The 72089-nt window shown below is 44.4% G+C and overlaps 2 protein-coding genes across 2 annotated transcripts; both read left to right on the forward strand.

Annotated features, from left to right (window-relative positions):
• Positions 1 to 9073: 9073 nt before the first annotated feature.
• Positions 9074 to 30832, forward strand: MSRB2 (methionine sulfoxide reductase B2). Its single transcript, XM_065872655.1, has 5 exons — positions 9074 to 9191; positions 18324 to 18424; positions 23727 to 23803; positions 29697 to 29844; positions 30728 to 30832. The coding sequence occupies exons 1-5, from the start codon at positions 9074 to 9076 to the stop codon at positions 30830 to 30832; spliced, it is 549 nt and encodes a 182-aa protein (XP_065728727.1).
• Positions 30833 to 44964: 14132 nt separating this feature from the next.
• Positions 44965 to 45346, forward strand: LOC136119289 (cytochrome c oxidase subunit 6C-like). Its single transcript, XM_065872740.1, has one exon. The coding sequence runs from the start codon at positions 44982 to 44984 to the stop codon at positions 45222 to 45224; it is 243 nt and encodes an 80-aa protein (XP_065728812.1). The 5' UTR covers positions 44965 to 44981; the 3' UTR covers positions 45225 to 45346.
• Positions 45347 to 72089: the final 26743 nt, after the last annotated feature.

A 72089-nucleotide genomic window follows, 5' to 3' on the forward strand; every position in this document is an offset into this window, starting at 1 on the left:
GATGATGGGTGAATGGAGGAAGCATTCTGTTCCAATGAGGGAACAGAATTCTCAGTTCCTTCTGATTTTCCTTCTGCATTTCTCACATTCTTTAGAAACTGCCCTTCTGCCTGAGCTGTGCTAAGGGGAGCCCAACACGTTCTTTTGTTGTCGTTTACAGCAGAGCAAGACAAAGCGGGCAGGCCACATCCAACGGGACAAAACTGAGACCCATGTGTGGGCTCGCTCCAGGTTGGGAGATATCATTTCTACAGCTCTTCTCTGTCAAAACACTTAGAGGGCTTCTGGTTTCATATAACGAGGCAAATTCTTCCGTTACAGATAATGTCTTGGATTTAATCCCATCACTGCTATCGTAATGTGAACAGGAACAACTTAACATCCACATGCTTTGTAATCTCCAACTATAAACCGTGGAATAGGAGAATGACAATGTTCCCAACTGGTGGGGAGTCTCATGACACAAAGTCATTACAAACACTTTTGTGTCATGTGTGATAAAACAGAATTAGAAATCCATTTCTCCAGCTTTTAAAAACAATGTGTAATGAAGTCAATGCACCATTTTACAATGACTAATAAAATCTAATTTAAATACACACTTTAGTAATTTATAAAATTGAGAGAAATGCCAAGGACTTACTAAGCTTTTTTTTACTTTAGTCCAAACACACGAACACTGTTTTCTTGTTCTCTCATGACCTGTTGATAGTCATAAACGCCAAGCTATTACCTACATCAAAAATGCTGTACGTTTCTTATAGTGTCCGGAGGTGATTTTTTACTCCATCATCTTGGTAGTGTATCTAAAGAGGCATTAAATACAAGGATTATCCTCTCCTTCATCTGCTTTGTAACTCTGAATTCCTTGTTTTTCCGGTGGAATTTAAGAAGCTTCACTTTTTTAACCTCGCAATAGCCATCAGATTAAAGAAAAGCATATATTCAACACCTAATTTTTTTTGAGTAGAACTTTCTTTTTGGTACTGCAGTATAACTTGGACTTTTATGATTTGTTGAAGGTGCTCTCGGTTTCCATTGCAGAGCTGTCCCTATGACAAGCTCTGGAAACATCTTGTTTCAGATTGCCCCAGACCAGTAGCCAATCAAGCAGGAAAAGGCGAGCCCAGCTATGTGATTACTTCCCATATCCAATATTTTGATGCTTTCGTTTTGCTTTAAGTGTGGCCAATTCCAAATGCCTCTGGACTCATGAGCAAAATCAAAATAAATACACACACTGACGCAGAACAGTGGGCAACCTCTCTCACACTCAGATATAACACAACTCAATCAGACTCAGCTGTCTTCATGGCAAAGGTCCTCAAAGAAGGGCTCTGCACAAAGCTTTTGAGGTTGAGAAACCCAGAGCTATGTGGAATAATTTGCTCTTACTTTTTTTTCCATGGTTCTGATTTTTAAGTGTAGGGGATTATCCATTGCCTGTAGCTCATTAATCATGGTAGCTTTTTTTTTTTTTTTTTTTTGGCTGTGTTGGGTCTTCGTTGCTGTGCGCGGGCTTTCTCTAGTTGTGGTGAGGGGCTACTCTTCGTTGCGGTGTGTAGGCTTCTCATTGCGGTGGCTTCTCTTGTTGCAGAGCACGGGCTCTAGGCTCACAGGCTTCAGTAGTTGTGGCATGCAGGCTCAGTAGTTGTGGCTCAAGTGCTTAGTTGCTCCGTGGCATGTGGGATCTCCCTGGACCAGGGCTCGAACCCATGTACCCTGCATTGGCAGGCGGATTCTTAACCACTGCGCCACCAGGGAAGCCCCTCATGGTACCTATTTGATTATGAAAAGTGCAATCCAAAAGACAGTACTCTGAGGACTTGGCAGAGAAGTTCTATGCCCATCCCTGAAATATGTCAGAACACCCTACACTCTGCCAACTGTGATTACACTTGGCATTAATTGAAGATGCTGAGAGCTATAAGCCTTCCTGAGTTTAGCCACCTGGAGCAGATTAAAATCTGGGTCCTGCTGGTGAGGAGCTTTGAGGTATTAGGAATACAAGGCTGTTTTAATCTTTTCCAAGTCAGGCTGTTTAGAAATATCCATACATCAAATGTTCATGGATCTCATATAATTTCCTTCTCGCAGGAGAATTCAATCACCAGTAACACTAAGTGGGATTAACTTGTGGTGGAGAGCCATCTGGAGAGAGAGAATTCACCTTCCCCTGTAATTATGTTCAGAGATTTACCACCATGGTTTTGAAAAAGTTGCTGAAGGTGCTCAAAGCTACAAATGATGTTTCCTCTGAAAGCCTTGTTCAGTTGACCCAGTGAAATTAAAACGCAACTGAAGGAAAATCTAGTCCTTCCTTTGTGCTTTAATATTCCTCCGCCGCAGGAGGGTGATACCAGGATTGCAAGGACTGGCTTGAGGTCTTGCAAAGCTATGACGAAAAGCCAGTGGAAACTGTCCTGAAACTGTATTGCCTAGATAGGAAGGCTCATGAAAAGGAAAGTGAGCAGAGGGAGGGACTAACAGGGAAATTACTATGAGTCAGAATTCAGCTCTCTGGATCATGCTAGAGATAAGGCCTGCTCCCTTGAAGAACCCAGAAACAAATATAGATTAGTCTTAGAAAGTAGAGGATCCAGAGAAGCACAGAAGGCAGAGAAAGCCTTTATATTTTAATGGGAGAAAATGAATTAGCATAGTCTGAGGATAGAGAGAAGATGGCCCAGGAGGTCAAAGGCCAACCTCAAGTTCCCTGGGCCAACCCAGGTCATCTGAAATGATGCCAGTCTTCAGAGCCATAAGAATGTCAGTCCTCTGGAAGAGGAGCTGAACCTCAGTGAAAAAAGTAAGTGCCAGCCATACCAATCTGACCTCAAAACCTCTGTGATATGGGGGCAAAATCAGATCAGGAAAATAACAGATTATTTAAAAATTGGTTTTATCAAATACTTACTATCTTCACTATTAAAATTACTGACAAACTAGATACATAGTATCTTCTTCAATTTGTAAGTCTATTATGATACAAACAATAGTGAAGCCATTAAAATTATGATACACTGATTGATTTTGAACAATATCCATAAGCCTCTAGACTCATTTGGTGAGGCTAGCATAAGTTTCATATTTAAACCAGGCAATGGCACCATGAGAAAGGAAAATTATAAAGTCAACTCAGTTTTGAATATAAATGTGAAAACCATACATTAAATATTGGCAAACTGTCTAAAAATGTGTAAAAAAATACATAATGACTAAGTTCGGTTGATCTCAAGATTTCAGTGATGGCTTAACATTAGTAGAAAGTCTATTAATGTAATGCTCTACATTAACACAGTGAAAGAGAAAGGACATACGGTCATCTCACTAGATACTGGAAAGCCAAAAAATAAATTTCAACACTCATTCATGACAAAAATTCTTAGTAAACTAGGAATAGGAGGGAACATCTACATCCTAGTAAAGATTACCAAAAATCTACAATAAATAATCATGCATACTGGAGAAATGTTAGAAGCATTTCCTTTAGAGTCAGGAACAAAAAAAGGATGCCTGCTTTCACTACATCTATTCGAAGTTTATGGGAAGTCCAAGTCAGCACAATAAGAAATAAAAGATATAAGGACTGAAAAGAAAGAAAGATGATCTAATGATAAGATTTTTTTCATAAAAAATTCAAGAAACTCTTCAAGAAAAACTGTGGAATATAAGAGGAGAATTTGTCAAGATTACTGGATAAAGTATCAATGTACTAAAATAGCATTCAAATAGACAAGCAACGAATAATTAGAAATTAGAACATGAAATGAAACACACACAATAGCAACAAAAGTTACAAGTTTTCTACCAATAAATCTAACAAAAGATGGGCAACTCCTTTCTCAATAACATAAAACTGAAGAAAAATATAAAATAAAACCTAAATAAATGAAAAGCTACATTACTTTAATAAATATTATCAAAAATAGAAATTGCTCTTTAACTTGTAAATTCAATAATTCAACGCAATTTCAACCAACACTTCAATAGAGGCTTGTTTTTTTCTTCTCCTTTTTTGGCCACGCTGCATGGCATGGGGGACCTTAGTTCCCTGACCAGGGATTGAACCCATGCCCCCTGCAGTGGAAGCACGGAGTCTCTACCACTGGACAGCCAGGGAAGTCCCATCAATAGAGTTGATTTTATGCAACTAAATTTCACATGTAAGGTGAAATTTATTTCATTTAGATGAATGAAGAGCCGAGAAAAGCCAATACATTACTGAAGAAGGGAGAATTATATTTGCCAGATAGTAAGGTTTAATATAAAATTATAGTATTAAAACAGTGTGGTTTTGGTACAGGGATAGACAAAGAGGCTAATGGAACAGAGCAGACTTTTAAATAAATAGTTTAATATATGAACATCTAATAAATGGTTCTGACAACTGTCTCTCCATGTAGAAAAAGACAAAATTAGACCCTTACCTCAAACTATACACAAAAATTAATTTCAGGTGGACTAAAAACTTAAAAGTGAAAATAAAAACTGTAAGCTTTAGAAAATAACACAAGAGAATATCATTATTATGTAAAATCCATTAAAAGAAATAAAATAGATTTTTAAAATCCATACAGGTAAAATGTTAAAACAGGGCTTCCCTGGTGGAACAGTGGTTAAGAATCCACCTGCCAGTGCAGGGGACACGGGTTCGAGCCCTGGTCCGGGAAGATCCCACATGCCGTGGAGCAACTAAGCCCGTGCACCACAACTACTGAGCCTGCACTCTAGAGTCCACGAGCCACAACCACGGAAGTTCGTGAGCCTAGAGCCCATGCTCCGCAACAAGAGAAGCCACTGCAATGAGAAGCCCGTGCACCGCAACGAAGAGTAGCTCCCGCTCACCACAGCTAGAAAAACCCTGCACACAGCGACGAAGACAGAACACAGCCAAAAATAATAAAAACCAAAAAATTTTTAAATGAATAAAATCTATATTTAAAAAATTAAGTGGGGCTTCCCTGGTGGTGCAGTGGTTGAGAGTCCGCCTGCCGATGCAGGGGACATGGGTTCGTGCCCCAGTCTAGGAAGATCCCACATGCCGCGGAGCGGCTGGGCCCGTGAGCCATGGCCGCTGAGCCTGCGCGTCCGGAGCCTGTGCTCCGCAACGGAAGAGGCCACAACAGTGAGAGGCCTGCGTACCACGAAAAAAAAAAATAATAATAAATGAAATAAAATAAAATGTTAAAACAAAATATTGAGTAAGAAAAGCAAGTTGGAAAGAATGCATACATTTTGATGATAATAGTATGTACTGTTTGTACAAAATTATAAACACACACATATGGGAACAAACACAGTAAAAGAACATAAGCAAACTGTAAAGGTAGATAAATCTGACTACTTAAAAATTAAAACTTCTGTACAAAAGATATCACGAGCAAAGTAAAAATCAAATTCACATAATGGGAGAAAATAATGAAAACCCATACAATCATCAAATAATTGGTATGCATAATAATAAAGAATTCCAACACAGCTGTAACAAAAAGAGAAACAATCTAAAAGAAAAAGAGACAAGAATGCATACAATTCACAAAAATTGTAAATTGGTGGCTATTAAGCATCTGAAAAGATTCTCAACCCCATTAACAATCAGGGAAATGAAAATTAGAAATCAATGAAACCTTATTTTGCATCCATCATATTGGCAAGAATTAGTAAATCTCATAACATCAAATATTGGTGAAGATGTGGGGAAATGGACTCATGCACATTGTAGGTACCACCACTTTGAAGAGCAACTGATGAAGTCCTAGGAAAGCTGAAGATGCATTATTCTTTGATCCAGTAGTTCCACTTCTACATGTCTATTCTAAAGTAAACTTGGGTGAACAAGGAGGTTTGTACAAAGTCGTTCATTTGTAGAATGGTAACATGGTTTGTAACAGCTGAAGAATGAAAACATCCTACTGTCTCTAAGCAGAATAATGGATATCCTCAGGTTTGTCAATACAATGCATTCTACACAGCAGTTAACATGAATGAAGTAGATCTAAACCTGTCTGTCTATCTATCTACGGCAATAAATCTTTAAAAACCAAAATACTGAATAATAAAATCAAGTTGTAAAAACATACTGACAGATTTTAAAACACACTAAACAACACCTAAACTGTTTTAGGATACAGTCATCTGTATCCTATCAGTGATTCCCCCCAGGCGACATCTGGCAATGTCACAACTGGAGGAGGATGCTACTGGCACCTAGTGGGTAGAAGCCAGAAATGCTGCTAAACATCCTGCAAAGCATTACCTAACCATCCCCCCACCCTCAATACATATAAAGAATTATTTGACTCCAGATGTCTAAAGGACTGAGTTTGAGAAATCTTGCTCTAGAGCCATCCTATCCAAATTATATAAATGAGAATGCGGGATTGAGGCAGGAGTGTATTCTTCAAAAAAAAAGAAAGAGTATATAGTTCAGGGAAAGGGGAAGTAATTAAAACATATCAACTACAGTATGTGTGAAAAAGATTGAAAGAATACACATCAAAATATTCTCAGTAATGATTTCTGAGATAGTGTTCAACAATTGTGTTGTGGGGCTTCCCTGGTGGCGCAGTGGTTGAGTGTCCGCCTGCCGATGCAGGGGAAACGGGTTCGTGCCCCTGTCAGGGAGGATCCCACATGCTGTGGAGCGGCTGGACCTGTGAGCCATGGCCGCTAAGCCTGCGCGTCCCGAGCCTGTGCTCCGCAACGGGAGAGGCCACAACAGTGAGAGGCCCGCGTACAGGAAAAAAAAAAAAAAAGAATTGTGTTATGTATACTTCTATTTTCTAATTTATCTAAAAGGAATACGAAGCATTGGTGAAATTAAAAATCATTTGAAGAGAAAAATACAAAGAAAATCTTTCATCAAAAAAGTTTTCTTCCAAAATTTTATGCTTCAGATCAGTTTCATAGCACATATTTTTACGTTATTTTTCTTAAGTATTAACTATTTTGTGTTCTACTTTTTCCCATTGGCATTATTTCATATAGATCATTCCATAAATCCAGATAATCTTTATATTTGAAGTTTTAATGGCTATATGATGTTTCATTGTATTACTTTGTCAAGAGTTACTTAGCCATTTCCTAGCTGCTAATGATTTTGGATCCTTCTATTATTATGAAAAGCATAAACATCTTTGCAAAAATCGAGTGTTTCTCTTTATTGAATTCTTTCCCCGGGATTTGCTCCCGGGAGCAGATTTGCCACATGGAAGGATATAATGAATTCTGTGATGTTTGGTCCGTGTTGTCAGATTTCTTTCCAGAAAAATTATTCCACTATTTCTACAAGCAATGCATGAGTATACTTGAGTCTCCAAAGCACTGTTAACTTCGGTTTAAAAAAAAAAACCTATTATTAATTTAACATGTAGGAGGTAGTATACTGGACTCTTTTAATTTCCAATTCTTTAATTATTAGGGAAGCTAAATATTTTCCCAAGTGATTGTACACTATTTGTAGTTTCCCTTGTGCAAACCATCTCCTCATATCCTTTAACCATCTGTCCAGTCAGACTTGAGTATTGTCCAAATAGATAATATTAATTTTCCTTAAATTCATAATAGTAAATGTTTGTAGGTTATTACAGTGTTCCCCCTGTTGTTTTCCTATTTATTTATCCAATTTGGGACTGTGATGGTTAATTTTACAGGTCAACTTGACTGGGCCACCAGATACTCAGATAACTGGTTAAACGTTATTTGGAGGTATCTGTGAGGGTGTTTCTGGAAGAGAGGAGCACTGGTGGATTCTGTAAAGCTGGTGGTCCTCCCCAGAATGGAAGGGGCAACAACCACTTCGGAAAACATTTTGGTAGTTTTAAAAAGTTACACTTACCTTATGACCTAGCCATTCCATTTCCAGTTATTTACCCAAGAGAAAGAAATCACATGTCCATATAAATGAGGCAGGCTGGGACCTGGGACCCTTTGCTGTAGTGCTTGCACCTGGACAAACTTTCTCCTCCAGAAACAAAATACAAAGAAACTATAAGGGAGTAAAATTAACTGTGAGTTGGGGCAAATTATGAACAACACATACAAAGAGACCAAAAATACAACTGCCACTTCTAAGGAGCTGGAAGCAAAACCAGGGTCCTGCACAGGCATCCTGCGCACAGCACCACCAAAGGGGTGGCCAGACCGCCCAAGCCACCCCTCCAGCACAGCCCCTGGACCCGCCACCTACCCTCACCCCATGTAAGGAAATAGCTTGCCCTGCCTCGGGAAGCGAGCAAGGGAACCTGTTACTTGTTTTCGCTCCCTCAAGTTGCAGTATGAGTGCCAAGAAAGCCTTGCCTGAATTTCTTGTCTGGCCTCTTATCAATTTCTATTGACTAAGGAGTCCAAGAACTCTGGTCGGTGACACACAGATTTGCACTGAAATGTTCCCAGCAGGTTTACTTCTAATAAGGAAAAATTGGGAATGATAATGTCTATCAACAGGTGACTAGGTAAACACATTGTTGTATATCTATAAATGGAATAGTACTCAGCACCAACAAGGAATGAACAGTTGTTACATGCAAGAACAGGAAGGGCTGTCAAAATAGTTATTCTGAGTGAAAGAAGCCAGACAAAATAAAAAATGGTTCCACTTATGTGCAACTCAAGAAAAAGCAAACTAATCTATAGTTCCATTTAGAAACAATTCTAGAAAATGCAAACAAACTAAAACAGATCAGTGGGGTGGGGGAAGAGGGCGTGGGGAGTAGAGTGGGAATGGGTGCTGTGGGGTGGGACCAGGGGAAGAGCCTGCAAGGGGAGAGGCAGGTTTGGGGGAGCAGCGCAGGGAGGTAAGCGGTACATGGGCCGAGGGGGCCAAAGAAGGCCAAGGGGAGACGGTAGGGGCAGGAGCAAGAAGCGGTTAGGAGAAGGAAAGCGGGAAGGGCAAGAGTGGGGTAAGGAGCACAGCGCGGTGCGGTGCTTGGAGACCGGACAGGATGGGAGGTGGGAGGAGGCGGGGCGGAGCGGAGCATCGAAGACGTGGGCGGGTCCTGCGGGCGTGGGCGGGTCCTGCGGACGTGGGCGGGTCCTGCGGCCTGGGCCCCGCAGGGTCGTGTACAGTGTCATGGCGCGCTTCCTCTGCGCGCTTAGGAGCCTTCCCTTCCGAGAAGTGCCCGGGTGGGCGGTCCGGGGCCGAGCGGACCGGGGCGGCCTCCGCGCGTGTACCGGACCTGAGGACGCAGGTAGGAGGCGGGCCTCGCAGGCCCCGCCGCCACTTCCCAGCTTTCGGTTTCCCTTCACTTGCCAGGACTTGGGAGCCCGACAGCTGGTTCTGGACCTGGCGCTTACTTTCTCGGAAAGCTCCTTCGGGACGCCCCTGCCCGCCCACCTCTTGCCTTCTGCGACAGTTGGTTGTATATTATTAGGGGCGGGGGGGGGGTCACTGAACCCTATGAGGATTTGTGTAAAGGTACAGATCCTCTCTCCAAACGTGCACACACTTCTTTTTTTTTTTGCATAAAATGTTACGCTCTAGAGCCGGGCCTCAAGGTGTTGGGTCAGCAGCCCACCCCGCGCGCTCTCTGCTGCAGTGGCCCCTGCTCTGTTACACTGTCCACCTTCTCCAGTTATGTATGCTGCTTTTCGCGTCTGAGAAGCAGGCGGTTCAGACTTTTCATGCCTGTGGATCTGCTCCCTGACCTGCTCTATTTCTGTGTTTCCAGGACCCAGGGAAACGTGTGGACTAATACCATACCTCCTTTAACCTGATAACCATCGTTAGTCAATGGCTGTGATACAGACTAGGGAAAAGTGTGTCTATTTTCTACAAAATGCCTTTGGCTGCTCTGTGGGACTGGGGCACGTTTACATTTCATCCTTTAGTACGGAATCACTTGTGGAGACATGCGTTAGCCGGCACTGTATTTCAGGCCTATTTCAGGGAAATCTAGTGCCTCGTGTACATTGGTTTTATGGGCAGATGCCTAGCCATCCAGTCTCTGAATCCATTTGTTATGTGTCCACTGAAGACTTTTAAAGCTACCTATCTGTGCTGAAAATGTACCCAGTCACTTGGAATTCTTTTTATCCCTTGAAGTTTTCAAAATGATGTGTTAAATAAAAGCCCTGGCAGTGTGCAGTGGGAGCTGATCCAACATGACTTGGGGCCATGGCCTTCAGAACCTCTTGGTGTCTCTAGTCAGCCAATCTGATTTATTTGTTCTGTGCCTACTGTGTGCCAAGCATTGGTTTCCTGAGAACCACAGGTCATGGAAACATCACAGCTGTGGGCTGGAGCTCTTCTCATTCCCGTTTATAGGGTGGTGGTTTCAGCAGAAATTTGTCCCATGTTTGTACTTGGTGCTGTCAAAAACAGCCTAATGAATTGCCCTGGAATCTGAGGTTCTTCAGCAACGTTAAAATTTGGCCAGGGCTTCCCTGGTGGCACAGTGGTTGAGAGTCCGCCTGCCGATGCAGGGGACATGGGTTCGTGCCCTGGTCTGGGAAGATCCCACATGCCGCGGAGCAGCTGGGCCCGTGAGCCATGGCCGCTGAGCCTGCGCGTCCGGAGCCTGTGCTCCACAACAGGAGAGGCCACAACAGTGAGAGGCCCGCGTACCGCAAAAAAAAAAAATTTGGCCAGACACCAATACAGGAACTGCTAACTTATCAGACACCCCCTCCTGGGAATTCCTTCTAAGGAAATAATTCTAAAGAAGAACAAAGTTATATGTGCACAGATGTCTTTAACAGAACTACTCTTAAGAACTAGAAACTGGCTCTAACCCAAACATCCATCAGTTAAGGAATGCTTAAGTAAACCATGAAAGTTCAATTCAACAACTAGTAGGCAACCACTGAGAATGATGGGCAGGTAATAGTTCTGTGGTTAAGGGGGTTTCAGAGTCGACAGTGTCAATCACTGACCCTGTGTCTTTGGGCACGTCTTGAACTTGGTATGCTGAAGCCTGGTTTTTTCTTCTGTAAGGATAGTGATAATGGTAGGGTTTTTTACAGAATAAATGAAAAACAAACCTAAAAATGTTTTATCACAATATTGGTGCTTAGTAGGCATACAGTAAGCATTAGTTATAATTACATAAAAAATGGAAAGGTTAAAAGTGCAGCTGCATTCAACTCTGTGTTGTGGACTTGGGGCCTTGTTTATATATTGGCCTAGTTATCCACGTTGTGGGGAGGACTAGTGAGACATAAACAAGTACAGAGGTTTGCTGACGGGGAAACATTTTATAGGCTATACATTTTATCACTTATAGCCAATTATCACACAAGCATTGTATGTGTGCTTTTAGCAGTAAACTTAAAGCCAGCAGTGACACACCTCATAAGTCATTATACTCTGTGATAACTAGGCAATTTTTTCCATCCCAAGCACTGGGGTCAAAAACGTGGTTGAAAGCAAAACAGTAGCTTTCCACTAGAATTCTTCAAATTTCTTACCCAGTTCAGCAGTATGATCTAAAAGTTATCGTATGTTTCCCATATAATTTAACATACTAAATAATCCTAGTTACTTTAATATTTCTTCTGAGATGTCTAGGGGCCCTTTGGAATACTCGAAGTTAGCTTGAGAAAGAAACTTACTGTTATCAAAAGCACCTCAATATTCCTGAAAAATTTTGTTCTCTTAACAGGGAGAAAGAAAACCTAATTCCAGTTTTGTACCAGCTTACTATTAATAACAAAGTTCATTTACCTAATTAAATCCAATCTAATCTTTTTTTTTTTTTGGCTGCATTGGGTCTTTGTTGCTGTGCGTGGGCTTTCTCTAGTTTCAGCGTGCGTGGGCTTTCTCTAGTTTCAGCGAGCGGGGGCTACTCTTTGCTGCAATGCGCGACCTTCTCATTGCAGTGGCTTCTTTTGTTGCAGAGCAGGGGCTCTAGGCGCGCAGGCTTCAGTAGTTGTGGCACACAGGCTCCAGAGCTCACGCTCAGTAGTTGTGGTGCACAGGCTTAGTTGCTCCGCAGCATGTGGGATCTTCCCGGACCGGGGCATGAACCCGTGTCCCCTGCATCGGCAGGCGGACTCTCAACCACTGCGCCACCAGGGAAGCCCCCACAATCTAATCTTAATCACTCCTTCAATGTACAAAATTCTTTTCTCAAAATTCCCTTTTTTCGCAAACCTTTTATCACTTTTTGTATCCATATGATTTGTCCCTTTTCTTTGCCCATCCAAAAACAACCAACTGTAGGACAAATTATTATCCTCATTTTTCCTCAACAAATATATCTCCATTCTTTATACTTTCTCTCGCCGACAACACATATCCTACTTGCTTTCCACACTGAAATGCTTCCCTTATCATTTTTAGTAGCTTTAATTACATATTACAATTTTTAACCCTTAAAAGCCTTAACAAAACCAAGAAAAAAGTAATTGAACTGTTATACCAGCATTTACTGATTGGCAAACTTAAGAACATATTCCATAACCTCTAAAAACTTACATTTTTCTCATAGCATAATTTCTCTTTAATGTGGTACAAGATGTGTGTTTAATAAACCCAAACATCTTTTGAAGTTTTACTATTTAACCCAAGGCTGAAGTCTCAGGCAAAGTGGGCTGTGTTTGTATTTCAAGGACATGATAAGAGTTAACATCAAGCTTTCTCCTATGCATATTTTGGTTCTCTCAGGGTCAGAATTCTGAAAACAGTATTTTATCAAGCCAGCTTTCTCTAACTGCATATGCAAAAAGAATCGGTTTTGGAATTTCAAAAGAGTTTCATCTTATCCATTCTTTTCCAAAGTATAAAGAATACTGTTGTCATATATTGTTTAAAAAATTATCTTCCTTTTTCTTTAGTCGTAATCTCATAGCTAAAATTTTTCTAATGAATTGAACCTGACCTTACCATTTTACAAAAGACAGCAAAGATACCAATCACACAAATGAAATACACACTCACATACCAGAAGACACAACTGTCACAATCCTCCAAGACAGTGACCCATGTGGAGTCCCAAACACTTCCCCAACACAAATGGTCCTCGACAGTAGACACACGTCAGAACCAACTGGCAAAATGCCCAAATGACACACTCAGTGCTCACAAACAGCCCTCAATGTCAGACACGTCAGAACCAATTGGCAAAATACGCAGATAGCACTTCCTGCTCAAAAGAGAAGTTTGGCCGGCTGCACACCCGCGGACTTACTCGGTCTTGGAGCTCGTCAGTTTGTCCAGCATGTTTCCGTTCCACCAAGGAAAATCGTGCTTTGACAGCCAGTGCCGAGCAGGGGAGAAACAGGGAGGATCCCCCAAACACATGGTTTCGGCAGCTGCTAGGAGCGTCCCCCCAAACCCCCTTCCCGGGGCCAGCGAGCCTCGAGCAGCGGCTCCTCACGGCCATCCCGGCGCGTCATCATGGCGGCTCAGCTCGGGAAAACCGCGGGAGCAGATATCGCGAGAGTGCAGCAGCCCCAGGTTGGCAGCCAGAAACTGTAACCGAAAATGGGGTCGGGCTCGCCAATAAAGAGGCCAGGTTGGTGGGAAGGAAAGTTTGCTTTATTTCAGAGGCCGACAGCCTGGCGGGGGAGGGGGCAGAGGCCTGTCCAAAGGCCGACTCCCCCCACTGACAGTCAGTGGGCGAGAGCTTTTATAGATGCTGGGAGCGGGCTACACGCAGAAACAGCGCAGTCAGCTCTGACAGTCATCTTGACGTTGGTCATCGGTGGTCTGATCAGCGTCATCTTGATTGTTTTAAGTGCAGTTAATCTTCAGTTCCAGGGTCAATTTGTTCCATTTCTTTAAGGCCAGCTCTCAGAATTGTGACTGCTTATGTCGTGGCTATAGCCTGGTCATCATGTAACTTCTTCCACCTTGCGGGGTTTCAGTATCTGTAAGACAACTCACAGGGTATGGCTCAGAATATTACCTATAGCCCTTGAGGAGGAACTAAAAGTCCTTGACTTTGCTTAATGACCAACCTATTATTATTTGGTCTTGTTGGACTGTTTTCCTTTGTTTCTGCATTTTCTCACTTCTCTGATTAAACTTATTCTTTGGCTAAAGTTTTTCCACAGACAAAAGGCAGCCTGAGGACATGGGGGGCAAGCACCATAGGGTCCTGCTCCATTTCACTAGGACACTGCATTCTTGTGGTTTCCTTCCCACCTCTCTGCTTGTCCCCATTTCTTCAACGTGTATATTGTGGAGAGCCTCAGAGTCCAGCCCTCAGGCCTCTCTCTCTGTTCTGTCTACACTCACTGACTTGGGGATCTTCCAGTCCAAGATAAATAACATCTAAAGGCTGAGGAGTCAAAAAGTTATATTTTCATCCTAGACCTCTCTTGGAACTCTAAATCCATATATCCAACTGCCTAGTTGACATCTCCACTTGAATATCTGATTGGCATTTTTAAAGTTAACAAATTCAAAACCAAGTTCCCAAACCTACTCCTCCTGTAGTCTTCCCCCATCTTTCAGAGCCCAGAAGCTGTGGAGTATGACCCTTGGCCCTTTGCTTTCTCTTACCTCCACATCTGACCATCAGCAGATCCCCCGGCTCTACCATCAGACTGTGTCCAGCGTCTCGCTACTTAGCCACTCCCCTGCTGCCACCCTGATCCAGGTTTCCACCTCTCAGCCAGATTAAAGTAGCCTCTGTAATGGTTCCCCTGCTTCAGACTTCACCCTGCTTCAAGTATTTTTTTAGTATATCTACCACTGATCCTTTTAAAATATGATAGATCATGTCATGCCTCAGCTAACCTTCCAATGACTTCCAGGCTCACTCAGAACATAAGCCAGTGTCCTTACAATAGCCTTCAGGGCCCTAAATGATCTGGCCCCCATCATCCGTCTGCTGCCACTTCTACTAACCTTCCCTGCTGACTCCACCTCCGTTGCTCTGGCCTCCTTGCTGTTCATCAGATGCGCCAGCCACACCCAGCCTGGTGCTTCTCTTGCCTGCAGTGCGCTTCTTCTAGGTATTCATGTTGTGTGTTTGTTCATTTCCTTCAACTCTTTGCTGAAATGTCGCCTTCTTAATAAGGCCTTCCCTCATTATTTTAAATTGTGTGTGTGCATATACGCACACATAAATACGTACACAAACATCCTCACACTCTCTAATATCCTTTGTGATTTTTGAAAAAATCATCTAAAGTTTTACATTCTTAGTTACTTTACCTCAACTCCATAAGGGCGGTGACTCCTGTCTGTTTTCTTTATGTCTGTAGCCCCAGCATCTAGAATAGTGTCTGGCATATAGTAGGTGCTCTATAAATATGACCAAATGAATGAAGAAATGAATATGGGTACACTGAACAAAGACCCAGTTTTTTCAGACTTTCAGCTTCTAGTTGAATGAGACATCCAGACAAATTAACCTGCGATTGTCATGTCTATCGTGGAAGCACTGAGGGCCGTGAGAACCCAGAGGAGGAGCTTGCAACCCAGACTTAGGGGGTCAGGGAATATTTCTTGGAGAAGATAACATGTAAACTGAGACCAGAGATTGGAGACTTCGGTTTCTGTCCTGGCACGTAAGGATCTTAGAAGTCTTCACTCCATCTTAACAACAAGTAAAAAGCTAAACAAACTATGATGTCTTCTGGGGGAACTCAGAGGACCACAGTTGAGAGGGCCTGGAGCATAGTAGAAGGGAGAAGTTGGAAGTGGTAAGCAGGGCCAACCATGAAGAGCCTTGGAAGTCACATCAAGGAGTTTGGAATTTATCTTGAGGGTATTATGTCACATTTAACAGTTTTGGGCAGTGAGGAAAAAGAAGTGGTTGGAATAGGGGAGGGCATACAAATTAGAAAAAAATCTGTAATATTCTGTGCTGGAGGTAATGGTGGCCTGATCCAAGGTAGTTGCAGAGGGGTGGGAATGAGCAGATCCTAGAGTTATTTAGGAAGCAGAACCAACGGGCTTGGCGCAAGGTCAAGGGAAGAGTCATGGATGGTGGCCTGGCTTTCTGGTTTGAAACATGGAGTTAATGAGCTGGAGCACATGAGAGGAGGACCAGATTTGGGTTGGGGTGGAGGAGATACATGAAATTCTTTTGTTTGGGACGGGCTTAGTGGAGATATCCAGGTGTGGATTGTGTATGGATCCAGTACTCAGCAGAGAGATCTAGGATGGAGGGAAAAAACAGGTTGGGAGTCTCATCATGTAGATGGTACTTTAAGGATAAAATCTCCCAGGGTGGGGGAGGGGGTGTGGAGGAATGATAGAAGAAAGCCTAAGACAGACTCCTCTAAAGAACACCAGTATTCAAGGATGGCTAGAGGAAGGGGAGCTGAGAAAGGTTGCTGAGAGGGAGGAACTGGAGAGACGGGAGGATTTGGTGTCATGCAAGCTGAGGGAGTAGACTATACCAGGAAGAGAGAATGTCTAGTGTCACTTCTATGGAGAAGTAGATGGGATGAGGATGAAGTGTTCCTGGGTGTCCCTAAGAAGTCCTGGTGAGCTCTCTGAGAGCAGACTCAGTGCAGCGCGTCCCACCCAGGGGCACATGATGTCAGCTGGCCCCACTGTCAGTGATGCTAACCTTGCTTACTTGGTTGAGGTGGTGATTTCTAGACTTTTCCATTGTAAAGGTACATTTTCTTACTTGTAAAATTGATAATTTGAGGGATCATATTTTGAAAATGTGTAACTATTCCATTCTTCAACAGTCCTTTCACCCAAGGGTTTTAGAATTCCCTGATGACTCTTGCTTGAATCCGTCTATTATTTTAGTGATTGCAAAAATGGTGATTTTAAAAATTTCATCATTCCTTCTCCCTTTATTACTTGGCATTCTGCATAATAACTCTGAAAGTCACTAAGCAGTAATAATGATCACATGAATACATTTTGCTTTGCTCCCCAGGAGCTGAGTTCCTGAAAACTTTGTGTGTAACTGAGCAATATTTCCATAGGAGTATTTCAGAGGTATATTTCCACTGGAAAAAAGAAATCCCCGTGGCCTTATAAAAAGAATTTAAGAAAGGACACCTTCTAATATATTTAACAGATAAAAACCCTTAAATAAAATGTAGACAACCATAGCAGTCAATAATATATACTACTGAAAATACCATGTTGTGCAGTGTTATGAACTCGTGATGAAGATACAAGTCTTCTCTTGCTGAAAGATTATTTACGACTTTCTTTTTTGTAACCAAAAATGAAATTCAGCTACGATTTTCTGACATGTTTGTTATGTGGGTGGTGACATCATAGGTAGTTAACATTTCATCTTCAGTGCTGTGGTCAAGTTACTAACCCTTTGGGCCTTATTTTCTCCTTTGTAAGTTGAGGTGTAAGCAGATGATAAGGTCCTCTCATATTCTTAACGTTGGATGATTAAAACGTTTGGATGATTAAAACGTTTATTTATTATAATATACATTAGGCTTCCTACTTCTCTTTGGCTAAAGTTATTATGTTTACACTCACTGGAAAAAAAAGTTGTAAAAAAGAAGCTGAAGGGAGCAGAAGAAAGGAAGACAAAAGTGGAAAAAAACCATGAAGCATGATAATAGATTATGGTAGGTCTCAGTTTCCCGTTCAGGAGTATGTGCTATAGGAGTCTCTTATTTTTTCCACACAAAAGAATTTTTAATGAGACCTCCCTTGACAAACAAAATCAGAGATATCTTTATAAACCAGCAAGGAGGAGGGGTTTAATAACCCACTGGCTCCACGATCTTTTCTCTCCAATCACTCAGCTACTCCCAGCTGTATCCTGACAGGAAACACTCCTTTGAACGTAGTAATAGAAGAAAGATGAATTTCTACCCTTAGTAACCCAAGGAGAATTTATTCTACCTTATTTCGTATTTCAGCTGCCTCTTATCTTCTGTGCCCCAGCAGGACTGGAAAACTGGCTCTCTACTTATTACTCATTTCTTATTAAACTAATGAGTCAGTTACAGTATTTTGTACCTGAGCTTTCTGGTCTCTGTGAAGAAGGAAGGGGTGGAAGGGGGAGGGGAAGGGATGGCGTGTTTTGCTGGGAGATGGTGCACTTTAGGAGAGAGGCTAGGGAAGAAAAGGTCATTGTGCCTTACTGGTTTTTTTCCAAGCAAAATATATTTTAATAATATAGAAAATATAAAAGTCCTTAACTTGATCACAGACATCATTTGAAAGTCAGTAGCACCCATCTTATAATTTGCAATTTGTCAACCATTGCTATTAAAGTAAATAAATTCTTATACAGTAGTTATTTTGAGATCCCGAACAATGCAATGAAATACGGAAAACAATTAAAAATATAAATATTTGTAGTAAAGGCATGACTCTAATTCTTTGGGTAGATAACTAAATTTTCTTAGACAAATCCAAGGAAGTCAACCTCAGCATTCTGGGCCTTGCTGTTTTAATTTTTTTTAATCCCTATTTAATGACACAGGGTCCCTTACAAAGCGGAAGCCAGTTCTCTCCAAGAGTGAGTGGCAGAAGAAGCTGACTCCAGAGCAGTTCCATGTCACGAGAGAAAAAGGGACGGAACCGGTAAGCTACACCGACTGACAGTTTCTGAGTAGATGTGTTGGGAGCAGGGCAGGACGGGTTGGAATCTATCTCGCTACGAAACCTAACTCATCATCTGCTCCGCGAATCTGGTGCCTTTCATTGCTCTCCTTCATCGGCCATGAATATCTATACAGTTGTGCAAACCAGAATCCTTCCTCTGGACACACTGCCCTCCGTCGCCTCGCCCACCCATTCTGCCTCCTAAAGAACCTTCCCATACTCGGCTTCCCTCTGCTGCTCTCACCTGCAGGCTGGTCCAGGCTCCCCCCAGCCCTGGCTTGCGTGCATTTGCCTCCAGCTGCTCTCCTCACAGCTGCCCTCCTCACAGCTGTCATTCTCTTTTGGAAACAGATCTGACCACATCACCCCCTGCTTGAAATTCTTCAGTGGCTTCCCACTGCTTTCAAAGTAAAGAGAAAAGTTGAAAAGTGGCTAATGAGGCCCTAAAGGCTCTGGCCCCTACCTCCACCCCCTGTCCTCAGATCTGGCCACATTTCCCCCTGGTCGCTGCACTCCGGCCACACTATCCTCTTTCAGCTCTCAGACCCTGGGCTTCCCCTCCATTCGGGCCTTTACACCCTGTGTCCTCCCCCACCACCAACAACCCGACCCATTCAAACCTACCTTTCAGCTCTCAGCCGTACTCTCACTCCCACAGGGAAGCCTTTCCTCAGCCCCGATGGGTTTGCTTTTACCAGTACTTTCTCTTCTTAGCACTTGCCATCCTTGGTATATACCCCAGCACATAGCATGGTGCCTGCAGATAACAGGCGCTCAAAAACTAAACCGTGGTGACTGTCACATGACTGCAGGCCATGAGAAGGACACATTATTGAAGCTGCCTTCAGTAATCTCAGCTTTCTTTCATTTCCTGAGAGAACAGCCCTCAGTGGTTCCTCATTATAGTATGTACCATGTTTACTGGGCTGCGTTTCCCAACAAGTAGTCTGTCTTAGTCCCAAATATGACCACTGGAATATAGTTATTGAACCAGGTTATTAGATATTTTCATTGGTGAAGCAGACCCCACGGAGTGGACCACACTGCAGCGGTTTCAAAAGCTGTATAATATTTATATCTTTGAATTTAGCAGTCCCTGCAAAATTCAGGTAAGCTGTCCATGTGCTATGACCGTGTAACCGTGGTCTCACCCTCAACTTCGCCACCGATGCTAAAGCCGTTAGACAGGCCAGCAGATCCCAGTAGATTCTGGTGAAATACTGGTATTTTTGAAAACTTCCTGTGGGTGGGATTTTAATAAAGGCTTCACTGGGAAAGAGACTACATTAGCCATAGTGCAGATAGCACAGGAGAGCCACACGTGATTCCCTGTGCAGTTGTGTGCATTCCCATAGCATTGTAAGCCAGCCCTATTCTGAGGGACAGAGCCACGCAGGGTGTGGAGCTGGAGACGGCAGCCTGGAGATGAGCTGCCAGATGTTTAGGAGAATAAATATGTGGGATTTTCAAACAAATGGTATAATATACTCTGTGCATTTGGCCGTTTGACAAAATGAGCATCATCTATTATTTTAAGTAATACTATAGATCCCTTTCAGTTGATCCATTTCCACAGTTAACTTTTTAGAACGTTGCAGAACTATAAGCCTTAGTTAGCTCCATGAGGGTCAGGAAAGAGAAGTAAAACACCTCAGCTTTCTATTTGGTGACTCAAAATTAAAATTCAGTTGCGCATGCTTTTTATTGGACAGCAGTAATTTGCTAGCACTCTGCTAGGTATGACGAAGGGGTTTACAGCCTGGTCAAGCAATAACTAAAAGTCAAATATCAATAGAAGGTAGGTTTTATGCAGGTCATTCTTTGCCTTCCAGATCCGCTATCCACATGCCTCACTCTGCTCTGAGTTCTGGGAAGACTAACCAGCTCCCTTGCCCTCTGACTCCTGATTGGGTTGGCCCCTGGGAGATGCCAGCAAGATCAGAGGGCACGGTGGAGAAACAGGCATCCAGGGTCCCCCTAGGACTGTGTTCCTCCCACGCAGGTTGCAGCTTCTGCAGGCAGCCCTCCCCTCCAGCTGCAGCCTCACAGGTCCTGCCCGTTCTGTGTCCCACAGGCCAGTAGCGTGTTCTCAGTCACTGGCCCGGGGGTGCTTCACCTTCCCTGTTGGTCTCCATCGGCCCTGTCCCCACCTTTGTAAACAGTGCTGTGTGAAATTATCTGCAAATCATTCCTTTTGAGTGCGTCATCTGTTTCCAACAGGTATGTATTCATAGTATGGAAAAGATAAAAGAAGAGAGAACTCGCATTGGTGCAGACAGACTGTGTTAGCACGGGCTGCTGTAGCAGGATGCCACAGACTGGGCTGCTTAAACAACAAACATTCATTTCTCAGGGTTCTGGAGGCTGAGAAATCCCAGATCAAGGTGCCAGCCAATTCAGTTCCTGATAAGGACTCTCGTCCTGGTTTGCAGATGGCCACCTTCTTGCCATGTCCTCACGTGGTAGAGAAAGAGGTCAACTCTCTCGTGTCTCTTCTTATAAGGGCACTAATCCCATTCTTGAGGGCTCCACCCTCATGTCCTCATCACCTCCCAAAGTCCCCAACCCCTAACACCATCACATTGCGGGTCGGGGCTTAAACTTGAATTTGGTGGGGGCAGTACACAAATACTCAGTCCTTAGGACAGACTGAAAACCCAGGGGAAGGCATATCTTGAAAGTCATTACGTCTCTGACTCTGATAGTCACGCATTTCAGTTCTCTCTTCTAAATAATTCTTGAATCTATTCTAGTCTTTTTATTCCCACTGCTCCTGCCACAGTTAAATCTAGGCTTGAACTGGTGGCCGTTTGACTGTCCTTTACCTCCAGTGTCTTCCTGCCCCGACTCCAATCCATTCTTCATGTGCATGTCAAGTACTCCTTCTGTTGATAAAAATCAGTTCTGATCGTGTGCCCACCCACTTTAAAAGTTTCCAACGGCTTTCCATTTTCAGTGGGATGGCACAAAAACTCTTTAGCGTGGTCTGACAAAGCCACTATGATCTGGCCCTCCCCACCTTTGCAGCAACCTCTTCTCCCTTCTCCACCTTGCCCTGTTCTGTCACGTGGGCCCAGCCCAGGCTGCTTGTCTGTCTGAAATACTCTTCCATTTCTTCATCTGATTAACTTTTACTCATCCTTCAGAACTCAGTTTAGTGTCTTGGCATTTCCTGTAGTAAACACCGATCAGCCATGCAATGAAAAATAATGGTGATAATGATGAAAAAAATAATAATAATTTTTTTTCTAAAACTAAAGATTAAAGAAAAAGAAAACCCTGATCTCAGACGTCTCAGACGTTACCTGGTCCAGAAAGCCTTGGTGAAAACTCCCCTAGTAGTAAAGGGCCTAGTGCTATCCTCACTCCCTACTAACCTCTCCATCAGCACTCCTGTCATGTGGTGTGACAGCTGCCAGCTCACGTGTCTCTTCCCAACTTGGTAGCAGATTCCAAGTGCAGGAACTGTGGGTTGGTTTGGTTTCATTTTGGTTTTCCATCTCTGCAGCCTTAGTACCCAGTCCAGCATTGGATACACACTAGGTTTTCAAGTAAATACTGGAATGAACAAGCGAGAAGCCCTAAATAAGTGATAGGACTTGTATAAAACTGGGGAGGAAGGGTGAGAGGGCAGACAGAGGAAATCAGGTGAGGAGGCGGAGGAGAGATGTCATTTCATAAAATACATCGGCTAAGGATTCTTTTATGTTTGATTTTTTTTTTTAACTTACTGTGCTACCAGTTCCCTGTCACTTCCTCTGCCCAACTGTCCCTGCAATGACAGAATTATATTTTGAATATTATCAGGCTGTCCAGATCGCATGAGTAGGCTTCTCTAGATCACCTTCAGGTCTGGGTAGCCCTATGGCATGTGTGTCTCATCAGCCCAGGTGGGGGGGATGCGAAACTTCCTTTTCATTCCAGATGCCCATTCGTGCCAGCGTTGGGTACAGGCCTTCGAGGGGACGGGCCAGAAAAAGACCAGCTCACCACTGTTTGGATGTCTGCAGCCAAGTTCAGGGTTTTTAAAGAGGGAAAACATCCAAGTGTGCTGAGATGGTGGGCTCAGTAGGTTAATTTGAAATTGTCCATTATGCAGCTCCCTGAAAATGTGCTGTTAATCCTACCACGAGGAATGTGAATGTTTGACCTGTGGACTTGTCGAGGTGGGACATCTCGAGAGGACCAAGGGGGCTGCTTGTTTCCTGAGTCAGCTCTGGGACTCAGTGACCCACCCTGTGCCTCAGCTTCTCTCCACAAAATGGGACGGCGCCTGCCACTAGCCACTGCTTGTAGATTTTCACACTAGGCTCATTCAAGAGTTTCTTTCTTTTTTTTTTGCAGTACGCGGGCCTCTCACTGTTGTGGCCTCTCCCGTTGCGGAGCACAGGCTCCGGACGCGCGGGCTCAGCAGCCATGGCTCACGGGCCCGGCCGCTCCGCGGCATGTGGGATCCTCCTGGACCGGGGCACGAACCTGTGTCCCCTGCATCGGCAGGCGAACTCTCAACCACTACGCCACCAGGGAAGCCCAAGAGTTTCTTTTTTTTAACATTCCTTTGACAGGAGATGACAAAAGGAACTGGGCAAAAATAGTCTTTTTTTTTTTTTTTCAAACAATGAGATCAGTTTACAAAATAACATTAAAAAAAATTAGTCTTGGCTCATTCATTGCCTCAAGTCTCCTTGTGTTCCTCTCGGAACCTGCAAACTCCTTAAGCCACAATTAACGTGGTAATTTCATCTAAGTAGTAACTTAGGCCCTGCGAGTATCTAGCTCATTATTTAGCATTTATTAAGTATGCAGTGTCCTAAACACCACATGAAGCATATTAAAGGCACAAGCTAATCTCACTGAGCTTTGCTTTTTATGATCTATATCCTGTCTGTAATTGGAGATTTCAAAGTGTTTTAGACAGTGGACTAGATTCCTGTTGTATTAACTCTTTTGAAATGGTGACCGAGATCTTACACAATCCAGAGGTGCGGTTCTCTTGCTTTTTCACAGGCTTTGATGTTCTTGGGTGAAACGTGCTATATAAATACAAAGCATTATTAATGTCATAATTTGAATATTTGGCACAATAAAGGCCGGTCGTAAACAAGCCTGTAGGCTTCTTCACTGGGCACACTGTAATTTTCTCTCCAGTGATATTTGCACTTTGTCAAATTAGTACAAAAATTCCTTTATTGGGAGACTTAATCTTGGATCTGGATCTGCTGTATTGTGTCCTGCTGGCGTTATGAGAAACCTGAAGGTGATGTAACTCATTTACTTTCAGCCTTTCAGTGGGATCTACCTGAATAACAAGGAATCAGGAATGTATCACTGTGTGTGCTGTGACAGCCCGCTTTTCAGGTGAGATAAAGATCAAAAGGTACCGAAGGATGGGGCTTCCCTGGTGGCGCAGTGGTTGAGAGTCCGCCTGCCGATGCAGGGGACACAGGTTCGTGCCCCGGTCCGGGAAGATCCCACATGCCGCGGAGCAGCTATGCCTGTGAGCCATGGCCGCTGAGCCTGTGCGTCCGGAGCCTGGACTCCGCAACGAGAGAGGCCACAACAGTGAGAGGCCCACGTACTGCAAAAAAAAAAAAAAAAAAAAAAGTACCGAAGGAGAGTAAGCCTCTAAATTCATCCAGCTCTGTCTTCTGGGGCCTTGGATAAATACCCATGATGTTTTTAATTGCCCGTCTCATTTGGCCTGGTTGCTATAAGGAGGGCTGTTCATTTAAGATTCTTGCCTATCTTGATTATTTCTAGTGTTTAGAGCATTAACTTCTTAGCCTATATTCTTTCTTTCTGTATCCCCAAGAAACAGCTAAAAACAAAACAAACTTGGTGGGCACCTTAAGATAAAGCTATTAGAGTTTTTTTCCTGGGAAAGTATTTAAATAAATCTAAACCATAATGGTATTTGCTTGGCCATGTGATTAAAACTGTATCTCTCCCAGGGAGAAATGGGTTTATAATTTAATTTAGGAAATGTAGAATTTTATGAGGATAGATTCCCCACAGTGCTTGACGGTAGTGAATACCATGCTCTCTTCTATGTAGCTAAAAGTAAATTTAATTGTCCCTTGATTTCAAAGCCTCTTTTAAGTCAATCAGGATCTGAAATCTCTCAACAAAGCCTTTTTTGTTTAGACATGCAGGAAACAGTCTAAAAAAAGTAGATTCGATGAAGAAGAAAGGAAAACATCTTTGAAGTCCTGTTTTTCAGAACTTCAAAGATGTTTTCCTTTCTTTTGCATCAACCCTAAATTGGTTTAGAATAAAATATAAATCAAGCCAGCTCTGTGAATCTTCCATTAGGCAGTGCTTCATTATGTGCTTTGGGCTTTGAGCAGTCCTGGGCTTTCCTAGGCTGCTAATGTGGGCTGAATTTGGAAAGCCAGACCCCGCCTGCAAGGATGAGGAACAATTAGGATTGATTTTCCTTCACGCTCACGGAAGGGCAGACCTTTGTCCGGTTTCATTCACTCTGTCGGTGGCTGGTGAGGAGATAGCAAAGATGGCAGTCAGGGGAATTCCCTGGCAGTCCGGTGGTTAGGACTCCTTGCTCTCACTGCCAAGGGCCCGGGTTCAATCCCTGGTCGGGGAGCTAAGATCCCACAAGCCTTGCGGCACGGCAAAAAAAAAAATAATAATAAATAATAAAATAAATCTTTAGAAAAAAAGAAAGGTGGCAGTCAGGCTGAGATGGCCTGGGGGAAGCTAGGAACAGTAAAATGGATGCATATTTCTGAACCATTAGTTATTCTTTGACCTTTGGTTCTATTAAAAGGGAGAAGTGGGACCTTGAGATGGCCACTCTGCTTTTAGCCAAAGAACCGTGTTGTAAAAGTATAAAGCACGGCCTGTGACTATGTAGTAAACAGCCAGATGTTCTGTTTCCATCTTTTGACTGTGAAGGCAAAAGATGTGAGGTCATCTTTCAAGAGCATGTTCCTTCCTACATCTGAGTCTTTGTTTTTAACTTCATTGGCGTTCCAGTTTCTGTACCTGTAAAGATGACACTCTCTTCCTACCCAATGCCCAGCCAGGTTCTGTCAGTATATCACAGAATGTTGGGGGCAGGTAGGGACCGAAGAGACCAGAGCAAAAAACTCTGTCTAGTAGAACTTTCTGTGATGATGGAAATGTTCTGTATCTGTTCCATCCACTTCAGTGGCCACCATTCACACATGGCTGTTGAGCACTTGAAATGTGGCTGATGCGGCTGAAAAACTGAATTTTAAATTTTATTTCATTTTGAATAATTTTAAATAATTTAAACTTGAAAGGCCACATGTGACCAGTAGCCACTGTATTAGCACAGTGCTCGTCCAAATTAAGGAAGCTGAGGACCATCCCCAAAGCAGCCAAGACTCATGAGAATACCAGCCAGTTCCCCAAAAGCCCTTTCATCAAGTGGCCAGTTTAAGGACCTACCAACCTGTTTGTTTCTTTTCAATCATTTAGTTTTAGTTGCAGTTTCCATTTTCATTTCTTAAGGACTTTTGAGTTTGTTCCATTTTTTTTCCTCCCACTGCTGCTGCTGCTGAAGCTGAGACTGAGAAAAATAAGAATATATTCATAAGACTCTTTTATGTTCTAGAACGTACTCTTCTTTTTTTTTTTTTTTCTCTGGTACGCGGGCCTCTCACTGTTGTGGCCTCTCCCGTTGCGGGGCACAGGCTCTGGACGCGCAGGCTCAGCGGCCATGGCTCACGGGCCCAGCCGCTCCGCGGCATGTGGGATCTTCCCGGACCGGGGCACGAACCCGCGTCCCCTGCATCGGCAGGCGGACTCTCAACCACTGCGCCACCAGGGAAGCCCCAGAACATACTCTTCTTAAAGATGATGCATTTATTTATAGGAGAGACAGTGTAGTACAGTGGTTAAGTCTGTAGACGTACATCCTGGCTTCACTGTTGTGTGACCTCAGGCAAGTTTCTTAACCTCTCTGTGCCTCAGTTTCCCCACCTGTAACATGAGCATGCTTGTAGTACTGAATTCATAAAGTTGTTGGGAGGATTAACTGAGTTATGAGTTAATACATATGAAAGCACTAGAGCAATGCCTCACACATGCCAAGCACTGGATACATGTTAGCAATGAGACATTCTTAGAGACAGATCCTTCTTAGGGCCATATACATGAATGTGTCTTTGATAATGAGGAACTCTTGAGAATTTTTTCTAATTAATGAGAATCTATAAATGAAGACTATATTCCTGACAGTGCTTCCCATTCAGGAGGGTGGATAGCTGTAGGGATTCTTGTTTGACCTCTCATTTTCCCTCTCTCTCTGTCCCCAGTCTCCAGCCTCAGTAATAGACAGCAGGAGTAGAAAAGAAATAAACATTCCTTCAAATGCTTGTACAGAGTCAAAACCAGGTGAAAAGTCAACCAAAACTAAACAGTTAAGGAATCAAGTGGATGAGGGATCACTGTCTCTTGGCTGCTGGGCCCCTTGCTGCCTGCACACTTCCCTTCAGGCCAAACCAGTATGGTGCACATTCTGGGGGAGACAACTCAGAGACATTTAGTCCAGGGTGTCCAAGTCAAGAGCGCTCTAGGGATTTTATCACTCCCCTGGGGACTCCAGGCTGTTGCTTCCTTAACCTTGGAATTTTGTGACTTTGCCCCTCCCCTGCTTCCTCTATTCCCCTCCCTTCTCCTCCCCCTGCCCCCCCAACACTGATTCTGAAAGTGTTTATTAAAATCTACTGTGAGATCACATGTTTCATGGTCATAAATCTTAGAATAGAAGGAAACTGAGAGCCTGATGTTAGTTCCCTTTTTACAGAATATCCTGACATCCTAGGTGTTAATAGGAGCTTAGTAACCTTGTTAAGCTTTTGTGAGCTCCCATTCCTTCAGAGGAATGGAAATTCTCCTACCATGAGGGTTGTCAGTTATCACCAAGTGCCTCTGCTGCTGTTTGGGGGGCTGTGGAATTTCCAGAAACTAAGATAAAAACAAAGCAAATAAACATATAACAAAACTAAACAAAAGAAGCACCTCTAAGAGTACATGACTAAAGATGGTCCAGAATGGTTTTAGCTTCTCAAGGGAGGGCCTTACAATCTGCTAATCATTTAAATATGTATGTTGGAATTTCTAATTCACCTTAATATTTAAGTTTTCACTCTTAAATGATACATGATGGGCCTCTCATATTACCTGGTAAAATCTCCCGATTCTGTTAATTGCATCAATAAAACTTTTATTGTTTCCCATCAAATGTTTTAAATGACTTTTTATTAGTCTTAGATTCATTCATTAACAAAATTATTATATTCATAATTCTCTATCAAAATTCCTTTAATGATCACTAGTTTATATATAATGTTCAGTGTGGAAAAGCTATGATTAAAAGATACTTAAAGTGTTTTTCCCTGGACCAAAGTAGCTCGGATGAATATTTTTGAACCCTTGGAAAACAAAAAGGGCTGCAGAGAACCCAATCTGAATGTGCGGACACTTCTGATTGGACCCACAGCTGCTCAAATTTCATGGATACCTGTTACTACTAATAATAATGATATTTAAAAAACAATAGCTACCGACTTAAGTACCACGTGTCTGACACTACGCTAAAAACAGTAAAGTAGAAAGCATCTCAGTTAATCCTCTCAGTAACCCCATGAAATAACAATGCCACTACGATTCCGAAGATCAGGACACAGAGGCTTTACAAGATTAAATAACTTGCCAAGGTTGCATAGACATAACAGACAGAGCATGGCTTCACACCCGAGTCTCTCGGAAGTCAACCTCAGAGCTATACCTGAGTTCCTGGGATCTTTTCAGGGCTCTTCGAGGTGCTCCCTTTTGCAACTGCATATCCACGAGACCACATCCTCTTCCTACACTTCAGTCGAAACAGCACTGCAGCAGACTGAATGCACGAGCACATATAGTCAATTGTCATTTTTTTTAAGCTACACATTAAAGAGATTTACAAAGTTATAAAACAGTGCAACTCTTCCCACTAAATGTTTGTTTCAGTTTCGAAAATAGAATTATTGTTGTAAAAATAGGTTATGCTAGCATGTAATGAATTTATTATTTTTAAAAATAATTTAATGCATATATTTTTAAATTCTCACTTATAATTTCTAATTTGTTAAGTATCGATAGACAAAACTCATGTAAACAAAAGTTCTCAGAGATCCTCAGTAATTTTGTAGTACAGAGGGGTCCCAAGACCAGAACGTTTGAGTCTCTGTCTTGCACTAGACTCTTTCTGCTGGGGTTCGTGCTCTAAACTGAGCTTCCTTCTGTGCTCCTAGTCTAGGGATTTGATTATTTGCCACTTTTCCCCCCTCTTTACTCAGTTTTTGGTGTTTTGGGGGCTTTTTTGAAGAATTTACAATTCATTTCTTGTCTCTCCTCCTCAGATAGAGAGAGCCATTTCCCTGCCATTTAAAATGTTTTCCTAGTGTGATTTAAGGGAGTCGTCTTTCAAAGCACTTAGAGTGAGTCTCTGATGAGTAGATTTGCCTGTTGCCCTCCTCCTCTTGCCGGCTCCTCTGCCACCACCATCACCCGCCCCCAGCATCATTCGTCCCTGTGGCGCTTCGCCGGGAAGGTCACTGCACTGCGGTGATGACTCTGGGTGCCCAGGCTTACCTATCACCACTTGCCCCACAGTATAGCTCCTTAAACCCTCAGAGCATCTCTGTAACGTAGATATGATTATCCGCATGTTACAGATGAGAAAACAGGCTTGGAGAGAATAAGCAGCCTGTCCAATTTCACACAGCTAAGAAGTGACAGAGGCAGCTCTTGAACCCCTGAAGGCAGTCAGGCTTTGAATTTCGATAACCCGAAGTTCCGGTGACTGAAGACGGCTGTTTCATCAGTTCTCACGCTTCTCTGATACGTTAAACTCACAATGCCCTCCTTCGACCACTATTATTTCATTTCGATTTCCCCCTTTCCTACATTTAGAACACAGGGATTTGATCTGTTTCCTAACGTGCAGCAGTTCACAAAGCTCCTCATGTTTTTAGTCCTTGAGAGGGATGCCTTCGACATTAAAGGAGCAAGAAATCTTTGACCTGATGAGACGGCATCTTTAATAGTGGAGATGCAGTGGGCAGGTTCCTGTGGAACCAGTGGTTCACGGCACTGGCCTTGGGATCTGGCAGAGGAGAAGGGAATCGAATCGTGCTTGGTAGAAAAATGATTCGGGGCATAAAATGCTCTTTGTATGGTAATAGCAGCCTGCACAGCTGTCATGTCATGTCATGTCACACAGCTCTGAGAAAAAGTACTGCTCAGGCACTGGATGGCCTTCGTTTTCTGAGGCTCACGGGACGTCTGGCTCTGATGAGAGTAACACAGGGATCCTGCGACGTGTGGACACCTCGTTGGGACCAGCTCGCACAGAGGTCATCTGCAAGCAGGTGGGTGTCTTTGTCTTCTCTGATTTGCTTTCCCCAGTGCCGCCCCAAATGCCACAGAGAGCTCGCTTGTCCTTGCATATCTGGTGTCATGGCCGGGAGCACTTTTGTCACGGAAGCACCTTGGGTTTCTTCTGTGCTGCTGGTCCCTATCTCCCATCACTCCGGGCACTGCAGACCCGAGAAGGAGCCTTTCCTGGTTCAAGCCTTGCAGAGATGGGAGCAGAGCAAGGATCTGAAAGAGAGAGCTGGCCCTTTACATTCTGTCGCACAGAGACAATCAGCAGGAAGGCCAAGCATAGCTGGCGTCCCTACGCCCCCTTCTCACTCTGCAGCGTGTCAGCAACCGGCGGAGCAGCGCTGCAGGTGACATTAGCGCGTTATTCCTCCTGTGAGCTTGGTAGAAGAGTGGCTTAAATCCAGACAGCATATTCGCTTTGATATCCTTGGGTGCTCAAATGTTCTGGTTTTGTAAGCAGATAAATGTAGCTTAGTCTTGTCTTCAATAAAAAACAATAATAATACACTGGCTACAAGAGTACCGAGTACTCACCCCGGAACTGTTAGTGCTTTAAATGTTTCGTATCAATGAATCATCACAACATCTCTATTACGTAGGTATAATTATCATCCCCATTTTATAGATGAGTAAATCAAGGCCGAAGTTAAATCACTTGCTCACATTCTCACTGATAAAGGAGAGAGATATTCACCACTACTGTGCTCTGCATCCTTTCATTTCTTAATCAAATTCTGGTATAATAGACTTTTTCCCCACACCAGTGTCAAAAACTCGAGTGGGGCGGCCATGTGGGATTCATGTGTCTGGTTTTACATAAAGAGCCTTGTCCCAGTTGAGGAATGACAGAGGCTTCTCTCCTTGCAGTGCGAAGCTCACCTTGGCCACGTGTTTCCTGATGGACCTGGGCCTACTGGTCAGAGGTTTTGCATCAACAGTGTGGCCCTCAAGTTCAAACCAAGCAAACACTGACTACCTCCAAGAGTCCCCTTCCCTCGTCACTCCCTCACTGCCAAACTCAATTTTCATAATTTATGTGAATAGCTAGTTTTATTACCTACTAAACCAGGCTAAGTTTGCTGCTATCACCAAGCAGGTCACACCTTCTCTAACTTACTACCTGGAGTCAGCCAACCCTGGCTCTGGCTTTGATTGGAATTTCACAAAATGACAGAGGGGCAACCATTTCCATTAAATCGACTTCGGCGGGCTTTGCTTGGACCAGAGGGCATGACTCTTTGGGGACATTTGGAGGCTGATGGACAAACCAAAGAATTTACAAAACCACCCTGAACGTTCCATTGCAGTTAAGTTCTTCATGGACATATATAGGTGAGAGATCAAGTGAAAAGAGGAAAGAAAATATGGGGTTAGACTAATTCACAGTCCCAGCATGGAAAGAAGCAACGAGGAGGAGGGTTGTGGATGAGCTGTGCTTTGGGGGATCCACGGGATGCATGATATTTTTTTCAAAACTTTAGACTGTCTTGAGCTTTCCAGTTCCAGCTTCTCTACGGGCAACTTAAGTTTCGATGGGAGTTTGCTAGATTTCAGTGATGATGAATACAAGTGGCTACAAAGTTAAACTTTAATTTAGTTCAAATAAAATATTTACTAAAATCTGTTTGCTTTTTGTCTAAGTCTGTGAATTTGCTCTTTTATAAAAATGACTAAATCAAATGCCAAAAAATAATTAGGTCATGTGGTAGTAGGTGTTTGGTTACACCAATGCTGATAGCAACTCAAGAGTTTTTTTTACACATTGAGAGTCTTGAATAATTTGTTACTGAAAGTGTTTAAATCATTTTCTTTGAGACTTTATGGACAGACAGGAGACTGAAGTATTCTATTTTTATTACTGAGTTATGCATTATGAACTCTTCTTCTAGTGCTTACCCTGGAAATCACAACATCCATCCTTAACTTATTACAGTCATACTAAAATTATTAATTTTTTCTACTTTTCCAAGAATGTTAACCTTAGAACACTTTGACTTCATTAACATTCTCCCATATTTTGTGTTACTATTGTCATGTATTTAATTTAATTTTATACACATATAAACCCCACAAATCATTGTTAGTGTATATGTTGATATTCATTTATCTTTACCTACATATTTGCTGTTTCTTTTGCTCTTTATTTCTTCCTGAAATCCCATGTTTCCTCGTGGGATTTTTTTTTTTTTTCTGCTGCTTGAAGAACTCTTTTGCTTTTAGTGCATGATTTCTCATGGTGAATCTTCTCAGTTTCTATTGGTAAGAAAATGTATTTATTTGCCTTTCATTTTTTTTAAGCTTTATTGAGGTACAATTGATATATTTAAAAATTGCACATATTTAATGTATACCTTTGGGTCTCCTTTTATTTTTGAAGAATCCTTTTCCCTGGACGTAGAATTCTAATTTGGAGAAATTTTATTTGGACATTTTACAGTTTCATTCAATTGTCTTATGGCTTCTATAGCTTCTCCTGAGAAATCAGCTGTCAGTGCAATTGTTGCTCCTCTGAAGGTAATGTGTTCCCCTCCCCCACAACTGTTTTTATGATTTTCTCTTTTTATTTGATTTTCAGCAGTTTGTAATGTGCCCTGGTGTGGTTGTCTTTGTATTTATTGTGCTTGGGGTTCACAGAGCTCTTTGAATCTTAGGTTGATACTTTCATCAGTTTTGTTATTATCTCTTTCTTTTTCTCCCTAGACTCTCTCCTTTTGAATTACACAAATTTTAGACCATTAATTGCATCCCACATATCTCTAAGGCTCTTTTCTGTATCTTCCCGTTCTTTTAAATATCTGTATTTCTATGTGGATATTTTCTGTCAACCTCTTCTCTAATTTACTAGCCTTATCCTTTTGCTTGTCTAGTCTGCTGTTAAACACATCTTATGCATTCTTAATTTTAAGTGTTGTGCTTTTGTAGTCCTAAAATAACCATTTGATTCTTTTTTATGGATTCCAGTTCTCTGTTAAAGTTCTCCGTCTTCAACAGGCAAAAAGAAAATTCTATGAGGCCTTTCCTCCTGAAACAGTTTGAACTTTTAATCTCTGCTCACAAAACTGATGAAAAACAGTGCTCTGCATTTCAGAGGCTTTCCACTTAGGGTTTTAGCACCCTGACCTACACAGATCCCATATTCATCTAATGTGCTAAGATGAAAACTAGCCATTTACTTAGGGTCCCCAAGTCTCTGTTATAAATGCTCTGCTCATTTCTGTGTCCCCTAGTAGATGCCCTTTGTGGGTACAAAGCCTAAATTCTCAGGCTCTTGGCAGAGTTTAGAACTGGCAAATGATCCCAGGATAAAAGGAGCTCTGTGGGGTTCTTCCCTCTCTGGAGTTGTGGCAGGCAGAATAACGGCTCCCCAGAGATGTCCATATCCTAATCCCCAGACCTGTAAATACATTACTTTCATGGTAAAAGGGTCTTTGCAGATGTGAATCAATTAAAGACCTTGATACAGGGAGATAGATTATCCTGGATTCTCTGGATGGGTCCATTCTAATCACATGAGTCTTTAGAAGTAAACCTTTCCTGGCTGGGGTCAGGGAGAGATGTGATGATGGAAGAAGGGTCGGAGAGATGCCACATTGCTGGCTTTGAAGATGGAAGTAGGTAGGACCATGAGCCCAAGAATGTGAATAGCTTCTAGGAGCTGGAAAAGACAAGAAAATGGATTCTCCCCTAGAGCCTCAGAAAGGAACACGGCCCTGCCGACATCTTCTTTATCCCAGTGAGACTCTTCAGACTCCCATGTAACCGCAAGGTACTAAATGTGTTGTCTTAAGCCACCCAGTTTGTGCTTGGTTGTTCACAGCAGCCATAGAAAACTAGTACCGGAATCTTAGCCCCTTTATTTCTTGTTACCTCAGAACCTTTCTGTTGTCTACAGAGATAATAATTTGTAATTACTTAATAATTTATAAATTAATAAATGTAACACATATTTATAAATTAACAAATAATTTCTGTATTTTGCCTAGCTCTCGTCCCGTATGGGAGTGCTGGTATGCTGCTAGCTATCCATTGCTCCTGGATAATAGCTCACAGTTTTAGTATCCGAAGGCTTTTAACTTTGCCCTCACAAATGTCCCTGTGAGGAAGACAAAGACAGTGTGTTTTTTTGCTATTTTGTATTTGGAGTGGAAGCTCAGGAAGGTTGAGTGAATTATTCCAAATCAGATAATGCTTAAGAAGCCAAGTCAAGCCTACAACACAGGTCTCTAGACAACACGGCCAGTCCTTCTTTCATTATTATAATGTCTGTGACCCACAATCAGAATCAAGAACTCCTATATTTTAAATTATTTACATACAGTTACTTTAAGTGAAAAATTTGCTGAATGTTAATAATTTCACACAATCATGTAACCTCTACCACAATCAAGATACAGAACAATTCCCTTACCCTAAAATTAATTAATCCCTCCCCCACCCTGACCCCAGCCAACTACTGGTATTTCTGTCACTAGAGCATTGCCTTGTCTAGCCTTCTATATAAATGGAAATATATAGCATGCAGCCATTTGTATTTGAAGCGTTTCACTTGGCCTAACAGTTTTAAGATTCATCCATGTTATATTGTGATTTGTTCCTTTTTGTTACTGAGCAGTATACCATAGTCTATCCATGGGTAAACAATTTGTCTATTCACCAACTAACAGACATTTGGGTTGCTTCCACTTTTGGCTGTTACAAATAGTGCTGCTATGAACATCTACATACACACTGTTGTGTAGACTTACGTTTTGATTTCTCTGGGAGTGAAATATATATTTAACTTCATAGGGTACTGTGTATGTTTTCCAAAGTGGCTGTTCTATTTTGTATTCCCAAACAGCAACAAATGAACATCCAGTTGCTCCACATCCTTGTCAACACTTCCTCTTTTTTTCCCCTACAGATGGCCAGTTGCCCCAGCACCATTTGTTGAAGACTTTCTTGAACGTCCTTGACATTTTTACAAAAATTAATTTACCATATAAGTGTGGGTCTATTTCTGGACCCTCTGTTCCATTGATATGTCTATCCTTATGGCATTATGTTGATTAATAATTGCTTTATAGCAAGTTGTAAAATCAGATCAATATGGATTTCCAGCTTTGTTCTTCAAAATTGTTTTGGCTATGCTGGTTCTTTTGCATTTCCATATAAATTTTTAAATTATCTTGAATTATATTAGATCAGTTAGGGGAGACTGACATCATAATAATGTTTGGTCCCCCAATCCATGAGCCTGGTACATCCCTCCATTTACTTAAGTCTTCTTTAATTTTTCTTTAAATATTTTTTAGCTTTAAGTGTGTGATTCTTATTTTGTTAAATTTATCCCAAAGTATTTTAATTTTCTCAATGCTATTATAAATTGAGTTGTTTAAATTGTTTCTTGGTGTTATATAGAAATACAATTAGCTTTTGTATTTTGACCTTGTATACTGCAACCTTGCTAAATTGACTTTCTTAGCTTTTCTCAGAATTCCCTAGAGTTTTCTGCATTCACAATCATATTGTCAACAAATAAGACAGTTTTACTTCGTCCTTTCCAATCTGCCTTTTATTTCTTTTTCCTGCTTTATTCACTACCTGGGCCTTACAGTACAAAGTTAAATCAACATAGTGAGAGTGGGTATTTTTGCTTTGCCTTGTTTCTAATTTTAGACAGAAAACATGAAATCTTTCACCATTGAATATAATGTTAGCTGTAGATTTTTCATAGATGACATTAATCAGATGAGGAAGACTCCTATTCCTAGTTGCTGAGAGATTTTATCATGAGTGTTGATTTTTATCAGATTTTTTTCTGCATCTATTGAAATAATTATGTGGTTCTCCTATATTTTATTAATGTGGTGAATTACATTGGTTGATTTTCTAATGTTAAACCAACCTTGCGTTCTGAGATGAACCTTACTTGAACATGATGTATAGTAGTATCCTTTTTGAATCCTGTTGGGTTTTATTTTCTAATATTTTCTTGAGAATTTTTGCATCTCTGTTCATGAGTGATATTGCTCCACATTTCCCTTGTGATGTCTTTGATTTTGTAATCAAGGTAATGTTAGCATCATAAAATGAGCTGGGAAATGCTCCCTCTTCTATTCTCTGAAAAAGTTTTTTTCAGACTGGTATTATTTCTTCCTTAAATGTTTGATGGAATTTACCAGTGAAGCCATCTGGATCTGAAGTTTTCTATGTGGGGAGGTTCTTAATTGTGGATTCAAGTTCCTTAATTTATATAGGTCTGTCAAGTTTTCTTAAGCCAGTTTTGGTAAATTGTTTCTTTTAAGGAGTGTGTTTATTTCATCTAGATTGTCCCATTTGTAGGCATTAGATTGTTCATAATAGTCTCTTATTATCCTTTTAGTGTCTGAAGGGCATGTGGTGAGGCTCCTTCTTTCATTCCTAATACTGGGAATTTGCGTCTTCCATTTTCTTGATCACTCTAGCTAGAAGTTTTTTAGTTCTCTTGGATTTATTTCAAAGGGTAGGTTTGGGGTTTACTGATTTTCTCTGTTATTTTCTGTTTTCAGTTTTATTGATTTCTACTCTTTATTCTTCCTTTTGTTTGCTTTGGGTATAATTTATTCTTTTGTAGTTTCTTAAAGTAGAAGCTTAGATCATTGAGTTTTAGACCTTTTTTTCTTTTCCCACATAGGCTTTTAAAATTCTAAATTTTCCTGTATACCCTATTTTGCCTACGTCTCACAAATTTTGATATGTGTATTTTCATTGTCATATTTATACGATATACTATCAACATATTTTCTAGTATTGCCATGACACCGCCCACCCTGACCCCGCCACCACCCCTGAGTGCACCACAGGCTTCTCTTAGCTCCAGGCTAAAATCTGGGCAGATGAGACCAGCTGCTGTGGCTCCCTTGCGCCTTCTTCAAGCAGAGCTTGCATTCTTCACTGGAGGTCATTTGCTTCTTTTTACTCTCCAGTACTTTCAGGTAGTTGCTGTGTGTATTATGTTCAGTTTTCTGGTTGTTTTCTGCAGAAGCACAGTCATCCGTGCTTTGTATTTGAAGCATTTCACATTTCAGATGTATATACTGGCCTTATAGAACATAGAAATATGTAACAGGTGGTCTTTAACAGAGGAATTTATATTGTGATTTCCTTGATACCTAATAGCCTTTTTAAATGTTTTTCTCATAAATTCCTAGGGAATAGGTTCCAGCAGCTCGGACGCCTTTCTGCTGGTTCTCATCAAGTGGGCTTCTCTGGGTGGAGCAGGCTGGGCTTCAGCTGAATGCAGGTGCCTTTGTCTCTATCTTCCTTCTTTTTCTGGTCATTCTCCTTCACGTGTTTCGGAAAAGCTGTCTCAGGTCTGGGAGTGCTTAATGTGCTCAGAATGTACATTGATTCTCTCGGCAAAAATCTTGCCCCTGTTGGTTTTCAACGACACCGAAGGCGTGCCGATGGGAGCAGTGGTGGGGCATGCGTTTTTAACCGTGCCCTTCCCTCGACATCTGCAGCATCACCTTTCTGGCAAATTCGCATGTACGTGGCCAAAGTAACAACTCCAGGCTTTCTAAAGGCCTAGAGAACATATAACAGGTTCCTCTTCTCTTTCTCTTATGCCTATAATTTTGGTGAATTACTGGAAGAAGGAGGTTCCAGCCAAAGGCCTTTTAACTCCTCTTGTGGTATGTGATGAATCAAGATATTTTGTGCTGGATACTGGCTATGAATACAACTTATGTGCTGTATTCTGGCTCCTAAACTTTTGTGGGTTTTAAAATATATTCATTATATTACAGGCAGTTGAGATCCTGTTGCAAAAATGTAAATCACCATTAATAGCTGGTTATTATCATATTATAAAAAATATAAATCATTATTAAGGACCACAGATTCCATTTGCTGGATGTTATGGTGTGGGTTAAAAAATGAATCCCTGGTGCCAGTTTCATTAGCCTGTCAGTTGGGCTCTAATATTTTATTTTTTAATCCCTGTATAACAGTTTGAGGAATTGTATTTATTCTAGAAAAGAAAGAATTCCAGGAAGAATAGTTGTATATTTATATGGTGGCCATTTTTCCTTGATATTAGATGTTGATTTCCATTTTTGTTTTTCTGTTTCAGAGGGCTCACTCTGCTTGTCTCTGCTCCTTTTCTTTTTCTTTGCACCTCTCACAGCTTAAAGAAATTGAAGTTGCTCTAATTGTCAGCGACTATGATTCAGGCTCCTGGGTTCTCATAGCATCTCAGATATAATCTCCCAGACTAAGAGGGTGGGAAAGACCCATTCAGAAAATAATGACTAATCAGACAGGATTCTTCACCCCATTCATTGCCTACCTTTGGAGCACTCTTTCTCAAGGTGATTTGCCTAATTTCAGGTGTGTTTGCCACATCGTTACATTTCCACTGACTGTATTTTCTTTTAAGAAGGACCTTTCCTAAAAAACAGAAGCATCGATTGCTGCACTAGTCTACCCTGCTTTCCGGAGGCCTCTGCCACTCACTCCAACCAAGTACTGTGTGAGCGTTCTCAACACTGAAGCACCAAGTAATGCATGGAGAGGAATAATAGCCATTTGATAGAAAATGGTTTTCATCTGCTCTCCAGGCATGTCTTTCTTTGGCCACAGGAGAGAACCTCAATCATTTTTTATTGAATTAACAACCTTATAGATTAACCTCATATCCAGGAACCTCATGCCTACCATCAAATCAGCACACATACACACAGTGTAAAAAACAAAGGAGATATAGTCAGAAAGAAGTTGAAACCGTGACTTGTTTGAATAACTACAGAGAGTTATGACTGATGAAGTGATCACTGGATTATGTATGGGTGGATTGGAGCACCTCTGCTTCTCTTTGTTCACAACAACCGCAAGCAAAAAACAAAACACCCCATAATTGTTTTGAATTATATCTTAAGATCTAGAAGGAATGTCAAATGACTATAGCAAAGAGATTGAATTATATACTTGTATTTAAAAATAAAATATTAAATAACATATAGACTGCAGTGCTGCAGTGCCGTTCTGACACAAACCTTCCAGAGTTGCACCCTCTCCACAGGTTTGGGGCATGATCCCCAGCAAGACTGCCCTCGTGTCAGATGCCAGCCACATTTTGAGGGTCCCTAGGCCACTTCTGACCAACTGGCTACAATCCAGCGGTGCTCTTACGACCCCCTCAGCTTCAGTAATTCACTAGAATGACTCACAGAACTCAGGAAAGTGCTACGCTTATTATTACAGTTTTACTCTAAACGATACAAATCAAGACCAGTCAGTGAAGAGACACAGAGGGTGAGGTCCCAACACAGAGCTTTGGCGCCCTCTCCCTGTGGAGCCAGGATGCACCACCGTCCCAGCACAGCCACCAGGAGGCTCACCCAAGCCTCAGCATTCAGAGTTTTTATTGGGGTTTCATTACCTAGCATGATTGATTGCATTGCTCACGTGATTGAACTCAGTCTCTATTCCCCCTTCCCTACCTGGAGGTCAGGAGGTTGGGCTGGCTGATACCTCGTGGCTCAAAGCTGAAATCCTCTAATCACATGGTTGGTCTTTCCAGCAAGAGCAGCTCCCACCTGAGTCACCTCCTTAGTATAAACTCAGGTATAGTCCGGTGCGCATTACGGATACCAAAGACTCAGACATCCCTCGGGAATTTCCAACGGTTTAGAGGCTCCATCCCAAGAACCCAGGACAAAGACCAGACAAGTTCTTTATTACATGACTTTTAGGAAGTAACACTACATATAAAAAATTATAGGGTGTTTTTAATACTATATTCATAGCCTTAAATGCTTTTTTTGTTTATAAGTGAAAATAAAGGAAGTTAAAGATTCATTTAAAGAAGTTAGAAAAAGAGAATAAGGTGTTCTTAAGGAAAATAGAATAAAGAAATGACAAATTAAAAAGGAGACATTAATGAATTAGGAGAGACATATAGTAAGAGTAAAACATCAAAGAAATGGGTCTCTGAAAAACAACAGTATAAAACAAACTTCTAGTAGTTAATCTAGAAGAAAAGAATATCTGAACTAAACTTAGATATGAAATGCAGGGTATAAAAACAGATACAGGAAATTTAAAAATTGTTAACACATACTCTTACAGAGCTCAACTGAAAAAGATGGGAGAAGTGTATGATTTTTGCAGAAAATATTAAGTGATCAAAATTACTATAATAAAATCTGTAATACCCAAATAGACTAATGTGCATAGAGGACTAGAAATTATTCATAGTTACCTGCAAAAATGACTCTGGGCCTGGAGAGTTTCATGAGCGAGTTCTTTCAAACCTCCAGTAATTCCTGTGCCATGACATAGTTCCTGGGTTGGTGGGATGAGGGAAGGGGGAGAGAAAGTCAATTTAATAGTTGGTAAAATAACGTAACAATGAACATCAAATCCCATCCAAGGTAGAGGATAACACAAAAGAAGGAGATCTATAAACCAGTTTCACCCAAGAAAATAGATGTGAAAACATTAAGCAAATCTCTAACAAAATAATTTCATTGGGATATTAAAAGAATCATTCGGGGCTTCCCTGGTGGCGCAGTGGTTGAGAGCCATGGTCACTGAGCCTGCGCGTCCGGAGCCTGTGCTCCGCAACAGGAGAGGCCACAGCAATGAGAGGCCTGTGTACCGCAAAAAAAAAAAAAAAAAAAACAAGAATCATTCGGCTTTTACTCTGGTCAGTATGAAAAATTAAGATTCTTTGGAGGTCACTCCAGTTCAAGACAAAACAAAAATAGAACCTGCATGAAACACTCCTGTTTCCAATTACATTGCTTGGCCTGCAGGACCTAAGAGAAATGGTCAAGGCATGTTGTGGGCAGTGGAGGTGGGACTCTAATAGGAAGTGAGACAGGAAGCATTCAGAAAAGGCTGGGTCGCCTGGGGGTGGAGGGGGGTTAAGCCAACATCACTCATCCATTCAGTCATTTATTTAACAAATATTTAAGGGGTACATGCCCTATGCTGGGCTCTTTCCTAGGTACCAGAGACCCAGCCATCAACAGCACGATATCTCAGCCCTGTCCTCATTTGGAGCATCCATTCTAGTAGGGGAGACTGGCAACAGAATCAATTAATAAATACAATAAACTTTCAGGTGGTGCTAAGTGCTATGGAGAAAAATTAAGCCTGGAAAGAGGATAGGACACGATGGGTGGGTTACAGTTTTAGATAGGGTGATCAGGGATGCCTCACTAAGAAGGTACCATGGAAAGACTTGGAGATGAGGGAAGCTATTCCAGGCAGCAGGAACTGCACATTGTAAAGGTTACGTGGAGGGGTGTTCTTTAGAAACTGAGGACACCTGTGTGGCGGAAGAGGAACCAAAGAAGAATGACATAGGGTCTGAATACACAGTGGCCGTCTGTTCTTTCCAATACGGTGTGTTAAGTGGAGATGAACTGGGGACGCCACCCCGTATCCTTTAAGTCTTTAAGGTGGTACTAATTCCCCTAATCTTTCCCCAAAGGGACACAGAGCCCTGTCCTGTAGTCACTGTACACTGGAGAGAAGAAAACCTCGAACTTTGAGGTCTGTTGGATACGGGATCTGAGCTGTCACTGATTCCAGGGACCCCAAAAGCACCGTGGTCACAGTGGGGATACACGGAGCACGTGGGCCTGGCCCAGATTCATTCACCAGGGAATCACTGAGCCCATAGGTCAGTTAGCCGGCCCCCGGGTACTTAGGACGCGTATACCTCCCAACCGGCAGGACCCCATCTGTGGAGCTAAGGGCAATCGTGATACAAAGGTTCAAGCAGAAGCCTCACACTGTGGCCCCCAGCCCACCCCAACCAAGACAGTGAACCAGAAGCACAACTGCATCCCAGGGAAAATGACAGAGGTTAGTTACATTTGGAAACAAGTAATTAGAATAAAAAACAGCAGCGAAGCCAAGGATGCAGGGCTGCTTTTTGTAGCTCCTTCTTGCTGCTCTCTGACTTTCTTCTTGGTTCATGTATGTTCCTCTGAACCATGGTTTCCTTTGGAGCGATGGAAGGATCTTAATAGTTCCGTTGGCTAGAATTGGACTTAGGAAAGGGTGGAGCAGACAGGTCCCATTGCCACCTGCGTACACATCTTGTTCTGAATCATGAAGTTAGGCTTGGCTAAAAAACTGAGTTTAAAATGTGACCCATAGGGCTTCCCTGGTGGCGCAGTGGTTGAGAATCTGCCTGCCAATGCAGAGGACATGGGTTCGAGCCCTGGTCTGGGAAGATCCCACATGCCACGGAGCAACTGGGCCCGTGAGCCACAACGACTGAGCCTGCGTGTCTGCAGCCTGTGCTCCGCAACAAGAGAGGCCACGACAGCGAGAGGCCCGCGCACCGCAATGAAGAGTAGCCCCCGCTCGCCGCAACTAGAGAGAGCCCTCGCACAGAAACGAAGACCCAACACAGCCAAAAATATAAATAAATAAATAAAATTGAACTATCAATTCAAAAAAAATGTGACCCATAGGCACTCATGCCTTTAAAAGGTATAGACCTCAGTCTGAAGGCTGGTTGATGACTCTGGAGGGCTTCTTCCTGTATGTTGGAGCTCACCATTGCTCTGAGGGGTTTAAGAAAGCCTGTCCTTAGGAATAGCCCAAGGATGTTTCTCAAGGGTTATCATGACTTGATTCTGCCCTGGCATAGGCCGTAAACAGCATTATCCATCCCCCATGACGCAAGGACAATCTGAACACATTATATCACCAGTGACCTTGAGTTTCCCAGGTCTGTCAACCCACCGACATTGTAAGGTGCCCCGTGAGACATCACTGGAGCCTCAGGACTCCAGGAAAAGGCCATTTTCTCAATACACCAGCAAGAGAGGAATTCATCAAAGAACCGGTATTCTGCAGGCTTGCCGTCCATATCGGTCCAATTTCCTGTCCTCATACTTGCTGACCTTTCTCCCATATTAAAACTCACTATAGAGGGGCCCCCAAGTCTAGTTCTGGGGAACAGGGATGGGAGACAAAGAGACTTCTGCTCATTTCATCTGAACTGGGGGCATCCTGCAAGGCTGCCTCCCTGCCTGGGTCAGGGAGGGACGTTTGTCTCAATGAAGTTCCCCAAGCCTGGGTCCTGGAGTCTCCCCTGAGAGTCATGAACAAAAGAGTAATTCCTGTTGCATTTAGATGCTGATTATGGGGGAGGGGTGGTAAGATGAGGGTGGAGCGTGATATTCTTAGTAATCCGAGTATTTGACTGATTGGTAACTGTTTAGAGCTTGTTTCTTTCTAGCGCGTACCCCTTGAAATCATTTTCTTTGTAAATGTTAAAAGCCAGATGAAAAAAACAAAACTAACCTTGATTACCCTTCTTTGTACTTCAATCAGCAACGTGTCATCCTGTGAATAAACTGTAATTCCTTCACTAGTGCCTGTGAGAACATTTAGGCCACCTTAAAAACAAACAAAAAAAAAAACCTTGGTAGGCGTCTCAAGAACAATTAGCAGTTAAAAGCATCTATATTCTACACATTACTCCATAAGCACTGTTGCTAGATTGATTTCAGCCTCGGGCACTGCTTCGCTCGGGATCACCACCTTCACCGATTGCCAGCTCTTGGAGTCGCTGGGGGCATCTCAAGTGTTGAGGAAGCTCTTGGTGTTCGTGAGTCTCCTAGTGCATCGTTAACTTGAGAACTGGACTTGATGCCTATTCCTGGCGTGTTTCTGGGGGTCACCAGCACTCCTCTCCAATCTCCATTGCCGGGGACTAATGATAAGAAACCAACTGCCGGGGCGAGTGCTGGCGGAGAGCCTGGGACACCTGTGCTCTCCCTGGACGCCGGCCACAGCCTTCAATGAGCTTTGCCTACAGATAACATCCTATTATCAGGACTGACTGTTCCCAGAGTAACAGACTCCAAACACCATAAAATGCCACAGAGAGAAGAGAATGAAAAGGCGCTGGGTCCAACCCCTGTGCATTTTACCGTTAAACAGACTGAATCCCAGAGAGACTGAAGTAGCTCATGCCGATAGCGACACCCGAGGTTCCTGAGTCCTCACGCCAGCCTCTTCCCTAGGCGGTCTTCACCGGTGGAGATTGGGTGAGGTGGCTTCTCTATGATGTTAAATTTGTACAACCGTTCAGGTACAATCCTGATTTCAGGCAGAGGAATGGACTTGAGGACTTTTCAAGGCCACAGTCAGGACCAGGAGTCTCTGAGAGCTGCAAAAACTGTGTTCCGCCTTCAGCAGCGTTCCACGTTAAGTGGGTGGCCATCCTGCATCGCCTCAGACCCACCCATCTCCCCGGCGCCCGACTGGGGCCGAGACCTGCAGCAGAACCAAGGCTGTACGAGGTGGGAGAGGGCCCACACTAGCCAGGAGACACTCACCTGCAGACCCCAAGAGGCAGCCGATGCTGAAATTTCACATCTAGGTGCCTCTCTGGCCTCATCCTTGTCCCTATGGGTACCCCAAACGATGTAAGAAGAGGGGGACGAAAATGGCAAGGGGCAGGGTGACCTTCACAGGGGGTAGGCACTGAGGAGAGTCACCAAGATGAGGTGCAATGGAGCAGAAACATCCTCGGCGGGAGTGGAGCCTACCTCACCTGGGCCTGGGGTCTGAGCCAGGAGTGGAAGGATGAGCCCCTTTGAGAGGCCCTGGGGTGACCATTTCCACTGAGCCTAAGACGTGTGTCATCCCCAGATCCTAGGCTAAAGCGAGGTTCCAGGATGGGAATGACTGCAGGGGCAGAGCCGCTCCCTGGGGTCTCCTTCCCGGGCCAGAGACCCTCGGGCAATCCACAAGCAGGTGGGATGGGCAAGGGCAGCCTGCGGGGCCCCTGTCACCATGACGCGTGGTGACATGGTGACCAAACCACCTCCAAAATGACTTCAGTGGATTCAGTGAAACCTAGACCATGGTTCAGTCTCAGTTCAGCGATGCTTCCAGAATGTCTGCACCAAAAGTCACATTGTTTTGCCATAGACAGGAAGCCACCAGGAACCCAGGGACCCCCTCAGTGGTCTGCACTTAACAAAAGTGGCTCCGACCTAAAACCAAATACATGATAGCTTATGACGCCGAATAACCAATTGTAGAAGATGGAGCAGTAAAAATAGTAAAAGAAAAAAACCCAGCAGATTTCTCCAAGGACGTCGTTGTTGAGCTGTCAATGAGAAGAACTACCATGGCTTCCAGTTCTTTGACAAAACCTCAGATGCGTGGCCTTCTGGCCAAGCGTCTGCGATTTCATATTGTTGGAGCATTCGTTGTCTCCTTGGGAGTTGCCGCTTTCTATAAGTTTGCTGTGGCTGAACCAAGAAAGAAGACATATGCAGATTTCTACAGAAATTATGATTCCGTAAAAGATTTTGAGGAGATGAGGAAGGCTGGTATCTTTCAGAGCGCAAAGTGATTTTGGAATATAAAGAATTTCTTTGGGTTGAGCTCTATGGAAGTTTGTCACTTACCTGTGTTCCTGAACTATGAACTACTAATATCTGGACTAAGGAATAGTTTCTCATGATAAATAAACGATTAACAACAACAACAACAAAAACAGCAGTAAATAGTAAATGCAAACAAAAAAATTCTAGCAACCCTTTAAGCATTTTTTTCACTTACCGTGATTTGTTTCTGAAAAATGTAGGAGTGTTTGGTTGAGATTCATAATGTTTATGAGTCCTGTGAATTTCATGTATTTTTTAAGAAAATTGTTTCCCAAGTGCGGCATGTTTTTCCTAATTCTGCTTGCTTAACAGTGTTTTCCATGAATTTAAAATTTCCTCTCTGGTTCTAAGTAAATCTCTGAAAGAATATTGATCAAAATGAAACTTTTGAATCGCTAGTATTCTTTTTTTTTTTTTCCGATACGCGGGCCTCACTGTTGTGGCCTCTCCCGTTGCGGAGCACAGGCTCTGGACGCGCAGGCTCAGCGGCCATGGCTCACAGGCCCAGCCGCTCCGCGGCACGTGGGATCCTCGCAGACCGGGGCACGAACCCGCGTCCCCTGCATCGGCAGGCAGACTCCCAACCACTGCGCCACCAGGGAAGCCCTGAATCACTAGTATTCGTAATTGTTAATGTTGGTGCACTTCAGAGTGATCTGTATTTAAATGTACTTTCCAGTAATTTTGTCCACTTTGTCAGTTGTTTTGCCTTTTAAACTGATGTAAGTTGGTTTTCAATCAGTAATTCCTGCCTTCCTGTTATAAGCCAGAGCCAGCTACTTGTGTATTCTGCCATGTGCTCGTGAGATGCGTGGAGGTGCCTGTGGGACAGGACGTTTGGGGCTGACCAGATGCCGTGAATGGAGATGATGCTCTAACCCGTGCTTCCGTATCTGCTTGCGTCATCCATATGCACATATGCATTTGCATTATAGAGTAGAGGAAGGCCTCTTGGATGGGGTTTGAACCATCCAAGGAAGGATCCCTTTTCGTGAAAATCTCCATAAGACTCTGGACAAGAATCAGCGGCCAAAAGCAGACTGAGGTCTTCTGGAGATACTTTAGGAGAATAGTAGAAATTAGGGGAGGGGTCAGGAGATAGTCCAGCACAGTGTTGGGGGCTGCCCTTCCACCAGCCTCTTCCGGTGTCCTAGCACTGTCTCGTGGTCAGCACTGGTGTCCTCACAGCAGCCACCACTGAGGCATCATCGCGCCCCCGGAACCTGCACCGGCAGGAGCTGCATAGCAGAGGCCGGAGCAGGCCGGCAGCCAGCTTGGTGACTGCAGCAAAGAGGATGGTTGGTGGCTGCCTTCAAGGTCCCCTTTGGAGACTCCCCAGAACAACTGGGAGACATAAGGATAGCTACGTCCCTTTTAAGGTATATTTAGGGAACCTCAAATTATTGTAATTTGGGCATTAAAAGTTAACGAGACTCAATATTGTAGCCACAGGCTACTGAAGCCTGGATGTAGCCCTTGTACCTGTGATGACTATAATGCTAAACTAAAGAGAATATTATCTAGACGAAACACTTCTTACCTCTTTATTCTAATTTCAGTGGTAAAAAAAAAATGACATTAGCAAATTAGCAACTTCACTGAGACAGTACTTCTCACCTCTGAGATTGGCAAAGTCCAAAAATGCAGTAACATACTCTGTCGGTGAGACTGTGGAGAGACAGTTGGGGAATACAAAACAGCACAACCCCATACGGGGCAATTTGGTGATATCTACCAGAAAACGTACGTTTATCCTTTGACCCAGCAATTTGACTTCTAGGAATTGACCCTAAGGCTGTATTGGCAAAAATAAGAAAAAGAGAATGTACAAGGATTTTCACTGCAGCGCCTTTGTAAAAGCAAAAGACTGGAAACAATCTAAATGCACATCAGTCAGGTGATGGTTGAATAAGCTATGATGCAGCCACACGACGAGTACTGTCCAATTAAAAACAGGAATGAAGACTGTCTCCACTGCCAGCATGAAATGACCTCCAGGCTATATAACAGTGGAGAGGACTGTGTGTACTACGCTACTTTCATCTACCAAAGATGGCAACTTCTCCAAATAAACTTTCCTTTGTAGATTGGTGTCAGAAACCATGAAAATGTTTTCCATAATTAGGAAACAAAATTAAATTTTAAAAATCAGTCCCCAAATAAGAATAAAGTGAAACAATGAACCTAACTCTCTATCATGTTAGTGGCATTGCCATAGGGAGAGGAACAATTGTAAGTAATTTTAAAACATGGTAATCTGACTGTCTCTCCATAATGGGCTATTACCTAGGACAGAAAGAACTGCCAAGGAAAAAATTAAGCTATTTTCACATCATAGTGTTGTCAGATGGGCAATTATGTTAGTGTCATTGGGAACTGGGATTTTCGGTGTGGAAGAAAGGAGAAACCAATGGATGATAGATAAGGTGACATAAAAAGCCTATAGTTTTCGATTTGAGTTGGAAATTCAAGTATGTAATCATATAAAACTCATTTTATCTTAAAAAAATAATAATTTCCTAACCCTGTCCATGAAGAGGCCTAAAAACAAGGAGCATTCCAATGATAGGAGGCAAGCAAGGCCCCAGCGTCCCTGGTCAGTTATGTATCCTGGATCAAACATCCCAGATCGATCTTCCAGTGAAGATCTTGCCAGTGAAACTACTGCCGCAGCAGAAATGGCAGAGCCAGCCCGGCAGAGGCAAGAAGGCTGTTTTCATCAGCACCAGATTTGCCCCCGTCTCAGTGATCATCCCGGCTGGGCCCCATCACTGTGATCCCAGCCAGATGCTGGATTCCTGGGCCACTTGAAAGATAAGACCCTAACACAGGAAGCAGCAACAGGGAGTTGGGGACATCAAAACCAGTCAGCTCGTAAAAAGTCCCAGAGGGGCCCTGACAGAACACAGCTGCTGGCCCACGGCCGGTGTGGGGACATCAGCAGCGCAAGTCACAGGACACCCGGCCTCAAGGGGCTGGAGCAGAGGTCGTTCTGTCCCCCGGCGTCAGCGTCAGGAAGGGCTTCTCCCCCGCTCCCTGGCTGCCTTCGAATTCCCGGAGACCTCCCAAGACCACTTTAAGAAAGCATCAGGGGGCTTCCCTGGTGGCGCAGTGGTTAAGAATCCTCCTGCCAATGCAGGGGACACGGGTTCGAGCCCTGGTCCGGGAAGATCCCACATGCCGCGGAGCAACAACTACTGAGCCACAACTACTGAGCCCGTGAGCCACAACTACTGAGCCCATGAGCCACATCCACTGAAGCTCACACGCCCGTGCTCTGCAACGAAGAGTAGCCCCTGCTCGCCACAACTAGAGAAAGCCCACATGCAGCGACGAAGACCCAACGCAGCCAAAAATAAATTAAATAAATAAATACATTTATAAAAAGAAAAAAAAGAAAGTATCAGGCTGTGTGGTAAATCACAGGAGCCACAAGCCCTCTGCTCCTTCCCCCGTGGACATGGCGGACGTGGCGGGGGCGAGGGCTCACCCTCCATCCCGGGAATCTGAGCCGCAGGGACACAGGGACTTACATGGCAGAGGTGATGCCCAAAACGTGACTTGCAACTTGTAACTTCCGCCAGAAGCAGCCGGCAGATTTCTGCCTGGGTCTTGACCACTCGCTCCGGGGTGGGGGGAGGGGAGGGGAAGGGCGACTGCCACATCGACAGCCCCCCACCACCACCGCCCCGAGATTGCCAGGTGGGGAGAGGCCTCTCTAAGGAACCCAACGGTCCCAGCCTCACAGCTGTCCCAACGTGCACTAGCCATGAGGGGGAGCCCCCATCTGGGGGAGCCCCCAGACCACGTGGCGCCGACCCTCAGTGACCTTAGTCATCTCCCCACCTGCCCGAATTCATGGCCCACAAAACACATACGATAAATCGGGGGGAAATCGGCTCAGCAGCCAAGGTCACCAGAACAGGTAGCGTCCACTACAGCTGAGCACACCCACCTCCTACCACCTACCAGGGCCACTCCCGGTAAATATCTAACCACGTCGTCTCTGCCTGCACCGAGAGGCACATACAAGAAAGGCCACAGCAGCGCCATATTCATGACAGTGGCAAACTGGAATCAACGTAAGAAAGGCAAGACGAGAATTATCCATGGGCTGGATGGGACTGGGTGGAACCAGAAAGAATAAGGGAAAGGATGGCAGCAGAGAAGCCTGGATTGGCCTGATTGTGGGGAGGGGGGGGTCCCAGTTAGATGGTTGTACAGTGCTGAGTATGACACCCATTGTCACAGCTAAATACCCATTGGAAGGGGAGGCACCACCTCCCACCTCCCCCACCAGCATATGTGAGCTAGTCTTCCCCTAACCAGCCCACTCTACTTGTATTTGCTCTGATCATTACGTGTTCCTGGCCTTGTGCCTGGTGATGAGAAAGAAGGGGAGGGAGGGAGGGAGGGAAAAAGGAAGCACTAGGTCTCTTTCATTTAAGAAACAGGCATTTAGGAGCTTCCCTGATGGTGCAGTGGTTGAGAGTCTGCCTGCTAATGCAGGGGACACGGGTTCGAGCCCTGGTCTGGGAGGATCCCACATGCCGCGGAGCAACTAGGCCCGTGAGCCACAACTACTGAGCCTGCGCGTCTGGAGCCTGTGCTCCGCAACAAGAGAGGCCGCGACAGTGAGAGGCCTGCGCACCGCGATGAAGAGTGGCCCCCGCTTGCCACAACTAGAGAAAGCCCTCGCACAGAAACGAAGACCCAACACAGCAAAAATTAATTAATTAATTAATAAACTCCTACCCCCAACATCCTCTTTAAAAAAAAAAAAAAGAAACAGGCATTTAAACAGATGATTTCAATACAACAAGACGGTGAGTGCCGTATTCCAGGTTTGCTTGTGTTAGTCACTAGATTTCTCCTTGAATACACCACCTGTCTTCTAGAAAGGAAACTCCGTGAGAGCACGGACAGTGTTCTACTGACTTTTCAACTGCCACAGCATCCAGGCCCTTGTGCATGGTAGGTACGTCAAACCCTTTTTTTTTTTTAACTCATTTTTAAAAAACTGAATGGCTGAATTAAGCCAGAGCTAGCTGCATTTGTAAGGTCACCCACGAGGTTGCCTGGAGATGATGTGAACCCTCCTCCCCTGCAGTCAGGTGAGAGGAGATACGTGTGGGGCTGATATGAGAACACCTAGCCTCCGGTTTGCTCTGGGTCAGTGGACTGAAGCCAAGGTCTGTGGACAGCTAGATGTAGCCAAGGACAAACGCCCCTTCCCCAGCATCCCATGACACGGCCATCACAATGGGCTCCAGGCACAATGGTCCCATCTAACAATATAGCATCATAGAAAAGTGGGCAGGAAATGGCCCCCAGTCCTGGGGGCTGAGGAGGGAGTTCAGGGGACCCACAGGTGGAAGGAAATACCCAGGTAGTGAGCGGTGTCTTACCTGACCCGCTTTTGTCCTCCAGGGGTCAGGCTCTCTGAACCCCTGTGATCTATATCCCACTGACTGGCTGAAGTTCAGAAACCACACATGCACGCAAACACGATGAACAGAATGCAAATTGTGCGTGAACTTCACTGATTTTTATCATTAAATATCTTTTATCAACCAATTTATAAAGGTACAACTAATATGGAGGGGGGGTTCCCCTGGAACTCTAAAAGGCTCAGAAACAGCTCTGTGTAGGCGCAGATTCTGATTTTTCCAAATGAAGAAAAAAAAAACCTCACATGTAGGACTTATCTGAGCCAATAGAGGGCGTCACTCACCTTTACAAGTCCCTTGAACACTTTTTTTTGTGGGGAGGGGGTTGAGGGTGGCAAGACCCTGAGATGTACTGAATCTGAATGGGCTTTTTGCTGTAGACTAAGGCAGGAGGATGTGGGTGGGATTGGTAACTAGAAAACTGACATACGAATATTGCTATTGCTAAAACGCCCTGTCTCTTTTGCATGGAATAGAGCTGAATCAATTTTCTCTCTTCCATTAAGCTCTTCCTCTTGCTAGATTGACCTAAGGACATTAGCCAATTCTCCCACCCTTGGCATATAGCTGAGAGTTTCGGTTGGTAGTTGCACTGCATCTTTCCATTGCCCAAACGAGGGTGTTTGTTGTGTGTAACCGGGTTATACGTGGGGGAATGAGTAATTCTGGAAAGGTCCACTAGAGGGAGCCAAATGACTGCTTTAGAACCATTCACTGCCCGTTGGGATTCCTCTTTGGGAAGCTGCCTCCTAATACCTCTTGGCCACCGTCCTCCTTCCCCTTTAAAAATCAGAAGTAATCATAGCAGCAGAACTATATATTCTGTATTTTCTTACTTAGCTACCCACAGACTTTAAACAAACAAGTAATGCCGCTGTGGTGACATATTCAACAATGTGAAGATTCTCTGCCTTCTTAGTAGGGAGTAGAATAATTAGAGAAATCTTGCCTTAGAAAGACCATTAACTGGATGCACAATGAAAAATAAATCCTCAAGTATATTGGGGGCTAGGGGATGGGAGAATGGTTTATAAGTATAAACAATTACCAGGTTAAGCTGATCACTTTTCATATATTTTCAACTAACATTTTAAGCATCTGTTTTAAAGGGGACTTGACAGTGATTTTTTTTCTTCTTATGCTGTGATAGGGGTTGGCTCTGCATTAAGAGTCACCTAGGCAAATACATCTTTCCTGCTTCTGTTCTGCTTGAGACCTAGGAGACTGTTCATCGAGGTCAACAGCATCCTTCTGTTGGCATTGGCCGTGACTAGGCATTCTGTAGCCAGGAACTGCTGGGAAAATGGTGCCTCTGAATTTCAACCAGCTTCTTAAAATACTCCCCCCCCCCACTTCCCTGGTGGCGCAGTGGTTAAGAATTCATCTGCCAATGCAGGGGACACAGGTTCGAGCCCTGGTCCAGGAGGATCCCACATGCTGCAGAGCAACTAAGCCACTGCAGTGAGAAGCCAGCGCGCCGCAACAAAGAGCAGCCCCCGCTGACCGCAACTAGAGAAAGCCTGCACGCAGCAACGAAGACCCAACGCAGCCAAAAAAAAAAAACTCTCCCTCCTTCTTGGTACCCACCCTTAAACCTTTTTAATGCACAGCCAGGGGCTAGTGGGTCCTTCTGAGATCCCACACACTTTGTAACAAATTATAGCTCCAATTCCATTATATAATTATTTTAAATCTGAATTCCTTATTAAACTGTCAAAGCTTGGAGGAAAGAATTTTGTCTGGATTTTCTCGAGAAAATTTTAGCCCCGGAACCCAGCAGAGTGCAAGGCACACAGGAGTTCATCAATTTTTATGGAATAAATAATATCCTCGTGAACAAGGTGTAAAATAATGAAAGCTAGGAGCAAGCAATGACTTTCCCTGTGCCAGCCTCTCTCTAAGCACTAGATATGTGTGAACTCATTTCATCCTCAGAAATGCCCCCTGAAACAGGTAACAGGTACTACTACTACCTACATTTTAAAGTTGAGAAAAGTGACCTCAGATTGACGAGGATTAAGTAACTTGCCCAAGGTCATGAGTGGTGTAAGCCGGGACTGGGTTTTGAACTCCAGGATGGTGATGCCACCACCTGGACTCTCAGCCACATTACCATGAAGAACTATGCCCGGGAATTAGAGGTGGTTATGCAGATGTGTACCTGCATACTGACTATAGCCTACGGGTGCCAATTAATTCACAGTTAAGGAAAACTTGAATGGAGTAACATGCAGCTTACCTCATGTCTTAGGTAGGTCTAAGCTGCTGTAACAAGAAGACTCCCCCCCCCGCCCCGCAATTCAATGACTTAAAGATCAAAATATTTATTTCTACCTCATATAATAGCCTGGAGTGAGTGCTCTGGGCCAGCGGGCAGCTCTCTTCATGTGGTCATCCAGGGACCCAGGCTCTTCCATCCCGGGGCCCAGCCATTCCCAAGGGCCTTGTGGTCCTCTGTGCCGTTGGGACTGGCCCTGTCTTTGGAGAGAACTTGGTCACAGAGACACATGTAACTGCTGGGAAATGAGGTCTCACTGGGCAGCCATGTACTTGGTGACAAGTTCACTACCATGGAAAAAAGCAAACTTGATAGGGAATTAGCTGTGCCCACCACACTCAGTGCTCAGGCCTGTGCCAGTCAGCATTTTATTACTCACTTTCATAAGGACAGACGTTATCTGCTCGTGAAATTAGAGGATGACACCGGTACAGAAAAGAGAAAAAATATATTGGATGATAGATGAGGATTTATTTTTTAAACTCATAACCTTAGGAAATGACTTCTTAGATATGACACCAGAAACACAAGCTACAAAAGAAAGAATAGATAAACTGGACATCATCAAAATTTAAAACTTTTGTGTTTCCAAGGACACCATCAAGAAAGTGAAAGTGCACAGGAGAAAAATTTTGCAAATTATATATCTGATAAAGGACTTGTGTCTAGAATATATAAAGAGCTATTAGAGCTTGGTTATAAAAAGACAATTAACCCAATTTTTTTAATTGACAAACTATCTAAATAGTTTCTCCAAAGAAGATATACGAATGTCCAACAAGCACATGAAAAGTGCTCAACACCATTAGTCAGCAGGAAAATGCAAATCAAACCCATGAGACAGCACTCCACACCCACTAGGGTGGCTATAATCAAAAAGACAAATAATAACAAGCGTTGGCGAGGGTGTGGAGAAACTGGAACCCTCACACACTGCTGGTGGGAACGGAAAATGGTGCAGGTGCTTTGGAAACAGCCTGGCAGTTCCTCAAAAGTTTAAAGTTACTTTATTCTGCTCCTAGGTGTACACCCAAGAGAAACAGAAACATACGTCCACACAAAAACTTGTACACAAATGTTCACGGTAGTACCATTCATAATAGCCAAACTGTGAAAACAACCCAAATGTCCATCAACTGATGTGATATAGTTGTATAATGGAGTATTTGGAAAAAAAAGGAATAATAATATTTTATAATCATTTTATATGGAGTATCATCTATGAAGATAGCAAATCATTACGTTGTAGAGCTGAAACTAATGTAATATTGTAATTCAATTTTTAAAAGTTAAAAATAAATTATATAATGTACTTCCGGATTTTTTGAAAAGGAGTACAGTACTGATACGCCTACAATATGGATGAACCTTGCAAACATTAAGCTAAGAGGAGGAAGCCAGTCACACAGACCCCATACTGCGTGACTCCAGTTGTACGGCATATCCAAACTAGGCAGATCTCTAGAGACAGAAAGCAGATTCGTGGTTGCCTAGAGCTGGGGAGAGGTGTGACAGTTAAGGGGTGTTGAGTTGCTCTGGAAGATAACGAAAACGTTAAAAGTTGATTGTGGCGATGGATATCGTATAGAGTGAATATATTAAATATACGAAGAGCCACTGAATTGTACACTTTACACGGGCTTGTATGATATGTTCATTATTCCTCAGAAACGCTGTTTAAAAATCATGGGAATTCCCCGGCGGTCCAGTGGTTAGGACTCTGTGCTTCCACTGCAGGGGGCACAGGTTCGATCCCTGGTCGGGGAACTAAGATCCCGCCTGCCTCGTGGGGAGGCCAAAAAAAAAAAAAATATATCATAAGCGGCAAGAACAATGCGCTCCCACTAACAAATGAAATGCATCATCGCGCCATGTGACATCCAGCTCACAGACTCTGAAAACCCCTCTGCACAAGGATGGGGTGGGGAGAGAGGTGTTGACAGTGACCCCAGGGAAAGGGGGAGGGGGGTCAGGATTGCATTACGAGCAAACAGCATGACGGAGCTCCCAGAACAGGTAACTACTCTGCGGTGGAAGCTATCCTCTCCCAGCAGAACTTCCAGGGGCTGTTTCGAGCTTCAGAGCCTGGGGTGCTCTGGAAAGCAGAGCCCACTCACAGCTCTAAACTCACTACTAGGGAAAACAAGCGAGAAGGTGGGAATACTCATGGCGGTTATTGCCAAGGCTTCAATGTCAGAGGAGTCTTCTGCTCTGGCCTCAGGTGGACTGACTCACTGGCGTCAGGCCTGCCTGTGACTCGAATCACCAGGCTCGGTGGGCAGAGGCTGCAAAGATCTGAGTGGAGGAGTCCCCGGCATTCAGGGCTGGGGGTCCGCAGCGACAGCCCTATTACCAGGCTCCCTGTGGACGCCAGTGAAAAAGGAAGTTGGGGGATGGGATCAGGGATCAAATGGGTTTGAAAAGAAGACAATCATAACAGGTATACTATTTTTAAAAATATCTCCCAGTGATGCTTCTTTAACAGTAAGCCTGTCTCTCTCTCCCTATACTTCCTAAAACGTCCACCTTCCTTTTCTTCATTTACACTCCACTTCTCACCAAAAATAATCTGAGGACAGAATGGAAACTTTGAGCCCCAGGAAGTACTTAATAGCATTGCTCTAAGTTTTGGGGCGTCCTTTGAGCTCACTGGCAGGAAGAAAACAGAAGTGCCTGAATTGTTCTCATTTTCAGGAAGGAGAAAGCATACCACATTTCCAAACTATAAAAGAGTTACTGACACAACAGCTAAAAGAATTTTCTGACGTGACTCTTTGTTTTAGCGGATAAATGTAGGTGACGGAAAATCATTTTTCAGTAAGGCAGAAAAAGCATTTTATATATTTATGCGTGTTGCTCAGAGTTGCTGATCTATTATTTCTACCAGAAGCCCACGCATGTCAGAAATGCATTTAAACAGCTTAATTTCTGCTAGAATTCACCCTAAAATAAACAAATGAGCAATTATTTATGTGCCTCTTCTGTTTCAGCACTGGGGTGAATGAAGAGATGCCAGAGAGTAAGAATAGTATTTGCGTTCTAGAAAATTCCTTGGGCCGTAACAGTAACACACAGGAAATAATTTGAGCCGTGGAACAGCACAGACTTAGATGCCGGGGTGGGTGGCAGCTAGGCACCTTACCTTGGACGTATGGGGGTTCCAGCAGGAGAGATCAGTGAGAACCACAGTGGTAAATAAAGCTGCATCAGAATGAAGGTCTGGAAAGCCAGGCTCCAGGGTTCTGACCTGCCTCCTCCATAAAGAGGGCACCAGGCTCACACCCATCCTGGAAAGGCTGGTCCCATGCCAACGAGGCCAGGGAACAGAAACGGCAACACCGCAAGCCTCATTACAGGACAGCCATCCCCCAGAACAGATGCAGCCCCACCCAAACAAGGCAGTTTGGGGACAAAGGAGACCTAAATCCCTTGGCCACCCCCGACCCCCGCCCCTCTCAGCCGCGCTGTGGCCTCAATGGGCCAGGTGGCACCTAGGGCCTGTCTGCCATCCGCTGCTGGGAACTGGCATGTTTAATCCGCTCAATTAGAAATGTAACGAGGGCTTCCCAGGTGGCGCAGTGGTTGAGAGTCCGCCTGCCAATGTAGGGGACACGGGTTCGAGCCCTAGTCCGGGAACATCCCACATGCCGTGGGGCAGCTGGGCCCGTGCTCCACAACTACTGTGCCTGCCCTCTAGAGCCCGTGCTCCGCAACAAGAGAAGCCACCGCAGTGAGAAGCCCGCACACCACAACGAATAGTAGCCCCCGCTCACCACAGCTAGAGAGAGCCCGCATGCAGCAACGAAGACCCAATGCAGCCATAAATAAATAAATAAATAAATAAAAATTTTTAAAAAATGTTAACGACTTCTCGCTTCCATTTGCCAGGCTGCCAGGGAGAAGGTACAGACAGCCAAGTGCGGTCCACGCACAATGCTTAGCAAAAGCTCAGAAAGCGCAAGCCCAAAGCTTCCTTCAGAGGGACAAGCATTCTCCGGAAAAGACCCGGATGTGCCCAGCTCTTCTTCCCGCCCCGCGTGGTCCTGCCTGCGGGGGCGTGATGGGCCAAGGACACGGCCTACAACCCTCTTTTCGTCATCTCTAAATCGGTGTAATAATAGATGATGTCCACTTTTGCAAAGATTAAGACAGAGCCTATAAAGGGCTGATGCCTGATGTCTGGCACTTAGCAGTTTCGCAGGAGCTGTTATGACCCCGTTAATTTCTAATAGTTTTGGTCCCTCCGTCTGCTATTTCTAGTCCCTCCACCGCCGGGAAAAAATCCAGACAAAATGTCTCCTGAGATGCAGGCGAAGAGGGCTCAACCATACGACTCCCCAGCACATCAGTGTCTCAGCAACAAGTCAGGGAGTGGCCTGAAAACACCGGGGGAGTCGAGAGATATTTCAGTAAACCCAGGGATGTTCCTTCCAGGATCGCAATGCACAGTCACGTCATTTCTGACTCAACTTCCTGCACCTCTGCCTCACCTGGGGGAAGCAGAGAGGCAGCTGTTTTTATACTTTCCCAATCAGCCTCCTATACTTTCCCACCTCCACCCAGGGCCTCCTCCCCCTGGGAGTCCCAGGGCATGGCAATCAAGCATGTGTGAGGAAGGGTCTGCAGGAGGCAGAAAAGCAGTCCTTTGAGAACACCCACACCCTAGTCCCTGCGAAGGGCACCCCCTGTTCCACAGTGGAGTGCGGCTAAGGTAGCAGATGGAATTAGGGCTGATAATCAGCTGACCTTAAGACAGAGAGATGAGACAACAAATGCTGGAGAGGGTGTGGAGAAAAGGGAACCCTCTTACACTGTTGGTGGGAATGTAAATTGATACAGCCACTATGGAGAACAGTCTGGAGGTCCCCTTAAAAAACTAAAAATAGAACTACCATATGACCCAGGAATCCCACTACTGGGCATATACCCAGAGAAAACCATAATTCAAAAAGAGTCATGCACCCCAGTGTTCATTGCAGCACTATTTACAATAGCCAGGACATGGAAGCAACCTAAGTGTCCATCGACAGAGGAATGGAAAAGATGTGGTACGTATATACAATGGAATGTTACCCAGCCATAAAAAGGAATGAAATTGGGTCATCTGCAGAGACGTGGATGGACCTAGAGAGTGTCATACAGAGTGAAGTAAGTCAGAAAGAGAAAAACAAATATTGTATATGTGGAATCTAGAAAAGTGGTATAGATGATCTTATTTGCAAAGCAGAAATAGAGACACAGATGTAGAAAACAAACGTATGGATACCAAGGGGGAAAGGGGTGGTGGTGGGATGAATTGGGAGATTGGGATTCACACAAATACACTATTGATACTATGTATAAAATAGATAACTAATGAGAACCTACTGTAGAGCACAGGGACCTCTACTCAATGCTCTGTGGTGACCTAAATGGGAAGGAAATCCAAAAAAGAGGGGATATATGTATACGTATAGCTGATTCACTTTGCTGTACAGCAGAAACTAACACAACATTGTAAAGCAACTATACTCCCAAAAAAATTTTTAAAAAAAAGAGATGATACTGGAGGGCCCCACGTGACCATGGGGTTCTTAAACATGGAAAAAGGAGGCAGAAGGAAGTGTGACAGTGGAAAAAATGGCCAGAGAGCTGCCATGTCACTGGCTTTGAAGATGGAGGAACGAGGGCAACAAGCCAAGGAATGTGGGAGCCTCCAGAAGCCGGAAGAGGCAAGGAAACGGGTTCCCCCGTAGAGCCTCCAGAAGGAATGCAGCCCTGCTGACACCTTGGTTTAGTCCAGTGAGACCTGTGTCAGACTTTCAACCTACAGATTGTAAGACAGTAAATTTGTATTGTTTTGCGCCACCAAGTTTGTGGTGACTTGAATGACAGCCGCAGAGAATGAATACAGTCTTCCCACTCATCATCTGGCGACATCCATGCTCCCTCCCAAGATGTATTTCTGAGAGAGGTGGTGCGCGCTATCTCCGTGATTTTTCTTGTACTCTGATGGAACATGCCAGCCAAATGCTAAGACCCTATGCCCTGCAAGTATAGGTAAAAATCGTCGTCACGCGTGCGAACCTCCATGTGAGCCCGCTCCAGGAAGTAAGGATGGCCAAGGAGTTACTGGAGCCCGCAGTTGCGGCGTGTTCAGGGGTTGCCAAGGGCACCCATGTTCTTCCTGATCAACCCTTCCATGCTTCCCAACCTCTTCATCACCACAGACCTCATGGCCCCAGGGTTTAAGAGATTATGCATGAATTCGTTTTTCTCTATTTTTATTCATCAGAGAAACATGACTTCCAACCAAAGCTTGTAATGAGCATGAAGTAGCCAGAGCTCTCACTATGATTTCAGTGAATTCCAGGTGAAAGCAAAGCCAGGAAGCTTTAGAAATCCTGCCCAGTCCAATCCTCAGTAAATGGTTGGCTTCTCTAAGTTTTTATTTAATATTTAAAATACTTGGTGAAGCCGCATTGTCACCTCTATGGCTTCCTAAAGGCCCCAGATTGAGAACTACTGAAAAAGATTTCATTTGTGTCATCCATTTAGATCCTGAACTTTACACCTCAGTATCTAACTCCTTTCACCCCAGTGTTATTTCTGAGTGCCTTTCAGCTCTATGAGTTGAAGATTTTTTTCATTGTATTGGTAGGTTTACTTCGAGGTCAGCTTAGATTCTGGTCTGCCAACTGTATAGCAATGGAGGCATCCATGGTGGGCCTTGGAGACTCCACAATCTGATACAGAGGCTTTCCCCAGTCTGTCCCTGGGAAGGAAGGGACTGAAAACAAATTCCCTGGAGTCTCCTTTTATGGACCATACGCTCCCACTTCAGAAAGAGTTAAAGCACGTGCTTCCTGCTCCTGGGAGTATAAACTGTTAGAACCACTGTGAAAAATAGTTTGGAGTCACCGCCTGAAGTTAAAGATACGCATACCCCATGATCCAAAAGTTCCATTTCTAGGTTTACACTCAAAGAAAATGTCTGCACATGTGCACTAAGAGACATGTACAAGAGTGCTCATAGCAGCGTTATTCCTAACAGTCCAAACTGGAACCGTCTACAGGAGAATGCTATAAAGAGCAGTGTATTCATACAATGCAATACTACAGAGCAATGAACGCAGCACAGTGGACGACGCACACACTCATAGTGTAGAAAACAAAAGAGAGCAGGTACAAAGGACTGTTCTCTGATTCCATTTACATAACGTCAAAAAGCAGCTGAAATCGTAGCATTTAAGGATTCAGACTTAGGAGACAAAATTCTAAAGAAAAGGAAGTAGTTACCGCAGAAGTTTAATATTCATTACTCCTGGGCGTTAGGAAGGGGTTGGTGATTGGGAGTGGACATGAGAGGGGCTTCTGGGGGACTGGCCATGCTCTATTTCTTCACCTTGGTGGCGATCACATGGGTGCTTGCCGTGCTAAATCCTTGAGTTGTGTATTTTACACATTTTTCTGTCTGTGCGCCATGTTTCACACTTTTAAGAAGAAAAGTTTGAAATGTAAATTCTGAACTATTTCCCTAAAAACAAATTCCTTGCATTCGAAATTTTCTTACTTTATGAATTTCCATTATAAAACATATTCATGAGCATAAAAGAACATTTGAAAAACTTCAGGTAAGTGGGAAAAAAATCACCTCTAAATTCTTTCTCCCAAAGCAAATACTGTTAATACTTTGGTATATTTCTTTCCAATCTTTTCTCCATGACTAGTTTTTGATGTTTTTATTTTTTATGACAGATAGCCAGATTTATTCAAATCTATATTTTAATATCTTTCACTTAACATTATCCTGTAAGCATTTTCAAAGTTCTTACAAACCCTCATGTAATTATTTTAATGACCATGTATCTCACTTAATGGTGCATCATTAAAGGACATACCAACTTGAACAATATTTAGGTAATTTCCTCTTTTTCTATCTATAGGCAGTATCATGGCAGAGCTTTTTCTGTACAGCCGATTTCAAATTATTTCCTTAGAAATGATCTCTAGAAATGGATTTTCAAGAACCAAAAATAATGCCTTCCTAAGGCTCTTTATACAAAACATGTCCCTTTTCCAGGATCGGAGTTCAAGGAAGTTATGAAATCCAAACAGACTCATCTTAGGCCCATTTAGAATAGCTCCTCCCAGAACCGGGTCAGCTGATCTGTTGATTTCCCTAAATCGCGACTGCAAGTCCATGGATGCCACTAACCTTGAGTTCACGCACTTTTATCTTCCCACTGAGATGCACAGCTCAGGGGTACTTTGGTCACCCAGCAAGATTCCTTAAAAGAGCAGAGCTATAAGCTCACCTGTGAGTTTCTAAATGCTTAGAGCAACAATTCCAACAAAGTTTTAGCGTCTTCAATAGAAAATGAGAATATGAATGTCAAATTTGAAGGAATATGTGTGAGCATAAATGCGATGATGCATGGAAAGTATTAAGTATAGCGTGTGCCCCATAACAGACTGTCTACAGATGCAAGTGCTCTTTCTTCCCTTTTTCCTGAGACTCATCTTTCTCCCCCAGTGGTGACAGGATCAAGGATGAGAGAGAAAGAAGAAGGAAACATTCAGGAAACATAATAATTATGACTTCCAAGTATATATTATGAGGCAACAACATTTATAGAATGTAAGTAGAGAGGCACTTATCCCAAGTCTTGCATTCACCTGGACTATACCTGGGAGCCTTTACCATTCGAGTCATTCTTATAAGCTAATGAATTGTCACCAGAAGGCTGAATGATTTGCCTCTCCATAGTTTTGTTTAGGGTAGTGTTTCTCCAAATGTGGTTATGGGACATTTTTAGAAGCAACCTGGTATATTAGGGCAAGTAAAGCTAGAAGATGTAATAAACAGTGCCCCAAACTCAGTGGCTTAACAGCATGAAGATGTAGTTGTTGCTCATTTCATAGTTCAGTGTGTGTTAGCATGTTGTGAATGATGGTCTTCCCACCCAGCGGCCATGGTTCTTTCCACCTAATGTCTCTGCTGTCATCCAGGGCCACAGGGTCCTCTGCCAGGCCCTCTGTATCCAGCCAGCAGATAACAAGATAGGGGAAAGCCCACACAGAGGATTCAAGAGTGGTTTTAGGGGAATTCCTTGGCGGTCCAGTGGTTAGGACTCCACTCTTTCACTGCCGTGGGTCTGGGTTCAAGGACCTAAGATCCCACAAGCCAAGTGGCACAGCCAAAAAAAAAAAAAAAAAAAAAAGAGTGGTTTTAAGTACCAGTGCTAGAAGTACATCATTTTGCTGACATTCTATTGGTCACGACTCAATTACCCAGTCCCACACAGCTGTGGGAGAGGGTGGGAAGTGTAGTTTAACTCCATCCCAGAGGAAACGAAAAGGATTTTGGTGATCTCACTGCATACCTGGAGTGACTATAAATATATATATACATACATACATACACACACACACACACACACACACACACACACATGCACACACATATTTATTAGGTCTGGGTAGCCTCAGATCTTATGCATATCTGAGGCTACCCAGCCCTACTGAATCAGAATCTCAGGGGCCTAGTAATATGTAGTTTAAACAGATTTTTTTTTTTTGCGGTACGCTGGCCTCTCACTGCTGTGGCCTCTCCCGTTGCGGGGCACAGGCTCTGGACGCGCAGGCTCAGCAGCCATGGCTCACGGGCCCAGCCGCTCCACGGCATGTGGGATCCTCCCGGACCGGGGCACGAACCCGTGTCCCCTGCATCGGCAGGCGGACTCTCAACCACTGCGCCACCAAGGAAGCCCCTAAACAGATTATTTTTATAGGCACTAAAGCTGGAAGCCAGAGACGGCTTTGAGGGTTCCAGCACAAACATCTCTTTTCCAAGGGCAGCCCTGCTAGCGATCTTACCTTAGATGCCAGGCTGGGTGCCCAGAGTATTTTTGCAAATCTTTCGGAAGCTGCAACAACTGTACCGTAAGGACTCCCAGGATGGTTTGCCAACATCCCATTAAAAGTGTGCGTAAGCATGGCATTTGCTGGGTCCCTTTCTCAGCACTTTTATCCTTACTCAGACAAAGGGGACAGTGCAGGGCTACACTGAACAACACAAAGAGAAGCCAGCCCTCACAGCCCAGATCTACCTGCTGTAGGGACATTGTTGAGGTCACCATGCAAGACATCATCATTTTATGGGGACACATGGAAGAAATTGTCTCAGGTGTCAGTATCTTAAATAGTTGTTTTTCTGTGAATCATGAAATTGATTGCATTTCTTCTTTGTATTGGCTGCTGGGAAGTTTGGAGCCAAAACTTGAGACCACCTATAGCAAGTATACAGAACTTAATCCCAATTACATCTTATTTTTCCTACTTTTACCCCAAATATTCACATTTGCTTATTTTCTTATCTTATTAAAGTGTACATATTTGCACATGCTACTTGATATCTATTTTGAATGAGCAGGTTGTAGAAATTGATTTTTAATGGTTGAATAGATCTTGTGACAGAAAAGTGAAGAGAAATATTGGTTCTTAGTTTTCTGACCATGTTTTAGCCCAAGGAAAATATTCCCCCCAAAATGACATGCATGAAGCCTTAATCACTGGTTTAACTCAGCACAAAGTGAGTTTCTTCAGAGACTTCAGAAAAAATTCATTAATTAAAGCCACACGTACCTTTCTAAGATCACTCTGTCCCAGCTGTCATCTCTTTTCCTGAGATGGAATCACCATATTCTGGGCCCAGAGATAGTACAGAACCGAACTACCATTCGAAAGTAGAGTGTTGGGTGAACAAGTCTTGGCTTTGATAAATTTTGCTCTCTGAAAAAAAAAAAAATTTGCTCTCTGTCCAAACTTTCCCACAATAATAATTAAATCCAGTGCAAAAAAAGCTAGAAAGAATTCATATACCTTTGAGACATCTTAAGACTATTACTTAGCAAAAACTTCCCACACTGAATTTAATGAGTAACTCATGGAAGGGACTGAGAGAAAGGTGTCCAAATGTCCACTCAATTAACTGAAACGTATTAACTAAAATTTATTGAGCGCCTGTTTATGTTCCAGTCACTGTGCGTTAACATGCGATTCCCATTTTACAGATGCACGCACACACACACACACACACACACACACACACACACGAAAGAAGCTCGCACTCTGAAAGGGAGGTATTAAGAGGGTGTGGACACGTTTCTTTGAGCAGCCCCTGACAATGGCCCTTGATCTGAGGGAGGCTGCCTCCGGAGGCCTGGCCGTTACCTTCAGCACCAAGGCCAGCGCACCTGGCTCTTCTGGGATCCCCTTACCTTCCCCATTCCGGAACTCTCACACCCAGAACTACAACAAAGACATGCTCTTTCTCAATGAAACATGCCTTCTTAATTCTTGAAATGAGCTTCATGAATGGCTCTTCATGGAGTGGTCAGCAGAAAAGCTTTTGACAACGAGAGATGAAAATGGTCCGTTTATTGGAGACCTACCCCTTCCGAACACAGGCGCCCACGCAAACCACCCCCCCCAACACACACATACATAAACACACGCGCGCGCGCTGCCAGATGGGCTGCACGTTGTCCGAGCTCTGCTCTTGTCACTCTCAGCACCTCTTCTTACAGAGAAGCAGTTGGGAAAAGCCTTCTTTGCCTCCTGTCCCAGCAAGTAGTGACTCCCGTGCCAGCACAGGGAGGGGAGATATGTGACGAGCACAAGGGCTCAGGACTCTGGTTTTCTGAGATTTGTGCTTCTAAGAGCGTTTTATGCCTGGGGTTTGTGTATAGCGCTTGACTCTAAGGCGAACAAACAAACAATAACAACCCACCATAAAGACTGCCCTTCCCGGGCTTCCCTGGTGGCGCAGTGGTTGAGAGTCCGCCTGCCGATGCAGGGGACACGGGTTCGTGCCCTGGTCCAGGAAGATCCCACATCCCGCGAAGCGGCTGGGCCCGTGAGCCATGGCCGCTGAGCCTGCGCGTCTGGAGCCTGTGCTCCACAACGAGATAGGCCACAACAGTGAGAGGCCCACGTACCGCAAAAAAAAAAAAAAAAAAAAAAAAAGACTGCCCTTCCCAACTAAAGTAATACAAATCCTGTAAGGCAAACATTTCGGACATTGGTAACACTATTCCCATTTCACAGATGAGGAAGCTGAGCCCGAGATTAAGCTACTTGCCCAAGATAACACAGTGACAAAGACGAATCAAAAAAGCCAGATTTCCAGTCTCCTTTCTGCTGGTCCTTCCCAAGCAAGATACATACACATATTTGCCAACTGTCACCAGCTTCCGGGTTGTGCACCCCTCCCTCTGGCCCAATTATCTGAAAACCAAAAGAGTAGAAAATCGAAAATGAGAGGGAAGTCGGCAGGGACGTGAGGCAGCGTATTGCTGCCGCTTCCTTGCCTCCTTTTTCAGAAGCTAAAATCGACTCAACTCTTCCTCGGTGACAGCCCCTCGCCTGCGGCGTGGCTCCCGGCCTCGGCGGGGGTCCGTGCAATCTGGGCGCCTCCAGCTGCCCCTTCTCCAGAGTCGCCAGCCGCAGAGCGCTGGGACGGAGCGAGGGTGCCCGGGGTGTCCGGGATGCCCGTTCCGTTGCCGCTGCTGGAGCCGCCCTGGGCGCACTGCACAGGGCCCGGCTCTCTTCTGCTCGCCCGGCGCGCTGCTCGTCCCGGAGCGTAGCCAGAGAGCCTCCAGCTGCGCCCCAGGCCCAGATACTGGGCTTTGCGGAGCGCGGAGCCCCGGCTTGCCCCAGCCAGCTCCCTCCTGAGTTAGCACTCAGTGCCAGGGAGAAGCGTGGGTCTCCCCCCACCCTCCCCAAGCGCACCGGGCCAGCTTCCATCTGATTAGAATGTTTCTTGCATCTGATTAGAATGACAGTAGCTTTCAAGTCATTCATTATAAGAATTTTAGTCTTAAAAGAAAAAGAGGGTCCCACTGTAATTGTGAGTTGTAATAGATGCGAACTTCTGGTGCCTTCCTCTGCAGTATGTAAGACAGTAAAAAATGTGTCTCATCCAAACGCGCCCCCTCCCTAAGCCCATTGTGAAGTCAATCTCTAACAAAGGGGACATGTGAATATTCAACACCAAGTCTTTCAGTAGTATTTTCCGGAATCCCTGAGTCGGGCTTTTTTTTTTAATCAGCGAATACCTGTTTAAGTTTTAAAAGCACATGGAAATCGCCCGCGAGCGACCATATAATTTGATTTACCAGGCAATCTGCAGAGCGATCGCACATCATTTATAATGTTCATTGAACATTTTGCCTAATTGTGTCTGTCTCTGAAAGGGCGGCGCACCCCCTCCCGACCGCGAGCAGCACAAGTGGTGACATTCCCATGGAGCGGCCGCGCCGCAGCTTGTAGCATTCAGCTCGGGAGGCCGGGCCGCGCGCTTCCCTGCCCGGCGACCGGGCGCGCCTGACACTAATAGCTCGCGGCTCAGGTACGAGCGGCAGCCGCGTTTGACTCCATTCAATTCACAACCGGCCGCGCTTGCAGGTGTCGCCTTTTGAAACTGCCATTCAGGCGGCCGCTGTTCACTTCTCGCTGCGCCGCGGGTTTTGTGGAAGCGCAAGAATGGGGCTGATTATTCCCGTGCCCACAGGCCGCCCCCACCCCAGCCGGACGCGAGGCTTCCCTCCGCCAAAAGAGGCGTTTAATTAGTTCTGGAGCCGCGGACAGCCAGCGCGGCCGACAAAGCCAGGCTCCCCAGGTAATCCCGGTTCCCGGCGGCCCCGGGAGAGGGCGCCCGGGGCCAGAGCACCGGCCTCGGGCCGCACGCTTCCTCCCGCGCCGCAGCCGTCCCTCTGCCCTCCCGCAGGCTCTCCAGGCGGCGGAAGCCTCGCTCGCTGGGCGCCTCGCTCGCCGGGAGCCTCGCTCGCCGGGCTTGGGTGACCTTGGCCAGGGGCGCCGTTGGTCCCCGGCCGCGAGCAGCTCTCGGGCGCCTGCGACCCCTTCCCGCCTCTCTGTCCCCATCGCCAGCCGGGGAGATGGAAACTTGGTTGGCAAGACAGGTGGCCCTAGCTGTCTTGCGAGTGAGTGTCCTCTCCATGACATGTCATCCTCCACCCCATTCCCATTTCGGAGAAATATCGGACAATGTTTTGGGGAAACACTGGAGACACCTGACTCCTTTATCCGCCTTTGCGTCTCAGCGCCGCGTGCGCTAAGCTCAGGGCGCAAAGTTGGGCCTGGGAGATGGCGAATGGTTGCCTCGCCACCGCGGCCAGTGACACTCCCTTTGCAACAGGGCTCGGGCGCCCGAGCTGGCCCCAAATACGCACGTCAATGGACAGCATCAGCCTGGGCCGCATACTCTAGGCCACCGGAGTCACAGGTACCACCCTCACCCTCCAACCCCCCCCCAAAGGGATCGCGCCCCCGGGATCCAGGCCTTTGGCTGCCGGACGCGCAAGACCTGCAGCGGGGGCGGGTGGAGGGGTAGGCCCAGTCCAGCCGGATGCACACTGGGTACCTTTCGCGGGGGGTAATAGGCGTCGGCCGCTGGGCAGGAGCCCCTCCCGCCTCGTCATTTGGTTTCCGCGAGCGTCCGAGGACGCCGGCACCCATTCGTTCCACTCGCTGCGCTCTGTGAACGAGCGTGGGGAGGGCTGGGGAGGCCGGGCCCGGGGAGGGCCGGGTGGTCTCCCTCCCCCGCCCGCCCCGCCGGCCGAGCCGCGGCACAAGTGTTGCGATTCCCACGGACCGGCGGGCTCTGCGGCTGGAGGCCCGGGCATCCGGGGCCCGGGAGACGGGGCGGACGCAGAGGGGTTTGTCGACACGGTGACCTCCGCGCTCCCGCTCTGAAAGGGGCTGAAAGGAGCTGTTTATGGTGCATTACCAGTCAAGGGCTCAGGTACCAGCGCCTTGTGTCGGCAAGCCCCGGCGGCCGCCCGTGCTGCAGGTGTCAACTATACAAACGCCCGGGAGGGGGAAGGACGCCAGGGAGAGACGGGGAGGGGCGCCCGGCCGCGCCGCGCCCGCCGCTCGCGCGGTTTCGCTCTTTTTCCTCTGCGGTGAGAGCAGCCGGCCTGGGGCGCAGACCCAGGTCTTGGGGGGTTGGGGAGTGGTAGAGACAGCGGCGGAGGCAAGGGCGGCGGGGAAGAGGGAAGGGCCCACAGGACGTTATTTATGGGCCGCATTTGATCAGGAGGGGCGTCAGGGGAGGCTTTGAGCCTCTGCCCAGCTCGACCCAGTTTCAAGGCTGAGGGCAGAGGGAGGTCACGGGAGGCTAGAACTGTCCAGTGGAGGCCAGCGTTGGGCCGGGCAAGCATTTTGCCCGCCGGTAGGGCTGCTTGGGCCCCCAAGGACCTCCCTGGATTTAACCTGAACTTCCCACATGGGTCCATCGTCTTCATGTCTATCTTCCTGTGCAAAGATGGGCCTGAGCCTGGGTGCACGTTTAACAAATGTTCTTGGTTAAAGGAGTGGCCCGCTCCTCCTCTGCCCACGAGTCAGGGTCATTTCCGGCCCAGAAGAAACCAAGGATGGCGCCGTACTCTCAGTGGGCCCCTCTGTGCCCCCAAAGGCCTAGCAAGCCGAGAACTCAAACCCCTCAAGTTGGCTTCTATAAAGCAACACCTGGAAATGTTTTTTTCCCTTAGGGAGGAGATTGTTACTGGAGTTTACTTCCTAGATTGGCCCTCAAAAGCCTTCACGGGGCCAAAATACTAGAAAAAAAAAAAAAAAAAAGGTAAAACAAAACAAAAAAGCCCCAGACACCACTGCCATGATATTAAGCAAGACAATTTTTAAAAATAGCAAATGATATTTAATGATTTTCAGGGCCAACTAGAAAAAGGATGAGCAGACAGTAATCTTAGGTGTGTCTGAAGGAAGCTTCTGGGAACTCCCAAAGGCCTTAGAGATTATCTGCCTTGCTTCCGTATCTAATACTACCTAGAAACTTCTTTCTCCTTTCTGCAGCTCCATCACCATCACTACTTTTACATGTGCCATCTACGATTAGAATTAGTTTTTAACTGAGTGCTTTTCTTAAAGTAACAGAGGAATGGGGCAAGGAATGGTGAAGAGAATGAAGAAGACGGGTGTGTGTCTGAGAGAATAAAGGGGAGAGAATAGATTCCTTCCTTACGAGGTGAAAGAAAACATTTCCCACCTGAAAAACAAAGAAAAATCGCCCCTGTTCCCTCTATCATCAATTCACAGCTAAACGTCTTGAATAAGTTTTCCAAAGTAAGGGGTTTCTATTTCCTCACCTTTTTTCAGCCCTCAGCACACTGCATTGCGGCCCACAATCACACTGGAACTCTCACGCATTCAGTCATTTTCACCAATAACTTCCATGCCCCCCAATTTAAGAACAATTTCTGACCTTATCTTGCCTAGAATTGCAGTAAACAGGCCCACCATTCATCCTGATACCCAGAGCAGAATCCTCAGTACCACCTTTTGTTTCCCTCTCTCCTCCAGGCCCACAGTCAATCAGTCACCAGATCCTAAAAGTATTTCTCCAGTCTGCCCAGCTACCAACCAGTTCAAGCCTTCGTAACCTCTCAGCCCTTCTGCTGCAGCTTCCTGAGCCGTCTCCCTGCCTATAATCTTGCTTTATACCAAACTGTTTTTCAACACTGCAGCCTTGGTATCCTTTCTAAATGGCAGGCTTGATCATGCCACCTGTGGCTTCAAACCCTTCCCTGATTAATTATATATAAATTATAAATATGTGCTATTGTAATAATCAATTACATACATTATAAAGACTCAGACAAATTTTAAAAGAATGAGATACAAATACAGATAAAAAAATAAATGATGGATTAGAACAGCAAAAAAATATATATATATATAGGTGATAGTTCTAATATTTTTTCCCATACCCCAGTGGATCTTCTTCTCCACTCTGGAAATAACTGCTCTATATTATGCCAAAGTCCTTCATACAGCTTGTAAGCTTCCTTATTCTAGACTCTGCCTATGTTTCCATTTTCATCATCTCTCTTTACTTCAGCTTTAATAAAGTTCTTTTTTATTTCCGTATGCCATGATACTCATACTCTGTCTCTGTTTCATGTTCATTTCAACCTCTACTCTCTGTTCCCTCTAGTGTGTAAGCTCCATGAATAAAGGATCTGTTGTATTTATTGTTAGTGCTAATCACAGTTCTCAGCACAGAATTGTTGTTCAATGTTTGATCCATAAATAGACACGGTACATCTTGGAGGAAGCCATGATTTCTATAAAGAGACTAGAAAGCAGAGAAAACTGATCCACAGAAAAAGAATGAAGCAGACACACAGAGGGGAACAGAAAGAAGCACAGGAAAGTCAGAGAGAATGTGCAGGCATCTTTCCAGATCACAGTGTGTTAACAAAGGTACAGGTTAGGCTGTTCTATAAAAGAGTTGAAATATATAGTGGTTTAAAAGAGATAGAAGTTTATTTCTCTCTCACAAAAACAAAACAAAACAAAACTGAATAGGCATTCCAGGACTCATGTGGGATCTAAATGATGTGGGAGACTCAGACTCTTTTATCTAGTTACTTATCCATCCTCAATATGTAGCTTTCCACTCATGGTTCAAAATGGCTGCTCCAACTCCTGCCATTGCCTTGGCATCCCAACCAGTAGGAAGAGAGAAAGTAGCAAAATGGGACATGTCCTTCCTCTTCAAAAAGCCCCAAAGGTGAATATCACTTCTACTTATTAGTTAGAAGTTAGTTTCACTGAGCTGCAAGGATGTCTAGAAAATGCAACTTTTATTCTGGGTGTCCATGTGCCCAGCTACAATTGTGGGGTTCTATTCATATAGATATGGGGGAGAAATTTCAGTCTCTGAGACTCCTGGTACTGCTGCCTTCCTGAGGCCTAGCTACATTCCTGCTTATGGATTCTAGGACGTGCCCTGAATCCCATATCATAGCTCTCTTTTAATGTTTGTTAATTCAAGTTGATTTCCATTACTTGAAACCAAGAGATTTAAAACTAACACACAAATTTACTGAGTAATATGTGCAACAACACAGGTACATCAGATAAGCCAGGTCATGCTGCAGTAGCGACCCCCAAATCTTAGTGGCTTCACACAACAAAAGCTTATTTCGAGTCCAGGTTTCCTGTTCTATGAGAGTGTGCAGGGGGACCCTGTTCATTGTAGTCACTCAAGGTCCCAGGCTGACAGATGTTCTGCCTTAAGCTGAGTTTCCGCCATCGTTACAGAAGAGAGGAGCAAAGGAGCCAGTTAGTACACGGGCTTGTAAAGCTTCCTCCTGGCCTGCCTCTGCCCTGGTGCATTCTCCTCAGAGAATCAGCCATCTCCCTAAGGATCTCTGGAACCTTTAAGTGAGGAATGGTTTTTAGAAACCAAGATCTGAGAACAAAGTGTGTTCATTGTTACAACGGCCCTTTTAGCAGACAGAGCTAGGAGAAAAAAAAAAGAACGTACACATACATATATAAGTACCTCTACGTTTATATCTATATCCATATGTATCCGTACATTCTAGTCGTTCTCCTTTCCATATTTATAACTCCCTTCTCTAACAGTGAAAAACCCAGTTCTCATTATTCTCAACATATTTACTCGTTCATTTATTCCTAGATCACACAGAAATTCGTTTCAAAATTGCTAACCTATACCACTGTGAACATCAGACCTACTAAATACAGTTTAGAATTTGTTTATAGTCCTTTTTACCCTGAGTCTGAAAGTATCGTATTTAAAAGTTACTTGGGGGCTTCCCTGGTGACGCAGTGGTTGAGGGTCCGCCTGCCAATGCGGGGGACACGGGTTCGTGCCCCGCTCCGGGAGGATCCCACATGCCACCGAGCGGCTGGGCCCGTGAGCCATGGCCGCTGAGCCTGCGCGTCAGGAGCCTGTGCTCCACAACGGGAGAGGCCACAGCAGTGAGAGGCCTGCGTACCGCAAAAAAAAAAGTTACTTGGATCACTAATAATAATATTTTTTTAAGTAGCAGGGAAATTACAACAATAAAATGCACTATTGAGCATGAAGGGGGAAAAAAGCTTCCTCCTGGAAGTGACGTGGCATTTCTACTCATCTTTTACTAACCCAAGCAAGTTACATGGCCACATCTCACCTCAAAGAAGACAGGGAGGTACAAGCTTATGACCTGCCTGGAAGAAGACAGAGGTCTGTGGCTTGTCCGTCCAGCTCCCATCACATGGGATGT

Source organism: Phocoena phocoena, chromosome 2, assembly GCF_963924675.1.
Source record: "Phocoena phocoena chromosome 2, mPhoPho1.1, whole genome shotgun sequence".
NCBI lineage: Eukaryota > Metazoa > Chordata > Mammalia > Artiodactyla > Phocoenidae > Phocoena > Phocoena phocoena.

Excerpts from the sequence above, each read along its gene's own strand:
- MSRB2 (XM_065872655.1), top strand. The coding sequence starts at position 9,074 with ATGGCGCGCTTCCTCTGCGCGCTTAGGAGCCTTCCCTTCCGAGAAGTG. Across the intron at positions 18,425-23,726 it reads GAGAAAAAGGGACGGAACCG|CCTTTCAGTGGGATCTACCT; the intron begins GTAAGCTACACC and ends ATTTACTTTCAG. Across the intron at positions 23,804-29,696 it reads TGTGACAGCCCGCTTTTCAG|CTCTGAGAAAAAGTACTGCT; the intron begins GTGAGATAAAGA and ends CATGTCACACAG.
- LOC136119289 (XM_065872740.1), top strand. The coding sequence starts at position 44,982 with ATGAGAAGAACTACCATGGCTTCCAGTTCTTTGACAAAACCTCAGATG.